Below are 60948 nucleotides of genomic sequence, written 5' to 3' on the forward strand. Positions count from 1 at the left end.
TGGTCTAAAAGACAGGTGCATAATTATGCTGATACAGAGGGGGAGTGAGACATTAGTGTTAAATGTCAGCGATTACACCACTGTTCTTAGCACTGCCAACAATTACACAATGTCTTTCACTGAATAAGACAGGTTTTCCATTGGGACTGTACTGCAAACTCTTCTTTCTCTCTCAAAAACACAGTCACTGATCCCTATCCCACCCCCCATATCTCTATCCAGCACCTTCCAGTTCACAAATTAAATACAATAAAACTTTATTTTCTCCATTCCACCTCTCTGCCATGTTTTGTGCACTGGCCTCCTGCTGACCTCCTCCTGTCTCCCTGTTTCTCCTCACTTCCTGACATTTTCTTGGTTATGGATTCACTCAGCACGGGGTGCAACGTGGACACAGAAAGAGATGTCCTGTGCATCTGAAAACCTTACTGACCATTTTACAGAACAGTCTATGAATACAGACAGCACTGTACACTACCAGTACTAAATAAACAGGCTCCTGCTCCTCAGGGGAGCTGGCGAACACAGATCCAGCCCTTGGACCAGCTCCCCTCACAGGGCAGTGGTTGTGTGAGGCCTGAGCCTGGCCTTCCTGTCTAGACCAGTGGAGATGGGGTTAATGAAATGCTCAGCGCTGTCTGAAGGCTGTCTGAACGTTGGCTGTGGCATCCATCTTCAACTCGCTCCTGCTGAGGCAGACCATCACACCTCTGCACACACCTTTGTTTCTTCTATTCCGCCCCCTTGGTCCCTTTTCCCCTCCACTGCCTGCCTCCTTTTCCTCCACCCACCATCCATGACCACTAACTTACACTCAGTGTCACTGTGGAATCCCCCCCCTCCACCCCATCTCTTTTCCTCTCACGCATGCGCTCTGTCTCTCCATAGAGAAGCACCGTTTATGAGACAGTCCTAGAATAAATGGTGGTCAGCAGTTCAGTATGTTGGCTCGTCCAGCTCTGTAAATATGGATGACTGGGCCCAGCCAGAAGGAAAATGTGTGAGCGTCTACAACAGCGGCCGGACGGCTCTGCCAGCAAGAGCACCTGGATGGTGTTAATCACAGTTCAACATAAACACCGCTTCAAAATGATTGCACACACACACACAAGTGTAAGTGCATGTGCACACGAACTGTCTCCTTTATGTGTGAGGACGCATACATGCTAGCAGAGTGCCACACAGACACATGCTGATGTAATACACTTTGCACCCACGTAAAAGCATCCATCATTGCATTTTCAGTAAGAGAGCCTGCAGGGGAGCACATCCTGCTAGCTTTATATTCATAGAAGCTATTTTCTTGCCACTTCATTATTCAGTCTGACTTTCTGACTTCTCATTAGCCATTTTCTGGAGGGAGAGGATTTTATTTTGATCAAACCATTCAGTGGTGAGTGGTGTCTCCAGCTGTTCTAACATCATTTCATGACAACATCAAGGCTGCTTCACCCAGTAACTAAGTTCACCTGGTGGCAGGTAAATGGCAAGTTGACACTGAGAATAAACATAATTTGTTCTTGCAATAAGATTCTGATATATGACTATAACAAACAAGGCAGAATTGATGATTCTATCAATGCAAAATACCTCCCTCCACCAAGTTAAATGTTTTCCTGTATCAGGACACCTCAGGGTACATCTTCACTGCTGTAGTGAGGGCATTAACTGCAGATTCCTGAGGGAATACATTAATATTAAAACATATTTTGATAAAGTCTAGATGTTGCAAAATTCTAATTGTATACAGTGTCTACAACTATACAACAGATATGAAACTATAAGCTAAACATAGATCACACCAATACTTCAAAACTACAAAATGCACACAAAAAATAGATCAAAATATTAAACATTATACAAATACCATACAGATAATAGTTTTAACATTTAGTTATGGTCACTGGCTTTATATAGTGATTATTTGTCACTGAATCATCACAACCCAAGATGTTGTTTTCTGTGCAGTACTACTGTAAGCTTTATTTTTAATATGCAGGGCACAAATCAAATTCTTCAGCTACCTTTGCTAAATCAACAGACATTCCTCTCTTCAGTACACAGAATTTTTACATTGAAAACACTCTCATTCAGACGTGCAGCCACATACAGAGGGAAGGGGGACACATTTCACTGCAGTATGCTCTTTTATCTACAAACTGAATTGCGCACCAAAGCTTTTTAAATCGGTCTCGTGGCACTTGGCCATCCCCAGTATTTATCTCTCTGGGACCTTGACTCCACCATAATGGATCATCCTCATTGTCACATTAGATACAGTCAGCTCTGTAATAAGTAAACACATGCTGTCACACATCAGCCCATCAGCCAAACCTCTCCAGGCTCTCCAGCGGAGGGGGCCCTTGGTCCAGCATCTCCACCCAGGCTGTGTCTGTGTTTGTCGGGCAAACAGAAATACTCGGCCTGGCCTGGGCGCTGACGACGACTGTGCTTTATTGCCCAGTGTCTGTGCTGAGATAAACACAGTCAGCATGCCATGGGAAGGTTGTCTGTGAGTGTGTACGTGTGTGTGCGCATCAGTCAGAAGAGAAAGATGTATTATCTGTTTAAACTCCCTCAGTGCAGCCAGGCCACACAGCAGGCCTGCTGCCTATTTCATTTCAGCTTACACAATCTGGCTTTCCTCTCATATCTGTAATACTTAACATTTTTTAAAAAGCTAACTTTAAATTTCCATTCCTATATGAAGTGTCCAGACCATAGAAATATTACAGCGTGACTGCTGCAGACAAATACAATTTTCAGTCTTAAATTTGCCGACATGATAAATCCTAATAGCTTTACAGATAAGTCTGCTGTATTTCAAACATACTGATATTAGTAGTATTGTTAAAGGTCAGCTGACAACTGTATAACATTTTTGGAACAAAACTCTTAATATATGCTTCTCTTCCCTGTCTGTCAGGTTAATCTGTACTGCCATGCTGTACATTTCCCATCAGACTGTACATTACCCTCTGGTGTAATAAGCACACAATCTGGCAACCGCAGTGTCCAAGCCTCAACCACAACAGACCAGATCTTGGTTTCTCAGGACAGGGTCTGGTTTTAGTAGAGAAAGACAGAGACAGAGTAAGAGCAGTTTTGAAGATATACATTACTGGCAGTGGTGGAAGAATAATTCAAAATTCCACAGTGTAAAAATACTCCACTAGAAGTCCTGCATTCAAAGTAAATGTACAGAGGTATTATTATTAAAAAGTATCAAAAGGAACAGTACTTGTTACAGATATGGTGGGTTACTGTATGCAGCATTTTAATGTTGCTGCAGGTCAAAATGGAATTCATTTTAACTACTTTATATAATGTTGGATCAGTTAAAAAACAACACATACACCACATACCTCCTTCATTAGATAGTCATACAATTTTTATGTAAAATATTAAGCTTTAAAGTAACTGCTCACTATGGCCGTCTCATAAATGTAGTGAAACTGAAGTTCAATTCAATTTCTGTGTAATTGTATTTAAATAGCACAAAATCAAAACATGCCTTATCTCAAGACACTTTACAGAGTAAGGTCAAGACTTCACAATATGATAGAGAGACATCAAACAGTTGCCACCATGAGCAAGCACTCAGGCACAAAGTACCTGAGTAAATGTAGTAACATTAACTTTTCCCTGCTTGATTACAGGTAAGCCTTTGAGTGACTTTATGTCTCTAAATTTTAAAAAATCTACTTGTTTTGAAAGTAATTCATACACAAATTTTTGTCCAAATCTTTTTCAGATGAAGCGATTGGAATTTCTCTTCATGGTTTCTCTCTTGCTCAGTCCCAGTATTGTCTACTTCTTTTCTTGTTATGTATGCATGTGGCATTTCTTTTACAGAGAAACTCCGAGTGAACCTGTGACCTTTACTTTATGGGAGGTACTGCAGTGGTCTTGCTTCTCCTGCACAGCCAGCTGGAGTCTCTTCACATCCAGCCCATTAGCACTTTGTACATCCAGCTGTGTCTCTGTCAGACAAGCAGGCCTGATCCACAACACATTACCAGCTCCTCCTGCTTCACTTCTCACATGAACATAAACCACACAGGAAGAGAGGTAGTAAACTAGGATCAACAAGTTAGCTTCAGTGTGTCCCCTTACTTCTACCCTAACAAATACACACACACAAACACACACACTTGGCGACCTGTGTGGTTGTGAGGCCCCGGACCAACCCCGTCTACTCACACATTGATTAACCCTGAGAGTGTTTGGCCATTAGAGCCTGATCTGCAGAAATCAAACCAATATGTGAACTCTGTGATTAGTGTCAAAAGTATTACAACGCCTTTCACTCAGAAATCAGAGCGCAGTGCATTCCAGTCCTGCTCCCCATATCTCTGGCATGAAATACAAATACTCCACGATGAGGGAGAGAAGCACAGGGTAGATGCGGGTGGGGGTTATCGAGCAACTACATTTTTTCCATGTCAAATCGAAGAACATGTCACCCTGGTGCTCCTTCGCTCCAACCTTCTCTCGCTCTCTCTCTCTCTCTCTCTCTCACACACACACACACAAAATCAGTTATAAAAATATTTCTCCATCGTCAAACGTCCAGGGGCTACTAAGGCAACACAATTCTCCCCAGTGGGAGGCAGATCAGAGGAATAGTCTGCACTCTACCTGCTTTACTGACAGACCTCCCTGAAATCCACTGGCTGTATTTCACCTGTGAAGGCAGCCTGCACTGCACGAAAACAAGCCAATAAGCCCAGAGGGTGAAGGGCAGCAATACAACAGAGGCTTTCTCCCAGTGCAGACCGAGCCCCCCGACTCTGAACGCCAGCCAAAGACATAAATGCCTTCTGCATCATTTACGGTGTCCAAAAAACCCAAAAGCCAAGGACAGGAAAGAGGCAGAGACAGTAGGGTTACAGTACAATGGCAGGAGTGATGGAAGGATGGGGAGGTAACAGGAAGGACTTTTACCACACATTGCGTGGGTGATGAGGACACAGAGGCGGTACAATGGCGGGGATGTGTATTTACACTAGGGGTGCTTTCTCTGCCCCATCCCCACCTCTGACTCAGTGGCAATGTGCTGACTGGAAACTGCAAGAAGGTCACTTTCCATTTCATCTTGACCAGACATGTCTTTTAACTGTCTAACTCACATCAGTTTAGAGGAGTTTCTGACCCCAGGTTGAATATTCCCCCAGAGACAGGACTTTCTTGTGTAGCATAATAATCTAAATTGCAGAGTCATAATTGAGATATGATATCATGTATCTCTCTTAGGGCTGGCTGGCATGAAGGCAGAGGCCGAGCAGGAAGTTAGCGATAGGAATAAATTGTTAAGAGGAAGGAAATGTTTAAGTCCAGAGGGATGATGGCTACTGATTCTGCCATAACACACCTCTTAGGACAATTTAAGATGCTATCGAAGTTGTGCAAACCGTGCTGCCCCTCTGTATTCTGGGAAAAATATTAGTTGAGTTATGACATGTCCAGTATTGTTTCATCCACAAAAAACCTTTAATATTTGTTGCTGTGCATTGCTTTCCTGTAAAGTCACTACTACAACTACAGGCAACTATCAATGCTCCATTCATCCAAATCCTGTTGCTTTATTGCTCAGTGTATGGGCTGAGATAATTTGCAACATGTCTACATGTCAACATGTAGAGCAGAGGGATGCGCTGGTGTTTGGCTTTATATCCTTAATTTACACTCTTATTAAAGTAAGCTTGGAGCAAATACCCCACATACCTTATGGTGGCTCAATTATTTTACTAAAACAACATGTGACTGAAGTGAGCATCCAGACAAATTCCTTCACAGTGTTTTTACCCTGAACAGCTAAATCCACGACAGTCTGCACCCTCTACTCTGAAACAATCAGACTATACGCACCAAAACTGTCTGTACTGAAATCTACTCTGCTGGAGATAATAGGGCTTACTGGTAATTAGATGGATGAGTAAAAACCCAAGAGGCACATACTTGCTAACAAGATGCAGGTTAAATGGCAGTTGCAGGCATTTTCTTTGTCAGGTTGGGATTTCCCCATGACCCTGAACAGGAAGTGGTTTAGAAAACAGATGGAGTGATGCCATTTGACATCATGGAATAATACAATGAATACCAGAAAGTAACAATAAACTGTTGCAGGATTGGTGACTTATCTGATAGCTATAACAGACACATTTAGACATCTTAGACACCTCTGTCTGAATGATACAAAACAGTTATTTCCACAGATAGATGAAGCCAGCTGAAGTACCTTTAACATGTTCAAAGGGGAGTATTTGAACGATTCTGTTAAGTCTTTCTTCTTCTTCACTAAAATCAGTGGAAAAGATTTTAGAAATTATTTGTTTGCTCTGTCTGAGGCTAAATTTTGTCGTCTTTGTGTCATGATACTACTTTATCCTTAAATGTAAAGGGGCTCACTTTACCAAACAGAGTTTTCCAGCCTGTGGATGCTCACTCCTCCCTGTCGTACTTGATGCAACATACCAGCCTTATTGACAGATTTTTGTTGCAAATGGAGCATGTAAGGTGGTGTGGCCGCCCAGGCTGGAAGGTTCACATATGGGACCCAGCCCTGCAGTGGAGGGCTGAGCCTATGGAGGTCTGGAGCGCTTCTCTCCACAGGTTTAGTCTACACGACCAGAGGACTACAGACCCCACATCTGGACTTGACCACCATCAAGCAGGAATACGGCGCCGAGGCACGTGCATCCCTGCGCCCAACATGGGGCATTAGAGGACAACACAAGCTATTACAGGCCCAAGTGGAAGCATGGAGAGAGGTCGTAATGCTTTTCACTGATTGCAGAACTAGGACACACAGCAAACACACCTAATATTTAGATAATGTGATGTATTTCCAAAGGGTGTGCTGTACTCTGCACGTAGAGCATCACATGCAGGTGTTTTTCCTTAGCTACGAGAACCCCAACAGAAAAGAGGTTTTCTAGCTCTACATAGCCCACTGCATGTGGGCCACAGTTCAGAAATGAGTGAAAATATGTATGTGTGCATATGTGTGTATGTTTTTCTGTGTGTAAATGGTTGCAGCTATAATGTGAGGAGCCTCACTAAGGTGTGAGGGGGTAGTAAACAGATATGGAGCAGAGCAGACTCTTATGGTCTACCTACCAGCAGACCACTCACAGTTCACTACACATAGCACACTGGAGTACTCTTTTTCTTTATGGCTTTCTGTCTGTCTCTCACAGACTCCATCTGCTCAACTGCAGAGAAGGACACAGTTTCACCAGTAAGATGCAAATTTGTCTGAGTTCACCAGAGTGTGCACACAACCTTTTTTATCAGCAGTTGATTACATTTTCTTTAATTTTTGATGTCTGCTGCAATACATAAACAAAGACCTGGTATCTGCCTACCTCAGATGTAGAAAGCTCAAGAGCCACTTGATCACAAAAAACCGACTGTTTAACCACTACCTTTCTTTTCTTTTTCATTCTCTCCGTCCTTTTGTGACACACGTGGGAGAATAGGAGCGTCCAAAGTCGCATGTAATGGCAAAATTCCTAGCAGCCTCCCTCGGATGTCCCCTCTTCCTGCTATTCTATATATGTCACCAGGCCTTTTGGAAGGGGCTCTTATGGGAGCCTTGCTGCCGAGAGATTTGTCTTAGCACACTCACGCACACTTTGGCATGCACATGCTTGAATATACACAAGTCACACATATGCCTGACACACACATACACACCCAAAGAGGGATAAATGTGAGGGATCAGTTGCAGGGGTCTGGGTATGACCGTGAGGAATGCCAGCCGAGGGCTGTGGTCTGACACCTCGCGCTGTCTGTGTCGCTGTCAGCCATGGGAAACGCTGTAGCCCAGGAGAGCTCTGGCCAGAGGGTGACGTGATGGGGCAGGATGTGTTTCCAGTGGTGAGGTTTAACCATGTATGTGGATATGCTCAGAGGCCTGTGGAGGAAATTCTCAGCACCCCTTGGCCTCTCCGTTTCGTGGGTGTCAGGAGCGGTGTGCCCCGGCCGACCACACACACACACACACACACATACACACATTTTACCCAAATATCAGTGCCTTCACCATGAAACAGTATACCTAGTATTTCATCTTTGGTTTCAACCTTTTAACAAGGGATTTTTACCTGGAATATTTCATGCTATTTGGCCTTTACTGTACATTTTCAGGCTAAATTCACTCTCTGACAATCCAGAGGAGCAGTGAAAGGTCCCTCAGTGGCCATATAGTGGCTTAATAATACTAGCTGGAGTCGTTCATCCATCTCTGCGGTGGAAGTTATGACTTCTTCCTGTTGCTCTCTATAAATCCAAGCCTGTGATAAAAGCATCAGCCATTTACATTCAAAAACAATCTGGAATTTTAATTGTTCCCATTGAACCATGCGTTGATTCTCACTGACAAGAATATAAATGGCTTCAGTGCTTAATGGACTGTAACAATTCTTCAGAGTCTCACAACACGGCCACACGTTTTCAATCACAAACTGTACCTTTCCATTCATTCTCTCCTTTCTCTCTGCCTTTCACGCAGTGTTTATTTCTCCCACTCTCTCTCTGTAACCTATCCCCGCTTTCTTCCCTACCGCTGAAACCCTTTTTCTTGCCCTCTGATAGAATTAGGGAGTCCTTGAACCATGGTGATCAAACTTCCTGAAGCAATTACTATTAAGCAGCAGTGGCCAGAAAGCATAGTGTGGAATGAGCTCACAGAGGCAGAGGAGACTGTTTACATGGAGCCCAGCGAGGAGCCTGGTGACACCCACAGCAGAAGCAACCAGAGGTGCTTTCAGTAGGCTGGCAGAAAGAGGGTGGGGTCAGTGGAGCTGTTGGGGCAAAGGGCTTGGGGGGGGAACCGATCTGTTTCTGCAGGGTCCAAGGTGTCGGAATTTACCCACATGGTATGAAATGTTAGGAAACGTTACATTACAGACAGATGTACTTCAGCTTCATGGGGAAAATCAGAGATCTGGTAACACATACTGTACACAGAAAAAGGCCCGATGAGAGACAAGAGAGGCAGGTTGAGAAGTAATGTAACAAAAACCAGGGTTCCTCACATTAACAACAATGTGGAAGTTGCTCATAAAATGGACAGTTTCTCTTTTTCGACCCATGCGTGGTAAGCATGGGACAGGCAAGAAAGAAATGATAGAATATGAGTAACATTAGAGTAGATATCAATGCTTATTTCTGAATTTTGACAGCACCCTTTGATGTGTCAAAGGCACACATGCCCAGAAATACATGATTTAATGTGAGCCATTTACTGCTCAGATGAAATTCATGTTTAGTTGCAGTATTGAATTATTCTGCTCTATTTTGAGAGTTAAATAATACCAGCATATGCTTGTGAAAAACATGTAGCTTTTTAAAATTAAAATTAAAAACCAAGCCTTTACTCCTTTTTTCCTCTCTTCTGTCAACAAAGATGCACGCCATGAGCACATCATTTTATTCAACATCATCGTCTTCAGGACAAATACAAGCATAAACCAGCTGTTTATTTTTGGAATGGTCTATGTTAAATCTAATTTGTGCAGGATGGGTGCTGGGAGACCCAGGAATCCCCTGCAGCCTTGGAGGAGGAAGAAGAGGAATGTGACCCCTAAAGGTCAGCAGTCCCCTCTCCTGGGTTACAGGGGCTCCTGGGTTACAGGGGCTCCTGCAAAAGGGCCGGGCCAGGGTCACAGGTCAGTGGGCTCGCTCATTCGGCTCTACCCTGGCGCCTGCCGGCACAGCCCTCAATTTGTAAAGCGGCAGAGGGTGACCCCAGAGGGCCTCTCCTGGCTTCCCTGGCCAAACACAGGTCTTAAACACTACCAGCCTCCCCCTGATTCCCTTGTCTCCCCTTGACTCCCTTATCCCAAAACCAGGACCTATAGTCTAACACATGCACGTGCACACACTCAACACCAGTCCATCCTTAATAAGAGGAATTACCCCAGGCAGTGGCAGAAGAGAAGGGGAGGGGGAAGCAGGTATACTGCCATCTCCGCCTCATTACTTAGTGGATTTATGTAGGATCGTATGCCCTGTGTGTAGTGGTGCACTTGGGTGCTTAACTCCTTGACCTACACTGTAAATAAGTAAATTAATAAATGCAAAGCCACTGTGTCTGGGGATAGAGGCGGATCAGGGTGTTGAGATCATTGTCATTAGCACCATATCTAAACTTCAAGTACAATTCTACAATTCTTTTGCTATTTCAGTGAGTAGGAAAAGACTAAAAACAAATAAATGAATAATTAAAATACTAGAAAACCGTTTTTTGTCAGAACAGCCACCCTCAGTGATGCCAACTTCTGCAGCTCATGCTTTGGAAAAAGCAAAGGTAGCCTCTAATGTCTGACTGTCTGCTTCTGAGTGAGTTGTTTCTGATACTGACTGTTACAGAGAGACCAATTATCCTGACCAATGAGGACAGGCCTCTGACAGCATAATTACAGGCAGCCTTGCCTTGCAGCAACCATATGCCTGGGTATGGCTACCAGTCACCCAGCAGTTGGGAACAGGAGACGAGAGGAAGGCAGAGCAGGGACATGGGGGTGGGTCTGAGGGTGTCTTAATCCACCAGGACCCAATGTCCTGTCTTGTCCCAGACTCTGGGGCCTCTCCACGGGCTGCTGAGAGTCGGAGCTGGGGCCTGATTTGGCCCAGCTGGAGGAAGCGGGCGATCAGAGTTCAGTTGGTGCAGACAGAAGTAAAGTAAACAGCCGTGGTCACTGGGCAGGCCGTTAGCAGGCCTCGGACAGATGAGCAGGGGGCCGGGAAGACCACACACATGCACGTACAGCCAGACCACACAGGGGCCGGGGCTCAGGGGCCTACGCACGCAAGCACACGCCCCATCAGCAGGGATTCCCTGTGGGCAAAAGCATGCTGCAGGTCAGGGCGGAGCAACATGCAGCACAGAGGAACAACAGACTGGCACAGAGCTGACCTGGGACCCTCTGTGATCCTGCATGAACCTAGTATGAGAGAGAAACTGGCAGGTTTGACCCACTGACTGATAATCCTCCTATAGAGCAAAGCTGTAAGAGAGGGTAAACACAAACAGGAAGAGATTTATAAGTACACTGCTGTTCCACTGCCAAATCTTAAAGTGCAGTTTGGAGAGCGTGTCCGCCTCTATGTTGGAGGCACGCACTCTCTTCTGGGGAAAAACCACACGTACATTAGCTGGGAAATCATATCATATTAATAAACCAAAAGTCACAGTTGTGGCAAATAAGTAATTGTCAACAAGAGTTATTTTATGAGTGAGGTATTTGCTTTTACAAAAAAAAGGGCAAGTTGCTACACTGAAAGATACAGCTTATTGTTTTATAAATTATTGATTTTTACATAGAGAACCTCATGTAGCACAAGATAAGTTATTAATTAATTATTGGTATAATGTAATATAGTTGTTTTCTAGAACAGGCTTGTGATAACATCAGATAAATTTGTGTTATGTTTTGTGTAACCGGAATCTCCCTAAATCTTTAACTTTGTACTTAATTCACTGGAATATTATTTCCAGAGAAAATACAACACTGTGTGGGGGGATAAAAAGCTAAGCAACTGTCCCTGAGTATTGCTTTAAAACAACATGCACAGACAGTAGAGAAATTCTTAACTATTACATAAACTACAGTGCTGTTTTTATTTTATTGTCCATAAACTTCTATTAAAATCAAAACACAGGGGAAAAAAATCTTATCACACACCACAAAACTCTCTCTCTCATACACACACATACAGTAGTTAGGACTTTAGCAAACACATTAACACGCAAGGGCTAAACAAAAATAAATATATACCACACAAACACACTCACACTCACACACTCTCTCTCTCTCTCCACCATTCCACATAACCATCAGTCTCTTTCTTTATCTGGACAGTGTCAGAATGACCCTTGGGAGAGCCTGTGAATGTGTGTGTGTGTGTGTCTCAGCCTGACATGGGGTGGAGTGAGGAGTAATGCTCTCAATCACAATTACTCCCCACTGCCACCAGTCATGCCGCCTGCCTCGCATCACCTTACCACGTGTGCGTACACACATGCACGGACACACTGAAACAAGGTCAGCGTTTCCACTGGAAAGACATGATGTACTCTTGAGCTCGGCAGCGAGTCCAAGCTCACCTCCACCGAGGATCTAGTGCAGCTGTCAGAGGGATCAGGCAGAGCGGGGCTGGACTGCACCATCTGCCTGCTTACAACACACACCCTCCTGTGTATCAGTAATCCTCAGCACCCTGCCTCCCTCTTCTTTCATCGCTTATCTTCACATTTAATACCGCATTTATGATAACGAATGACAGGTAGCTTGGGCTGTGATCCCTCCTCATCTGGCCTTTATCTCATAATGGTACGAGCTGCATTCTTCCCTCCAGCACAGGGCCCTGCAAGTCTTGATAAATCCTGATCGCAGGGTGGGCAAACCACTGGCTAAAAGTTTTTCTGGCTGTAAAAGAGGGTAGTTGAGAAATAAGTGCAAGATTTCGCTGCAAATGAAATATGCAGGCCACGTGTTTGTCAGAAAGATATGTGTGAGTGCAACGAGAGGAGGCACAACCAGCAGTGTATTGTCTCAAGATGCATTGTTGAGCTGACCTACACATTCAAGGTCTTTCTGAGTAAAAGAAAAGACTCCTTAACAAAATCTGACTGAACTCGGAAGTTGATGCTGACGTTCGCTATTTTGTGGTTTTGAGCTAAGCAGGAGTTGACAGTGTGTGTGTCTGGGGGGGGGGTCAGGCTTGTCAAGGACACAGGTTATGAGTTTGGTGTCTGGACAGGAGGCTGGGGTCAGGGGGATAAGGAGTGGCGGTGATTTGAGGTCATGGATGCATGTTGGAGGAAAAAAGATTGGAGAGGCAGCAAATGCAGGTATAGGTCAGGGTTACGGGCAGTCTGGAGATGGTAGGACTGAGGATGGGAGGCAGCGGGCTTCAGGGGGAAGCTGGACACTTGTCTGCAGGGTAGGGAGCTGGTGAAGGTCACAGAGCAGTAATATATGGCTGTCAGGTAGAGGGAAAGAATAACACAGACTCTGTCCTTCCTGACCTGCCACAAGACTGTCTGGGTCCCCACTGGGTAACACAGTGGGGTCATGCCCTGTATGCAGACTGAGACGAGGTTCTCACACATATATGTAGATACATGTAACATGGAAAATCACTGACAAGACCCTTGTCATATACAGAATGATTAGACAGCAAGGTTTTACAAAGTGTCTCTCCAAGAGGAGAGAAGACATTGCTGTCAGAAAAAAAATTCAGTAAGATCATCTTTAATGATATAATAATAATAATAATAATAATAATAATAATAATAATAGACAGATAAAGTGACTGAATATTGAACTGAATATTAATACCCTTTCAATCACAAAATTAACTTAGTATATCTGTGGAAAATATATTTAAAAAATATAAAATATTTATATAATGTAAAAATCTGAATGAGTGTCCTCCTGGTTATCACCACACAAAAATTATTTTTGGTCTCTTCTTTCAGTTATTTCCTATTTTTCATCTGAAACTGAACTGACAAAAGTAAAGGTTAACGTTTTTATCATTTCTATTATTAGCTATTATGTCAACATTTCACAGAGCAGAGCCAAAAAAATGTGAAACTTACAGAGGCCTTGGCCCAAATACTTCAGAGGACAAAAATATTAATATGGCCCATTTTTCAGACATCTAAGGCTGTGGTGAGACTGGGCCTGATTGAAAAGTTGAAAGACTTTGGCTCCGATCCCTCTATTGTCTGATCAGACTGCAGAAGTCCTCAGCTCTCTAAATTGGTCCTTAATGAGACTCGCACGTAGGCCACTTCCCTTTGACCCCAACATCTCCAAGCTTGTCCCGCGGTTCCTCTTCGGAAAAGGAGGACCGATTGGCGAGGAAACCTTGCCGAGGGAGTAGAGAGCTGCAACGCAGGAAGGCTCGAGAGAGAGAGAGAGAGAGAGAGAGAGAGAGAGAGGTGACTCATTTAATTTTTCAAACGTGGACATTAGGTCCTGAAAATGCAACAACACACCCGTCTAGGCTGCTGCCAAGTGCTGCGTCAATTGCGTAGGCTGTGCGTGGCCTGTCAGTGACAAACCTTGTGTGGGTCTGTGTGTGCAGATGGTGACCTCTGAGAAATCTCACAATCCTTAATGATGATATCATTATCTACAAATATTACAGCGAGGACATTTTCTTGGTCCAGGTTTTTTTTTTAAATTAAAAGTTTGGATTATTTGATAAAATGGTATGATCTGATGATGAGTTTTATTATTATTATTATTATTATTATTATTATTATATTTTAATTGATTTTAGTAGGCTGTTATTGGTATGAGAACTGCCATTAATATTAAAATGTGTAGTGGTAGTAACAATTGCTGTTGTAATGTCTTGTGTTTTTGTGTCGCCTATAAATAGAGCAGTTGTTTGCGAAATAGCAGCAGTCCTCTTTAAAACGTGGTATTATTCTCAGTGGTGAAATCCATATTCGGAGTTATGGTTTAGGTTTGTCAGACAAAGTTGGACGGATGGACTCAAAGTGCACTCTGCGTCTGGCTTTGAGATGTGGAACACCATCCAGCTTTCACTGCTTTCCAGATGATGGCTTCTCTTTTTTTTCTGTTATTATTGCTGTCTAACATGTCCAGCACCGACGACGCTTCGCACGGGTTATGACCAACACATTACGCATGAAACATTTAAGTCTGCTCTTAAAATAGCACCTGTGCTGCCTGGAGCTGAAAAACAGACGGCTCTATCGCTCTGTCTAAGAAATGGATAAACTAACAGGCCCGTGCATGTTTCGGCCTCAGTGTATTTATTTATTTATCGTGGCCTAAAAAATAGGAGGGAAAAAAGTAGCCACCAATTTTTACCAAAAAAAAAAAAAGAAAGAAAGAAAGAAAGAAAACAAACAAAAACAAAAAAACACAAAGAATGATTGGCAGGGCTGGCGTTGGTGAAATGAGGCTGCAACAGTGTCCTACATTATATCATTTATGTGACCACAGATTAATACTGTGCCAGTGAATCCTCCAGGTGTGGCTGACTCTAAATTTTGGCGGCTAAATTGTAAAAGAAATTGTCTGTAAAAACACTTCTTGAGAAAGAGAAAAAGACCATTCAAAGTTTTAACATCAAATGAAGTATTAGAATGTTCAGATCACCCTGTAATTAAAAAAAGAAAAATGAAAATTGTCCAATATCAAATATATCAAATTAAACAGTACATTTTTGAGATTTAAACAGTAAACAATAAACACATTGTTTAGCCTGGATTTTATTACTACTTTAGAAATAAATGAAAACATGTTTTCTCTTTTGGGTTTGTAAAGTGAGCATATTATAACTTCTACAGCCATTAATTAGCTATTGTCTTTTTTTAGAGGAACATATATATTTTTTTTATCACCACTAAAAAAAATGTCTGTTTTAAGTGCAAACTATGTGACAGACAATGCTGGACTAATAAGGCTTTCACATTCTATGGAGTTCACTATTCCATGTTCACAATGGCACATGCTCACTCATCACACAGATTATTTGAAGTTGAGTGACTGGACAGTGTGAATGTTAAGTGTGAGGTTTACTAATGTGACCCTCTAGATGGCGTTAAAATGCTTTGAGGGTCTGTGGGTTATTATCTGAAAACAGACACTTGACAGAACCAGAAAAAAACCCATAAAAACTGCTTTGTAATCTGCATTTAAATTACTTCATAGAAATATCATCTTATCTTAATTTCATTCATTTGTGTCAGTGATGGAGACAGAATGTGTTTGTGTTTGACACAGGCAGTGGCAGATAAGTTGCTTGTTGACAACAGTTATTTTGAGCAAACAAGTGCAGCACAGCATGAACACTATATGATTAACAGGGAGAAAATACAGTAGCTCGAATGAAATGTGATTTAGAAAAGACAAAGGAATGACATCTAAAATCTATGACTAAAATAAAAAAACATCAGCAAAAATTTTTTATAGCATCTCTCTCTCACACACACACACGCACTCACACACACACACACACGCGCGCACACACACACACACACACACACACACACACACACACAAATTGACCGGGTCATCATTCAGAGACACTGTGGTGCGCCTGTTGCCCTCTCACATATTTTCACATATCTGCTGCACTAAATGCTCATAATTGATGCATCTGTCTGTCAGCTGGCAGCACATGATTTGGCTAAAACAGTCCTGTGAAGAGAAAATGGGGGGGGGGGGAGGTTCGGTGGGGGAGGCAGGGGTTGCATCAAGCAGAGTCTCACAGACCTCCTTATATCTAATGATTTGGAGTCCCAGGGTCCCAGGCTCCATGGCTGTGTGGTCCTGAGCAGACACAGCAGGCTCAATGAAAGGCAAGCAGCCCCACCTTCCCCCCACCCCCACCCCCCCCCGGGACAGAAACAACATTCATTCTGTGGATCGAATGGCAGCATAACGCTCTAGTCGACATCAGATCTCACTGTGGCACAAAAGAACTGTTGTGTCACTGCGTATCAAAGAGAGACAAGCATTTAGACAACTCACAAGATTAGTCTCACCATAATATGGAAACACCTCTGCCTGATGAAGGGATTTCATTCAGGAGATTTTCTGGTATTTTCAGTGATTTCAATTTATAATTTCCAGTTTTGTGAAGGAAATAATAAAGTGCTGGTCTTTAGACATTTTTTCAATTCTTTTCCTTTTTTCTTTTTAAGAGAGGAATTCACTAATTGCTGTTTTTCTCATGTGTTCAAGTTTTTCCTTTATCTATATATAGAAACAGTAATGGAATACAATCCTGAGGCATCCAGAGATGGAATAAAAGCCAAGAGGATCTGAGTGATTGCTACTATAAAACGTCTCCCAGGCCTTGTAGAGTTGTAAAGGACAAAGAGAGATAGTCGGACAGGCCTGTTCTCAGGCTGCAAGCAGGCGTCTGGCTGCCTTCAAGACTGCTCTCTCTCCCTCTCTTTCTCCCTGAGTCTATTTTGTTTTCTTACTTTCTCGTTTTTCTTTTTGTTTCTCCTCTTTTTCCTTTTCTCTCTCTTTTTCTTTCTCCTAATCTGTCTTTTAGTGTGGCTTCTCTGTGCCCCAGTGTCTTTCCTTATAGAGAGCTTTGGGCATTGGTTTGACAAGGCTATTTAAAGGTATGTGTGTGTGTGTGTGTGTGTGTGTGTGTGTGTGTGTGTGTGTGTGTGTGAACTAGCGGTTGTTAAGGCAGAAGTCTGGGGAAACAGAAACCAGAGAGTGTCCCTCAAGTGTCGGATGGGGTCACAGAGAATCTGGGGTCTTCTGTGACCCATCACGCAGAGCAAAGCGGTCGACAGGGAGTTCTTATCACGCCACACTGTCATTCACAAATCAACTGCTCCACACACAGACACACACACTGACAAAGACACACACACATACATGCATGCAAAGCAATGACACTCTCCTCCTGAGTTACTATATGAGCAGCTGTTGGCCCCAGGTCTCATGTGCTAGAACAAAAAAATGTACTATCCAGCCTTCATTTGTTATTCATCCAGTTTCTCTTTAGAAAAGACACAAACACAGCACGTGCCGACGCAAACATGCATGAGTAGGCACACAAACAAATTCAGCGATTGACGTCACGATCAGAAATTATGGGGTGTCAGCATGCAATTAAAACGATATTGAAAGGAAACCCAAGGCTGCAATGGGTGTCGCACGTCACTTCAACATAAAGGTAAACAGATAAAATTTCAAAGTTTCCAAATCAGACTTTTCCCTCACATGCAAACGCACTTTAGAGTGAGGCAGATTATGAATCATGGCCATTAGATTTATATTTACTCAAATTCCTTTGCACTCATTACGGTCAGAGAGTGGATTAGTGCTTATGTGGGTGAGTGTTCAAGTACTTTAATTCCAGTGTTCTGTTTGTGTTGTGTGTATATCTGCCTGTACGGTGTGTGAGGTTGTGTGTGTGGGTGTGTATGCAGGAGGCTGGGGGGAGCAGCACAGTATGAGGAGAATTCATGTTAGTCAGCTCTCAGAGCAGTCTCAAATGTCTGTTTTCCTGACGCGTGATCCATAAATATTTGAAGTGGAATGGGCTGCGCTGCGTTGTAGGACAAATCTAATTAACCCAGGACTTCCTAAGGGTTCCTCCGTCTGCGGGGCTGCGTGGGTGTCTCTTACATTGCCAATTCACCTCCCTAAAAGGGTCTGACTCCTCATTTAAGCCACTCAAACCTTGATACATCGATTACTCACTTGAATTAAAGACCTGCTTTTGGTAAAGGAGTTAAAGAAGAATTAAAGCCCATGTTCTGCTCTTTAAATTTGTTTTTTAGCAATAAATATTCATCACACATTCTAAAACTGGTTAATTGTGGGTTCACACTCCATTTCAGGAATTTGCTTATGCTAACACACAGTGTTCATACTAGAAATCATGTAATTAAAGTGCAGAGAAAGCAACATGTTGCATTTTGACACAGCGGCCTAAAAGATGATAGACTGTGTTTAGAGAGTTGCCACTGTGGTGAGACAGAAAAGAGAGACAGACAACCATATGACCAGAGACAACCCTTTTTACTGTCACTCTGTCCTGTTTCTCATCAGACGATCCATATAAAGTTCAAATTACGACTCTTGGCATTGTCTTTTTACTCCAGCCCAGTCTGTGTGTTGTGTACACAACGACAGTAGCCTATGATTCAGTGCACTATACATCTCTTCCCTCTCTGTTCTCAATCTGACCCATAGCAGGAAGCACAGTGCCTCCAAAATACTAAAGTGCTGCTGATTCCAAGATAGTCTTCCATCCTTTTAGCCAGATGAGACGTGAGGCCTCTTCTCCTTAAAAAACCAGTGCTGGAACGCCCAATTGAAAAGACGGCTTGGGTGAGGATGTAGGGAATGAAAAGCCGTGCATGGATCTCATTCCTGAGGCCTGGGGTTGCTGATTTCATTAGAGTGCACCACACTATTAGAGCCGCCTCAGTTTGCTTTGCACTCGCTCCGAGCCTCACATTTCCATAATGCAGCAGAGGATTCAGTTTCACACGAGAGGACTACACTCAAACCATTTCCACCGTAAACCGCTCGCTTAAGTTATTATACATTCTCACAATAAATACAAAGGGAAATGCGGCCAGTGTCTCGTTAGAGGAGGTTAGCTCTAAAGCCACGTCAACCCACATGGTGTTCCTGTTGGTACAGTGTCATGTGTTGACTTACTCTGTGATAGAAAAGAGCTCATACTGTCCATCTTTAGCACATGTTCCAGTATTTATTTATTTTTTTTTAGCTCTTTATCCGCAGCACTGGCAGCCAGCTCAAGAGTGTCTGGTCTTTTGCAGCTGCATGAGTTGAAATAAGGTGAACGAAGGTGCTGTGTGCTCTTTGTCGTAACAGGTATGTCTTCAGTTCCATAAAAGATCACCAATCCTGTTAGGAGGAGCATGGCCTCATAGGCAACCAATGAGTTTGGGTCTGCACTCTCAGAGCTGCCAGCAGTTATTAGACACACAGACGGAGGGCTAACGCCTGCTCCAGATGTTCCAGCACAAGAGGCAACAGGGAATTGGATGAGACCTTGAATTAAAAAGCATCACACACTGAGCATGTAGTGCACTTCCCCTGTGCCCCTTAGAAGTGCTATTCCATTTCACTGCATACCACCAACAGTGTACCACTGAGGCAGGATAATGAGAAGGGCCAATTAGGAGCTGTTGGACAGGATAAGAAGTTTCAGAACAATACTGCCTTTATTATGATTTCTGAGTAGCACTAGCACAGCCAATGTGTGTGTTCATAGTTGAAACTGCCTTTGGAATACAGTCACCACTGAAATTAACAAGAAAAAAAGAGGAAAATCTGATTTTGGATCAGAGGCAGTTAATTTTTTTATCTGACTGTTTTGTATGTATAGCTTTGTTAATGTATATGTTCCACGTGCTAACCAAGAAGCACGTGTCTTCTGCAGTGCTGGATAACTCATTTACTACATTTACTTAAGTACTCTTGAGTACAGTTTTGATATACTTGTACCGTCACTGAGTATTTCCACTTTATATTTCTACTCCACTACTTCTCAGAAGAAAATACTCCACTACATATGTTTGATTTTACATACAAAATGTACAGTTAACGTATAAAATATGATTGATTGTCATAGCTATATATATATGAAATTAACCATCACTATATAAAGTAGTTAAAATTAGCTCCCATCAGATAGAACATTAAAATTCAGCTGATTAAAAAAATGAATACTTTGTAAGTAGGCATTCTACCTAAAGAAAAGTTTTATTTTTGGTGATACTTCTGCACATTTAATTAAATAATATTTTAAGAAGTGGGATTTAAAGGAGTATTTTTACCTTGCTCCTAATACAGCACATACTCACATGGACCATTTCTCACTAGGTTTCTGCACTTTAATTTATCCAAAACTGCTGCTATGAGTTATTCATTGTGTGCAATTCCATTTTCAAATGTGCAACATCTGTATTTAGTTCATTTTCTGTCTCTATGTATAAAGTCCTGTGTATATTGCTCTTCTGTTAATATTTTTTATTACATTGTCATGTTTATACTGTTGTGTATATTTTTTGTAGCCTTATCTTGTTTTTATCTTGCCTTTACTCATATTTATGGCTTTTTCTATCTTTTCAATCACTTATGCTGCTGCAACAATGTAAATTTCCCCATTGTGGGACTAATAAAGGATTATCTTATCTCTTATCCTATCTTATTGATTTTACTAACATAAGGTGTCTAAATATGTCTTCCAATATTGGCCCGACATGTGTCCAGCTGTCTCTGTCTCTCAAACACAAACATTCACACATATTCAGTATTGAGAATACATTTATGTGCTTGAACTATGAATGATTTAAGTGTTCAGCATCAGTGTTCATGTGTTGTTAAGTTCACAGTAAACACCTGAATCTGTGCATTTTGTTCTACATAAAACAGACCTTTTATGTACAAAATTGAACAAGGCGTAAGTGCAAGACCATCTATACTTTTTGAGCCATGATGCTAATGAAAGGCTACTTCACATAACAAATGAGACATTACAAAGAGTTGTTTAGTCTCAGTGGTTGTTTAGTGCAGACCACCTGAGGCCCTGAATGACAGACAGAGAGAGAGATTTGGTTTGGGTGATTGTTTTCTTATGCCAGTACAGTCCCCCGTGGCAGCAATCAACCGTGTCATATAAAGCAGTCTGATGGTTTGTCTCAGTATTTATTATCAATCTCACTTGTGTCTTATAGTAAGAAAAATTAGTAACATTTACTCAAGGGATGGCAGTATGGTCACTTAAACAACACATTAATATTGGTGCCTATCACAAAGCATGCTATAAGTAAAGTCACAATGCTCTACAGGTTAATACGGTTAAGGCTTTACAACACAGATGTTTATGAGTTGTTGTGTTTTCCAAAAAATTGTGATGCTATTAACATTGGTGAGAAGGTGAAACAATTGGTGAGGGGAACAAACTGAGCTTCCCAACTCAGACAGAAAGCCACAGTAACTGATTCATCAGCTACCCCAATTAATACACCCCCAAATGGGGAAAATAGTCCATCTTAAGTGGTGCTGTACTTAAGTTAATTTGTCAGATAAAATAAGATGAAAAACATCATGTATGAACCGGATGAGCTGACAAGCATCAAAGAATGTCTTTGTAGATAGTATAATTATTTAACTAGTTGTTGAGAACTATACCCTAATGGATAAAAAACTGATTTGTGGAGTTTTAAGCTCTGTAATAATAGCTCCCTCTTCCCCCCTCTCCCTCATTTGGTCTTATCTAGGCTGTAGTGGTTGGTAGTGAGACAGTGTTAGATCATGGAGGGAAATGGAGAACATGCATGCCATGTCGTCAAGTCAGATAAGAGACGACTCTGAGTGTGTGTCTATTTTTAAGTGCAAGTTTACGTGTGTGTTTGAAAGTGTGTATGCGTGTGTGTGTGTGTGTGTGTGTGTGTGTGTGTGTGTGTGTGTGTGTGTGTGCGTGTGTGTGTGTGTGTGTGTGTGTGTGTGTGTGTGTGTGTGTGTGTGTGTGCGTGTATGGCGTAGAAGAGTCTGGGTCTCTGATTGCCTTTGCCAGGCTTCCCACATTAAAGTGGCCTCTGCCCCAGGGAAGAGATTCCTGACTACATGGCAAAATGGAGAGGGGTGGGGAATACGGCAAAGCAAAGATATGAGCAAAGGGAGTAAAGTGGGAGAGTAGGGGCATTTAGGTGAAAAGGAGTTGCCAAAACAACTCCCAGCCTTCATCTGGCCTGCATCCAACTGTCCGACACACACTTGTTCACTCTCTCTCCCTCTCTCTTACTCTTACAAACACACAAATATGCACAGCTTCGCCCTTACCACATGTTCCTAAGTGCGGACCGCACAGGGGGGTAGCCCCCTAACCTCCCTGCCCCCATATCCCGTTCCTCTCTTCCCCCTCTCAGCTTTAATTGAGAAGACAAATGGATCTTTCAGAGCCCACTACCGCGCCACCATACATCAGTCATGACAATGTTAGCTTTATAACGGTGGGCTCGCCATGAGCCGAACCATATGTTCGGCCCGCGCCACACGCACGAGCAAACACCTCAATACCATGCTAATGGCGCCCCAGTAATTGCCTGTTGTTTTATTATTAAAGGTAATTTAGTCCCTAATGGAATTCATTCAGCATTGTGCATCAGCCCCACCCAGACAGCTCTGTGCAGAGACCTCTCTTCCTGTCCCAGACATCAAGAAAGCCTTTTATCTCTCATGAAATAAAATATTATTCTACATTATGAAACATGCTGCAGAGAGCTAGATACTATCCCTTTTTCATGTTAGCCTCTGCTCCACTAGTCACAGTAAGACAATGTATTTTCCCATCACTCTTTTGCTCCCTGGGGTTTTCTGTTCATACGCAAAGCTAAATTGGTACCCTCTTCTAAAAAAAATCTGTAGCAGCAGTTTGTCTCAAAAGAACAAGAACAATTACTTTTATTGCATCCAACAACTACAGCTGAGTTAAGATTTTGATAGCACACACATGCTATTAGACTCATGGAAGCTTTTGTTAGGCAATGCTAATGAAACAGTGATTGTTTCAGTAGAAAATGACTAATCCCCCCCCCCCCAACACAATATGTATTTAGGTTCTTTGGGTTCTAATATAGACATAAATACCATTGCCTCAGCTTTTCAGTGATAACAGTGAAAGAGTGGTGACAGAAACCATAAATGGGAAAGCATACTGACAACTAAAAACTTGCCAGAGGCGCACAAACTAAGCCACAAGTGTTTGTCCACAGACATGGATATGAACAATTTCTTCCTCTTTTTTCCTTGTATCCAAACTTTATACAGTAAATACTTTTGTCTCCAGCAAGGACAACCTGAGTCAGTTTAAGGTGGTGCCACACTATACTTGAAAGGTAAGTTCTTTACATTAAACATTTCCTCAGTGTATATCACTCCTGTAAAAACCAGCAAACACCTAGCATGACGAGGTACCTTTAGAGCACCACTGGATGTTAGGTTAAGATGTAGCAACAAGCTACAATGGCTGATGTTAACTACATCATGAGTTGCTTACCTGTCAAACAAGTAATCTTAACTTTGCATTTGTAAAAATGATGTGTGTAGCTCTCTACACTTTTCAATTGCTTTACTCAGTTGTATTGTTGTTGTTGTATTGTTTGTATTCAGTCAAGTTTGGAGGACCCAAACAAATTCAGGGCACAAGGTGGGAAATTTGGGGAGCCTCAGAATGTGAACATTCCCAGGATATATGCATTTAGAAAGCTAGAAACACACATCATTCGGGGTAAATAAAAGCCAGTGACACATTATTGATTGCACCTTAAAGCCTGAGGCTATCCAGGGGGTTTTAACAAATAGGATTTTGACCAGAGAAGTGAAAGAATTACATTAACATAAAAAGTACAAAACAGAACAACGCAACAAGCCAGCATGGAATTAGCTCATAATGGCAAAAATGACAGTTTGCTTCCACATGAAAAATTCTGCTAGCAGATGCACTTGTAGTTTTAATGACATAGTCTAATGGCAGCGTCCGGAGTCTGCAACAGATTAATGTGAGTGGGCAGAAACAGGCCACTGAGGCCTGATTTATTGAGGACTAGATACAGAGTTATGTGAATGTGATAGCTTAAAGTACAGCATAGTTAAAAAGGGATATGATGGACTGTGCGGCAGCAGTTCATCTTAAAGAAAAACAGATACTGCTCAGACATGTGAGAAAATGTCACATAGACATCTTACTAACTGAGAATCTGCCATAAGATTTACTAATGTGCCTTGACATACTAGAGACCTTCTCAACTTCTGTCAGTTTAAGGTCACTCATAACACATACACACACATACAAAGCTTGTTATGTCCTGCCGAGTGTTTATCAGTTCATCTTCTGTGTCTTTCCCCTTCCTCCTCTCTTTACTGTAATCTCCAGTGAGTTTTGTGTGGCTTTCAGCTTGATTACCACTTCTCATCATCCTTTGCTGTACCTTTTCTTTCACTTCTTAGCCATTTCTAAATCTCTATGTCATTCTCTCTGTTTCCCAACACAGGAAGCCAGCGTGGTACCCTGGGATCATCATTGCTCCTCTTCCTGGTCCTTGCTCCCATGGTTTTTCATGCCTGGCGTCCAGCATGCCTATCCTCTGACTGGACTTACTCTCATCTGGGGCCAAAAACACCAAAATAACAATCTTCCCTCCCCTCATCTGCTCATTCTTACACTCTGGTCTCTTTTCCACTGTCTTTGAGCTACCCACATGTGACACATGTCTCTGAGAGAGTGTTCTCGTGGGCTGTGTCGCAACAATCTCACACCGCATTTTATCACATCATTTTGACTATGTGAAGAGACGTAGCCCGTGGCGGCATGTTAGATTATTTCTGTTCTTATGATACTTAAGACTCTGTCCTCTCCCCCTCACTGCTTCTACTCTCTCTCTCTCTCTCTCTCTCTCGTTCCCAGCAGCATGTGAACATTAGCCAGGGTTTTTATCAGAGGGCTTCCAGCAGAGCTCCAGCAGGCCTTCCCAGGAGAGGAGGCTACAGGAAGTCGTAGGATGATAAAACTGGGCCATTACTGGGCCAGCGCAGGACCCCAGGGTTCATTACCCCCCCCCCACATCTCACTCTGTGTCTGCAGTAATACAACGTAATCCTAAACACGCCTCAAACTCATTATATTATCAACCTATGCTGGCCAGAGTTTTGGGCTTGAATCATCCTGACATTGTGCTTCAGATACTGGAGAAAAATGAGCCCAAACAGCCTGACACAAGCAGTCTTTTTTGCTCAATTTCATTCACTATTTGAATCACTAAAAATCTGAGATGAAGAAGATTCAGATGTCTGGTACCAGCTTAGATAAAAATAGCCAGAAGAAGGTACTTTTGCACAAATACATGTAAAAGATTAAAAGCCTCCAACGTGAGATTCATCAGACTCAAAGAACTTGGAGTAACAAGAACATGAAAACTTCCCAAACTATTACTCAGCACTCTGCCAGGCCCTGAGAGTGGGTGCAAGGAGGACATAAGAATAAAAACAGCTGCCTCTACAGTGACGTCACAGCCTTGAACGCCGCTGATGTAGCTCCCAAGAATAGTACACAAAAACATGGTGCTGCAGCTCTTGAATAGTAGCGTGGGGATGCGGCGAATTAATTGGCAGACATGGTCTTGTAGAGGTGATGACAGCTGATAGAGAGAACAGCTGGAAATGACAGCAACACCAGAGATCAGCAAAGAGAAGCACTCAGCACGGCAATGCTGACAGAGAGCAGCACAGAAACCACCGATGGAGGGAACACAGGGAGAGACAGATACAGAGAGGGAGAGGGAAGTATGTTACTGATTATCTCATGGTATGACCAGAAACTTGATTTTTTAATTTGGACAATTTGTCTGTCATATTAGTGGTTTTTACTTTACAGAAATGCTTGAATTTGTTTGCTTTAAGTGTTTTTGTTGAAGGAATAGTTCAACATTTTAGAAAATACATGTATTCACTTTCTTGCTGAGTGTTAGATGTGAAGGTCAACACCACTCTGGTATCTGTATGGTAAGTATGAGGCTACTGCAAGCTGCTGGTTAGCTTAGCAGAGCTGAAAATAATAGAGAGGCAACCACACTCTTCTACAAGCAGTGTTTTATGCTAAGCTGATTTAAGCTGGTGGTAGCTTCACATTTAGCATACAAGCATGAGAGTAGTTATCAATCTTTTCATCTGAATCTCAACAAGAATGTGAGTAAATGCACTTCCTGAAATGTTGAACTATTCCTTTGAATACGATACCATCTGAAGACAGTACTTTATGTGTTTTCAATACAATTAGTGGACCTGTTACTTCCAAACTGAAACAGGAACAAAAAGATTAAAAAAAAAATTTTTTGTATCACTCCAGCTTACCAGAAGCCCTGTCATTGCTTTATAGTAAGTAGGTCTATAAAATGTGTCTGCTTGTGTCTTACATTCCTTTGCCAATCCAGAGAGAGCAGCCAAATGACCCTGATGCTCTTGGGACCCCCTGTTCCCCTCCCCTCCTCATACCAGCAGATCAACCCAGCTAGTTTCCTTATCTGTTCACCACTCAATTTCCCTGTGCTGCTGAGGGCATTTGAAGCCTCAGACAAGTGGCCTGGAGGTTACAGTGGGCTGAACTGGGAGGAAGCACAGGCTGCTGATGGCCTTTTAACCCTCCACACACAGAGATAACGAATGAAGGAATGGGATGCAGTGGCTCAAAGGTTGAGTGAGTCAAATCTATGGTTAATTATGTAAAAGTGTTTCTATGTTTCTATAATATACAGAATCTCTATGATAATGAAGTTGCTGATTGCTTCATCTGCTGGTTCATTTTTCATGAAAAACCATCCATCAAAATCGAACCACACTGACATTTACTCTAAGTTGTTTTGCTGATTTTCATAGCCCCAAGTGCAGCTTTGTCACATGATATTTGATATCCCTGGGTTTGTGGTTTGGTTGAAGTTTTGAGAGATGTCTCACATATTTCACTGACTCCTCCTTCAGCCAGTTACATGATGGTGGGCTGCTTTCGAGTAGAGCCTGACTGACAAATAGTGTTTGACAAGTTTCTCAGGATGTGTATATTGAATTAAAGTTTCAAATGTCTTACTCAAATTTGTATCCTAGTTGGTAGTCAACATTTAATGATAAAGTAATGCTCTGCATCTTTCTGACAAGAAGAATTCAAGAAATGAAAAATAAACAGGTAAAGACAATTATGGAACTGTTACATTATCTAGACTATTAAACAGCAACATACAATAATACCTTCTTTAAGCTCTAACCTTAAATGTTTTTAATTTATATATAATTTTTATATACCGTCTTTATAGTGGTGAAGTGTGATGAAACACAATTGGCACAATTCCATTCCTGTGACCATTGTCTGCATCTACAAAATTTAGCTCATTGTTGCCAAGTTGTATCTGTCTCTTTGATAAAAATCAGTGTATTTATTTTCATTATTTTTATCTGATCTGTCAGTGGCATTGTTCTACTGGAGCGTTGGATACAAAAATTTACAAGGGGTATGTTCTAACATCATCATTCTGCCATCAATTTTTGATTTATAATCTATAATGACAACATGATGTAAGAGCATCAAAATTTTCACAGAGCAGGTCTGAACATATCACAGGTCACCCTCCTTAGGTATGTAGGATTTGAGACTTTGGTTACTTCTCTGTACATGTTTTCTCTCACACTGAACAGAGGACATTGCTCTACTTATGATAACATGTTCTGAGCCCTTGGTCTGCGTGTATCTGCCTTCCAAAGAGAGATGGAGAGAGTCAGAGATGGAAACAGAGGCAGGACTGAGCACCAAGAGAATGTGACTGTGGTGAATGGAGAGGGGAGTACAGCACGGAGAGCTACCATCTCTTGTCACGTCTTTCTGTCTCTGTGTCTGCAGGATGTTTCCCTCCTTTTAAGGCAGCAGTGATGCTCTGCTTTGTTCAGCAGTGAAGCTAAAGAGGACAGGCATTGTAGGGGCCACATCTTTCTTGGTGTTAACTGCGATTTCACAGGCACTTAATGAATAACTCAAATACAGAGAGAATTCAAAGTTAAGCTTGTTTATAATTCAAGTGTCATTCCCTCACTGCCATTTATTCAAAATTACCATGCTTGTGCACAAATACTCCTGTTCATCTTTTCATCTCACTGTTTGTCTGTACCTCTAACATAGGAGATCAGGTCTTACTTTACCACTCTGTCATGTTATCCACCATCCACAGATAGAGACTTATCTCTCTGTCAGCACCCGGCTGCTTCATATAAGCCATCACACTCTCTGTGACGGGGTCTCCTCACCTGTCCATCCATCACAGCCAAGATGCTCAGTGGCATCATGCATGTTATCAGTAATTAGAGGGGAGGTGTTGAGACTGAAACCAGCTGTGTGTGATTTGAACTCAGCAGTCAGTCAGCTGACACAGGTTTGACAGGGACTTGACGACAGTGAGTGAGTTAAAGCTCTTCAGCATGTCCGCAGGTCACACTATCCACTATTCACATGAGCACCCCTAAGATGATATTCTGCCTCTTCAAGTAATAATCACTGGAGCTGAAGTGATATGCACATGGGAAGTTCTTTATTTGAAGCATATGGTCAGCAGGAGCTGGAGGGATTTGATACTGTGCTCAAGGACACTACAGCAGGGCAGATTGTTTCTGACATGAGGGTTTGCACCAGAAGCCCTTTGGTTGAAGGGTGGTCTTTCCGCTCACTACACCACTCTGCCAGCCTGAATGCCATCAATAGAGAAAGATTTAAGAAATACTTTGTAGATTTGTGTATAAGTGCTTGCTTGCATGTGGGTCTCATGTGCATGTGTGCAAAACTCTCGACTGCAGCAATGTTCTCCCCTCTCTTTTTTCCTTCATGTGTGTTCCACGTGTTCCAGCCACATTTCTGCAAATATTTATACCGGGTGTAAAATGCTCTTGATCTCTCTCCCCTGTTTACTCGCCTGTTCTTTCTCTCAGCCGACTCTCACACTGACCTTTTTTCATCCTGACTGAGAGTGACAGGAGGGAGGGGACAGAGAGTCAGGGGGGCAGAAAAAGAGCAAGTGAGCATAGAGTAAGGTCAGGGGAAGAGAGGGAGCGAGGAGAAAGCCTTTGGTGGAGAGAGAGAGACGTAGTGAGGGAGAAGTAAGTGGGGAGAGAGCGCTCAGCGTGATGGATGACTTGTCATCTTATAGAAATCAAAAGCCCAATCCACCAAGCCTTCTTTTAGCAAAAGCACACAATGCAGTCGTGCAAGGAGGCTAATTGTGGAGTAATTTGACATCTGTTGACGTCTGCAAACGTGTTAGCTACTACTCAGAGAGAGAGAGAGAGAGAGAGAGAGAGAGAGAGAGAGAGAGAGAGAAGGGGAAAGGGAGAGGGTGTTGTTCTAATGATCCCTGCTTGATTTCTAAATGAGGCACATGTCGCTGACCAAGCAGGGTGTACACGCCTCTGAAATGAGAACAAAAACACAGATCCAGTTACAGGACAAAGTATCACATTTGTGGTCTTTTGTCATCAGCTCTGCTGCATTCTCAGCAGCTTGATCAATGGGGTTTGTGTAATGATATTTAGCCTGAAACATGAAGTAATGCGTTGCTGAAACTAATGAGCTTTGCAGCTGGGTGGCCTTGTGGACACCACACACACACTTAAAAACCTACAGCTTGCTCATCTTCCCAGCATCCATTTGTGTTTTGTCCAATGAAATGGTCAGCGGAGTAAAGCAGACTTTTAAGCATGATCTAAAATCCTAATCTATGGATAAAAATGACTTGTTCAGGATTACAAATGGACAACTATCAGCAGCTGAATGTCATGAAAGGCAGCACATCAATCATGTAATTCATGTATTTTGGAGATACCTGTCATCAGATATATGGGGCATTTTATTCAATAGCTGTTAAATCATTAAAATCTCAGTAACAGAGAAAACATTTCTGCTGTCAAGACAGCATTAGAAAAACTAATTTGTGGATTATTTTTCAACAATTGACATTTCATAGCTGCTAACAGGGTGCTAACATATCTCCAGCTGTGACGAGTCCCTCAACTCTACCTCCACATTCCTTCCAGTGTAAAAGGCTGCTGTTCTCTGCCTGTGGAAGGGAAACAGAGCTGGTAGCTGGATTCCTCTGCAGTGTGTTGGCAAAAGCTGTGGAAGAGGCCTTAGGATCATTAGTGAGGCTGGCATGAGAGGTTGAAGGAGATCTGCTAACACTCATTATTCAGCAAGAATGAAGACAGGTTTGCCTGACTCTAATCACAGCGGCAGTTTTATTCTCTTTTAAATGGCAGCTGTCAAAATAGGTCTTTTAACACAAAATAGCCAGGCAGCCCAGACACGTTCCAAGTCTCTGCCCATTAGTGAATTGCTGACCATGGCGTGCCGAAGACCTCTTTCGCTCTGTGCGTGACCTTGCAACAGATCTGCCAGACTGGCCTTGCTCTCCTCTGTGCAAAGTCGCAGAGAACACCTGAATTAAGCGAAGCAGAATAAAGGAGTTCAAGACAAACAGGAAAGAAAACATGAATGAGAATGATGTTGTAAGTAGACAAGGGCAAAATGGAAAATTGTCCGGTATAAATGAAGAATCTGAGGCACAGCTGAAGGATGAGGGAAAAAAAAAAAACAGAGGAAAGCTGTCTTCTCTACGCACCGGTACATGACATCACAGCACTCCAGCTTCCATTAGGGCCTAATAAATGAAGGGCTAACGAGGCAGAGTGGGTGGGAAATATGGGAGGAGGGGATAGAGGGGGGGTTGTCCTGCCACCCCAAGCCTCTGTCAGCCCCATCAGGAACACTTGAAGGAGGGGTGGGAGTGGAGAGAGGGTTGTAGCAAAGCAAGGGTGGAAGGAGGCTAAAAAAACCTCTCGGCCCATTAGAGAAATCAGGCTGGGACTCTAAAAACACCCTGAGAGCAGAGAGGCCGAGTGGCCCTGGTGTAAACATACAGTGGGTGGCAGCCCCCGAGCGCTCTGACAGCCAACGGCGGCCATGATGGATCTGTGGAGTTATCTCATTTTCCACTGTTTTAATTAGAGGCCAGGCTGTGAGCCTCGGCAGCTGGCTCTGCTGTACTGACTCCTGCGGCCTGACAGAGAAAAATGTCCACCAATACTGCTGCCAAGTTCAGCCTGACCAGAGAAAAAGACAAAAAAAAAAAAAAGCTTCTGGGATTCATACTGAGCAGGTTGCACTTCAATCAGAATTATTCTCTAATAATCTGAGTAAATTGCTTTCATGTTTATTTCTCTTTGACAATGTGTTTTTAATTTAAAAGAGAGATCTCAATTTAAATGAGAGAGTGCCATGTGCATAATTTGGTAGGAGAAAAAAATCACCTATATTTACGGCTAATTAGAGCCATGCATCTTAGATGACAATGATAGGATGAGTTTAGGTATCAGGTATCCGTCCACAAAATGGTCTGGAGTAGAACCCATGCTGCACCCTGTTATTAGGTGGCGCTCTCAACCCTGTAATCCAGCAGAGCACCACAGTGATGGGGTAAAGCAGGATGAGAGATAAAAGAAAAAAAAAAAAACCCTACCTCACACAGTTTCTGAGAGGCACATACCATGAAGTTTATATCTACATGTATGCAGTTACAAGTAGTCCATTGTAATGGGCACAATGCATGTTTGGTAAAACTGAACAGCTCTTTAAAATGAGGTTCTCATAAAAAAAGAGAAATATCAAAACATACTCCGGTATTGTCAAAATAATCCAGTGTAGCTAAACCCGACTTGTTTGTTCTGTAATTTCAGTGGATTCAGTTGGTGCAGTAATCTAGTAAGAAGTTCTGTCATTTTATGGATTTAATGTAAGGTTTGTTGAGATATAGAGAATTAAAGGCTTTTTTGGAGAGACAGTAGTAGTGGTCATTTTGGGCAAAACTCATTTTCTGTAATTTAAAATCAGTTAAAGCTGGTTCAAAAGAAAGAAAGAACCAAGATAATTAAAAATTATTTTAGTGTAAAAACAATACAAAATTCTTGACAAAAATATGTTATGATGTATTAGATGTTTTGAACTTAAGCCTTCTTCTGCACCTATGCACATTGATTCAGCAAAGATGTTTGAAAAAAGTTGTTGAGTTAAAGCAGGACGACAAGGACTTTTCACAGTAAAATACAGATGACAAGCCATTTTACATCCTCCTCTTCCTATTACATGTTGAAGAGCAGAGAAATGGAAAGAAAGCACAAACGTGAAAGCAGTTTTACTGAGTGCTGGAAAATAGGAAAATAAAATCATGACATTGTTGTTTACACTGGACCCCCTCAACTGAAGGTCTGTGTGTGTTCCACTGTTTTCACTGTTTAGGCTGCGTGTTATTGTGAGCAGGCCTCAAAGGAAATTTTGAAATTCACCACCATCAGAGGCCAATTTAGAGTTACTTTGCTTTCAAGTATTCCTACGCTCACAGACAAATTCACACAAAAATTTGCTTTTGTCTTATTAAAAAGAAGGTTTTTAAATCTATAAATTTATTATTATTATGTTATTATTATAGGAGAATTTATGAAATTCATGAATATGCAAAAAAATAAACAGTAAAAATCCAGTAATTTTGGCCTATTCCAAATTTAATATCAGTGTAATATCTGTTTCTGTTTCAATGTTATTTAAATCTACAGTACAATATATGTGTTGATGATCATTTGATAATGTGCCAGACATGCACACACACACACACACACAACACAAGTACCATAATATTAACACGGACACAGCTGCACAGACACATGTTTGCAAGTAAACATTCATGCAGGTACGTAAAATACATGCATCCAGGTGCACACACATATGCTTTATGACCTCAGCGAGTGTATAGACGATTTTCTCAGGCTCTACCATGTGCTGAACTTCCTCTTAACACTGTTCAGGAACCTGCCTCCAGCTCACAATAGAATAATCAGCCTAGTTTTCACACATGGTCAGTATCTCACTCCTACCTTATCTCTAACTTTTCCCGTTCACTCTCTCATTGTGTCTCTCACCATGCTGCTGCTGCTGCTGCTGCTCCCTCAGCCTCTCCTTCCTTATTTCCCCGGCATTTCTCTGCCTCTCTTCTCCTCTCTGCCTGTTTAGAATGAACAGCGGCCTCCATTGTAGAATGGCAGGGTGTTATGACAGCAGGCTACTGTTAACTGTGTTTGGTTTGGGAGGACAGGGGAACACACACATACAGACGCCCTGCAATGCACACACATACACTGGGACATTGACATCTTCATCTTCAGAACTGCCATTGTACATGAGCATGCTCAAACATACACACACACACACATACGCAATCACACACTTGTGCATATCTGGCATCAGTTTCTCCAGATGGAGCTCATCCTCTCCCTGCCTGAAGCCATATTTTGACTGTTTACTCAGAATTTCTCTATATCTGGCCATTGTTAAGCCTGCTTGGCTCTGCAAATACATTCAGAAACATGTTTGAAGTGGGAGTATAGTATGTGCTACATGTGCCAGTTTAGAAGCACTACAGTATGTGTGTGTGTGGGCGTGCTTTGGGGTTTTCAATAAGAGCTGGGTCATGAGCGCGCAAGTGTTTGGTGTGCAAACAGATCAGTGAGGCCACTAACTCCTGAACTGTTTGACCTGCACAGGTGGGTGTCGTTTTGTGAAGCGAGTCCCGCGTCCTCGAGACATTTGTTTGTACACATGATGAGTTAGTGTTAGCTGCAGCAGGATGTTTGGGACCTGAACATGTGTGAGAGTGCACATCAGCGTGTGGGCGGGTGGGTGGATGGTTTATGTGTGTGTGTGTGTGTTTGCACCTAGACGTTACCATGAGAGCTCGCAATGCCCTTAAAAGTCGTGTTATCCCTCTGAATTAAAGGCTTTCATTGAGAAGCTTGAAATCTGTCATTGTGTTAAATTATATACCTCCTATAGTCATGTAATATACAGTATACCATAGCTGCAGCAGAGAGCGGAAAATAAACACATTTGAATCTTAGAAAATAGTGGAAAAATGAAATGGTCGACAGAGCGGAGCCTCATTGCGCTATTGTCTTCCTCTTCTCCACATTCACTTTTTCCACATTTAGCATTGGCTGCTTTGATGCATGCTGGAGGAATGCAGGGTGAGTAATCACAGGGGGGAGAAGGAGGAGGGAGGAGAGAGGTGGATTACACTGATGAACTGAAGAGGTGATGGAGACAATTAGAGAGGCCACAGGGTGAGAAAAGATGGACGTTTAAGAAGAAAGAAAGGGAGGACAGAGAGGGAGAGCAGGAAAGAGAAGTAGAAAGAGAGTGAGAGGGGGCCTCCCTGGTCGTCGTTACGCCGTGTGCGATCATTTGGGTTGATTTGGATTAATGCTTTAATTGGGAAACACATACAGACCGTTAACATCTGTATCCCATAGCAGTGGAGCAGCCGCCAAGACAAACCAGTGCTGCGTCACACTGACAGATTCCCCCCAGTAACAAGAGCGCTCAAGCAAAGGCTCTGTGTGAGAGGCACAGGGGTTTAATGGCAAAATAGCCCGGGCTTAAGACAGGGGAGCTCTAGGTCATTAAACTGGCACTGCCAACTCAGAGCGTAGCTCACACACACACACTCAGACACACACAAAAGCATCTCTGTAGACGAGCAGAGGGCTGGAGAATTAAAGAATGACATCTGGTTTCACAGTATTACCACACTGCCCATCTTGCCCAGTGCATACAAAAGAAAATAACTCCCCACCATTTACAGTTCCCCTAAATATTGTTAGCTTGTTGAAGAGATTACACTTCAGTGTTTTTGTTTTACAGTCCCTAAAAGTAGCAGCGTCAGCAGGGAGGTTTGAGGAATCAAAAGTCAAACTAACACAGTCAGGGTTCACATATCTCATGAAAAACCAGCTGCGAGTCTTAATGATAGTTTGATGCTGAGGAAAAATGCTTCAACGCCAAGTCTAGATTGAAGGTGAATATTTCTGTCCACAGTATTTAATCTAAGCACTGTCAGGAAAAGTGGAAGTAGACACTAGAAAAAAAAGCAACTCGTTGCGTTCTTGCTCATAGTGAGAGAGAATCACCAAAAAAAAAACAAAGAAAAAAAATCATCAGATAAGTGATGATAATTGTCAGTATGCATGTGGTTTGTTGGTTAGTGTGGTGCTTCATTTTACACACTTTGCTTGTATCCCTGGTCCCTGCAGCCTCACAAGGCCTGTTCCAAAACACATCCATCTGAACTGTAACTCTAAATAGTCATGTGCATTTTAGACATAAATCACAAATCACAAATTTGCATTAAAGGCTGCACAGCATATGACACCCTCTATCCTTAGACCACTGGTTTGGTAAAGGACCATTACCTGACAGCTCTGTCCTTGTCTTCCTAAATTAAACATCTACACATTTATCTTCTGTCAGTCCAAGGCTATGTGTTATGACAGAGGAGTAACACTGTAAAGTACATGAGGGTGAAATTCAGGAGCACACACATTCTTACAGACAATTGTGAGAAAGTGTTTTCATCGCGACACACCGTCATTCATATAGCCGGGCTGCCTCAGAACAATGTAAGGCAACACACCCTGTCTGTGTGATTCAGTGACCTGTGGGTCCCCTGTGCCCCAGAGTGCCTTTCTAACCCAGACTGAATCCTTATTACACCACTCCAGTGCTGACCCCCATTCATTTGGACCCGACCCTTCTTATCAGGCCTGCCAGTTTTGGCTGTTGCACACAGATGTGTGTACCCAGCCCCTCCTCCCCACCTCCACTCCACTCTCCCTCAACCGTACACATCAAAATCTCTCTAGTTTCCTTCTCATGCATTTACACACATCTGAAACCACATGCTGTGGGAAACCATGCTGAGTCTATGCTCATGGATGGTGGGGAGAGCAAAGTGGAGTGTCAAGGCCTCAGATTCTGCGTGTGAGGCCAAGAAATCAGACCTTGCGGAGGGTGATTAATACAGCAGAAAGCCCAGGCTTAGTGAAAGGCCACAGCATCCAGAGAGCATTCCCGCCAGGCTTGGAGTGGCGGTGCTCAAACACACACTCATACAACAACTGCCAAGACGGCTTTCGTGACTGCTTCCTCTGGTCCCTGTACGGTTTCATATTCACCACACTGCGTTTGATCATGCAAGCCTGCAACATACTCACATCACCATACCTAATTAGCAACGAATGGTGAGGCGAGACACTTACACGCACGCAAACACACAATGGCGAGTACAGTACATACACCCCTGGCACGAATAAACACACACTCTCCTGAGCAATATGACCCCTTACTCATGTATGGATTAACAGTGCTGCCTGTCAGATACACACAGTTGCTCTTTGGCCGGGAACCACACACAGTGACCGGCTCAGCAGTAGCTTGCAGACCCCCCCCCAGCACAGTCAAAATTATTACCGAAAGTAAAATATGAATGGAAATGAAAATGAAAACAAACACACTGCTTAAACAACTCCTTTATTCACTGTATAGGAGCACTGACAGAGTGGGGGAGGAAGATGTTTACAACACAGATAACAATCAGTGAATCTCCAAGCTCTTATTCCATTTCAGGAAACCTGTTGCACCTAATGATCAGTTTCTATAAAAACAGCGATCTGACTGGAGAAGAGAAAAAATCCCCAGGGTGAGAAGGAGAGAGGGAGTGCTCTGATATCTTCCTGACACTTTAATGACCACTTGTCCACACTGCAGCATGTTGACAAGTTTCACCTCAACAGCCCATGCCTCGCTCTGTCTCTGGGCCTAAGGGCTTTGGGGGTTTTGGCAAACCTCATCTAGCAAGTGTGAAAATATTACGTGCCATCGCGAGCCAGCACAGAAAATAGACAGATTTGGCATCATTAAGTATGGTAAGTAGAAAATGCCTCCATCCCCAACCCTGACACAGTCAGAAACTCATATCATTCACTTATGCTATGTATATAGCTGTTTAGCTCAGAGCCAAGGGCATGCCTACTGCTCCACATGCAGCAGGTGATGTTGTCTGATTAGCTCTATCATTAAGGGTTCTGTAGTTCTGTAGCATCTATAGAGTTCTTGCTGACCTGGTCAGTCTGTTTACCAGGCCTCACCATGTTCTTGCTGGGGGGACAGGAGTCGCATTCTGACCATGGTGATGACATTACCGTGCAAACAATAGACAGGTAGCTGTAACTTAGCTACACTGCAGGGATCTGGCATTTAAGTAATTATCAGACAAAAAGTGTGTCGATTTATCACCAGATCAGCCCCAGGAGTTTGCATGAATTAGCATACGTTATCCACTCAACACAGTGGTTTGGTACAGATCTGTCAGCATTAGTGGACAAACTAGAAAGTATTAGCCAGCCAAAACCACAGCATTACAATAAATCTAGAACTTTGTAGTGATTTTAGTTCATCTGAAGAGAACTAGCTCTGGGTCAGTTCTGATCCCAAAAGTCGAACGACAGCCCGTCCATAAATCAAATCGTCGTTTCCAACGACGTCGTTCTAAGTCACATTTGGCCAAACAAACGTCATGAGATAAAGTTTTCTGTTTTTTGTTATTGCATGGAGTTTGTGTTGGAGTGTTTCTTGTACTAGGGGCTGGTTCATTCTGAAGCTAACGATAGTACATTGCCAGTACAGAGGAGAGACATTTATTGTCTCATTTGGAGTGAGCATCCTGAAAACTTGACCCGAGTCCTTGACATAGAAATCAGTCTACAGGGTGTTACAGGCAATGGAGAAAGTTGAGGAATTAATCATGTTTTATGTCACCCTAATATTTTCACACATTGGCAATAAAGAAGCAGTTATTACATATAAATTGCTTAAAATTATCCCATGCAGTGCCTTTAACTCACTGATCCCTGTCCCACTGATGGATTAACATGTTTAAAATGTAGGAGGATATCTCTGTTTTTAAGCCTCTGTGAGTCTGTCCAGCTATGGTGACCCCCTCATCATTCATCGACAGAAAAACAAAAAGATCAGGCAGGCCTCAGAGAGGATAAACAAGGGGTGGGCCAAATTATGGGTGCTAAAATGTGGCAGGGAAAGGTGGTTTCTCTGTGCCTATTTACTGCCTAAAAATACGGCAATACCAACCCAAAGGACTGCGTGCCCACAGAGGTATCCGTGCCAGCACCTTTTATATAAAGCACCTTCTCTTAACTTGTGAAGAGTAATGAGCATCCTGAAACATTCAATTACAGATTTTCTACTAACGAGGTAAACAAAGCATCAAACGCAGCTCAAAACAAAGCTCTTGATGAGGAGTTTGTAGTCAGGTAATACTGGATGTGTCTGACATTACGGGGGTGGAAGGTGTTGACAGTGTTAGTGTTTTCCTTGAGAGAGTAGCCCTGGTGTTTTCCCATATTTACGTCAGTATTTATGCATGTGTGTACAGGTCCTTTGAGAAGTTTACATATTGAGGGTAATAGGATAACTCTGGCCTCCACCAGCAGAGAAACAGGTGCTTATCTTGTCAGAACTGTTGTGCTAAGCCAACCTTTGACCCCTGGTTAAGAGCCAATTGAGAAATTAAAACAAGAAATTTGCACGCCTCTGTCCCCTCCCCTCCCCTCCGTCTCTTACACATGCACCCGCAGGCACAAAAAATGCATGCATGTTATAAAGGTCAGCCAGCTGATGAATCATTTTACAGCTATTTCCCAGTATCCTTCGCTGGTGTTCTGCAGCCCAGCTTGCTGAGGAGAGTGGTAAATGAGAAGAGAAAGACATAAACTGAGAAACAGAAAAAAAAAACTGTAGAGAAAAAAGAGAGGGATACGGAGGGTGTTCTACTCAACACTGGACGGACACAGCTGAGTTTGGGGTTTCTGGCATAATGTGGAGAAAAGGAAGATTGAGGGGCGTAAGGGGGAGTGGACGGGGAAAAGCTCACCGCTGTGTGGGGTCTGTCTTGCGTGCATTCACCACTGGGGTCTGGGTTATTGATTTTCAGGCACGAAACAGGAATATTGTCCAGGGTTTTACTTTGCTCTGTGGTGCCTGCCAAGCTCTTTCTAGTAAGCCTCCTCCAATTACACTTGTCTCTCTGACAGATAGACTGACGCTGTCTCTTCATAAATATAACTGCAAACTGTAACATAACCGCATCCTAGGACTGAGCAACTGTCTTATTAACAACAGTGAGTCTATTCATTCTGCTTTTCTCATAGTTAAAAAATCATAGCTCTGAAATTTCTGCTTTCACTGTAGTCCCCAGAGTAATACAACTTAAATTTAGCCATATTATTTTACAGCGTGGCACTCAATGCAATATATATCTACATGAAAATGTAAAGCTACAACAGTTTGCTTCACTCCCTTAATGATCCACAAACCAAGTGTTTTCACTAACCTTTATTTGTTCTGTTTCTATGTTAAACAAAACATAACAACATGTATACATTAAGAAATACATGTGGCAGCACTCTTTCGACCACAAGACTTTTGACTCTATCTCAAAACTACATCTAAACTGCTGGTGAAATAGCTTCAATTTGTCTCTACAAAGGGAAAAAAATCACAAATTCTTGCTTAGTATAACCAGAATCCACATTTACCATTGGGATTTTTAAAAAATAAACAAATATGATACAATAACATATTTCAAAACATGTAAAATACCAACATTTAATGGCTATTTTGGTGAGATTTAATATTATCAGATTATAGTCTCCTTGTCATGAGATCCATAAATGTTCATGTGGTTATCAGTGTGCAAGCGATTGTTATGAGAACTGAACTTCATTAGTTTTTGCCATATCCATCATCATCCCCTCACACCAAATATAAAACGCACACACAGACATAAGCATGTACACACAGGCATGCTGACATGAGCTCTCCTTCACACATCCATAAACATGGATGCATAAACAAGCAATTGAGTAGCTGAAGGAAATGCTCAGGCGGTCCAAAAAAGTCGCACAGTACCCAGAGGGAACAAAATCATATGCTGGGATATGGGCTATCATTTTCTATGAAAAATAAAGTAAAACACAAGCACAGAACACTGCATATTTTATGATGCAACCTGTGTACAATTCAAAGATTGTGTATAAAGAATACACACAAATACTAATGTATCGCAATCAGAGGAAATTTCAACAAGTAATTTCATTTAAAGGAGCGCTGCATGATTATTCTTTGGGTAATGTGAAAGACATCAATCATATTCTTCTGGTGGGGACAGTGGTTCATTTCAGAAAAACGCTCTTACAGAGACATGAAAGTTAAACAAATGAAAACAGTCCAGTGTTTTTCCGCTCAAAGAATGTGATGAAAAATACGTGGCCGTGCAGAAGATACCAGGGGCCAGGAATAACAGCATGAGGTTAAAAAAAACCCTCTTCTATTCATATATTAACACATCTCCTTGGCCTTAGCTACTGACTGCTATAAGTTTCCCTCAAAAAAGCCAAATTTGGGGTGAGCAACAGCCTGGCCGAAAACCTGACAGCCTGAACAGCACTGCTGGTCAGGCCTCAGTCCAGACCTGTGGCTCTGAAAAAGATTCAGCTTTTGTCACTTGAGAAATAAATGACTGTTGAACCGATTTGAGGATTTGTTCACAGATGTGAAGTATAAAGAAAGTACAGCGAATAAACTTTATTCTAAAATCCTCAGAACTCTGTGATACTCCATGTTACAGAAGTTTCAATGCAAAATAAAATTCCTAGGAGAATAAAATGGATATAAATATGTCAGATCTTAATAAAGTCCCCCCTTGCCAAACAGGAGTCTATAACCTGAAGAAAGAATGTTTAACCCTGTGTCCCACAGAAATAAGCTGTCAAGTGTTTGGGGTTAGTTAAACTCAGCCTGTGTGTCTCCCTGATAATCTTCTGGCTGCAGAGAGCTGTGGAAGGTGGAGAGCTCCCTGTCCTCCTGCTGCGGCCCGAGGGCTCAGGGCAGATCTGGGATTGAGGTTGATAATGAGCAGGGGGATAAAGTAGAGTTATGGAGGTCTTATCACCCTGAGCCCCTGGGTCACACGGCACTGCTGGTGGTCACAGACTCCTTAATCATTACAAAAAACTCACAGCTCTACTCAGCAAACAGGTATTTATTGTGAGTGAAGACGTGAGTCTCTCTAAAAAGGGTAATAAAAAAGGCTTATACTTTATTTTACTTATTTATTTTACATAATTCCTGTCCAGGGTGTACCCCGCCTCTCACCCAGTGTCAGCTGGGCTAGGTTTCAGCCCCCTGCAACCCTTAACAGATAACAGAAATAGATAATGAATGAATGAATGAATTTTACATAACTCATCCAAAATGTGACTGTCAAAATTGACTTTACCACCTAATGCGGTTGCTTGCAATCTAGAGGGCAACATGGCTTGACATCTGTTCAGTTGAGCTTTAAAAACAGCCCCTGGGTGATCTGTGTTGGGTGCTACACCCAGTCACATTGAGCTGTGTGTGGGTGTCAGAGAGGGAGACAGAGATGAGTGTGTGGTGTGCAGACCTCAGGCTGTGATCTGTTAAAGCCCATCAGACGGGAGTTGACCTGAATCTGAATAAATCACCTCAGTGGCACCAGTGACAAAACTTTGATAATGCCCCTATTTTAAGTGCATTTGTACTCCTCCAAACCAGCATTTATTATTGTGGGTCTATCAGTGGGCTGATTGTTTCAATGCTTTTGCCTTTTAAGAGAGAAGTGTATTTAAAAGACCCGCTCCCCCGGGCACTTTCAGATGTATAAAAGCTATTGTGTTTCAAATAATAATATGTGTCTGATGTGGTTTTTCCACAAAAATGTTTTATTAAGCTGTTGAAAAATCTAAAAATTACATCTACCCCCTCATTTAATCATGAATATGCAAATAATATTATTCCAAAGTATAACTGCTGGACAAGATGTCTCCTGCTTCACTGAAAAGTCCCTTCATGTGCAGTGGAGGTCTCAAGCTTCCACGTCACATGTGTATATTAGACAATATGATTGGTGTCTGATAGTTGTGATGTAACAATGTAAAAATCATATTTGTACATACATGTATCAAAGTGAAATTTAAGGTGAGCACAAAGAAACACTCCCCCTCTTCATTCTGCATAGTAGTGGTCAAACATCCAAGTGACGTAACAATAAGCAAAACACATTTTGAGTGGAGTGGCACTCTAAGCCAGCCTCCTCATCAGTAAGATACAGAGAAAACAATAGACACTGGCACTGCTGGGAATACGAGGTCAGTGCAACTTGTAGGAGTATCATGCATGATCCCAGCCAGGATGACACAAGCCAGTATTGTCTTACCATTACTATTCTTACTCCAGGCGGACTGCAAACGCTGCAGCTGATGAAAAGATTGATTGGAGCAGGTTAAAAAGTCATTTGATACTGCTGAGTTTGATTTACGGATTAAAACAGTATCAGCAGCCAGTGGCCTGGAGGCAGAGTGGGTGACAAAGAACAGAGCTGCTTTCTGCTAATCGCTATTATTCCATTTGTTAGGTAACTTTCTATTACCCTTTGAAAAAAAAACAAAAAAAACAAAATCAGAATATTTTTCACAACAAATGTCAAGACAGATAATCGGGCCTAGCAGCAGTAGTCCATCAGCATTTCTATGGCAACAGTGGTGAAAACAGGAGCAGGCCTCCACTTCTCCCCTCATGTCAGTATGTATCCCATTATGGTTGTACTGTGCGGACAGAAGAGCTCTGCCTGCTCGCCACAGCTTTATTTATTTTACTGTCTTTCATCTGCAAACCACGACCAATCTGCATCAGAGGGAAATCCACTCTGTGTATCCCATAGGTGTCATTTAGGATTGATTCCCTGGAATTAGCAGACGTCAAAGTGGAACCATGTGGCTGTCTGTCCGTCCATCTGTCTGTCCTTACCAACACCTGTGATAAGGCTGGACAGAGAGAAATGGAATATCACTGCCTTTGGTTATCCACACATTAATTATGGCCACCGGGGATCACTGAAGGTTTACTTCTTGAGTGTCTGTCACTATCCGTTAAATACTAAAGGCAGAAGTGATAATAGGCTAGAAGGGAAAATCACTACTATCCAAATCTGAGATAAATGCTTCAGAGGCTCCTGTGTTAATGCCAAATTAACTATTTTTCCCTTTGCTAAAACATTGCTAATGAAGCTTATCCACTTACCAAAAAGACACAACTTTTGCATTTGCTGCCTTGATTGGCTTTAAAAAATTTCCATCCCTGTGGTACAAAACCAATAAAATGTCCAAAAGCTGCCATAAGAGACAGCAGCATAAACACACACTGATCATTTCTACTTTTTTTCTACATGAGGAAATTCACATGGAGAATTTTTTCTAAAGCATGTTTGAGCTCCACTGGTTCACATGACCTTTTTTTCAGAATAACTGATAAACCAATGTGAATCCACTTTTAGCTAAGCAGAGGTCTGAGGTCAAATAGAGATAACTCGGGCATAAGATATTTATCACACATAGTGGTCATCATTGATTAAGTAAAGCATCACTCAGTCATAGGATCTTCTTATTTAGATAACTGGACAGCATGAACAGTGATCCATAAGCTGGAGAAAACTAATAACATTGACATAAATAGCAGGACCACCAACAGCTTCAATATTGCTGAATTTGTTTCAGGCAGTGTTTATCTTATGAGCCTCCACACCACCACAGCAAAACAGGGAACTCATCATAAAGTCCTTAAGTGGTTCTTCACTTGAATTTGGGAAAGAACAAGACTCTGAAGCTAAATTTGACCATAATAAATGTAAAAGAATGCAAATGACATCAAAAAAAGAAACTTTTTATTCACTGTGCCACACACACTCTTAGCCTATATTGTTCTGTTAGTCAAATTAAAACAGGTCAGGATGAAGAAATGTGGCTAAATGCACCAACAACAGTTCCACCTAAAGTGGAACTTCACTGATGAAAATGTGTTACAACAAATATTAAATCCTAAACTATCATTTGTCCAAAATAGCAGCAGAACTTAGTAACACAGAGACAATGGGCAATACATTATGAACAAGGTGAAAATGAATTAGTACAATATGCAACATATAATAATGGAAGGCTTGTATATAATCATTACACAAAACACCCTTTTAATTACATGAACACATCTCAACCTCTTTAGCAATATATAAATATTTTTCGAAGAACAGTGTACTTTCCACATTATGTGTTTCACTTTGTGGGTAGAAATTCATAAATCTGCAAATCTAGCTTGTGTGCAAAAATAATAATTAGCACTGCAGGTTATCCACTAATAGCTTGAGGACCATCCTGGCAGTGAGGCGGCTTGAACACAAAGCAGTCTGGGATAGGAGAGAACCTATGCTGTTCAAAGTGAAGAAAAAAATATGATTACATTTTTCACCTTGTTTAAGAATCAATCAATTTATTTACACAGTTCCTAAAATTGGCCGAATATTTTTAAAGACTTTTAAACAAAAAGGCATCACTGATATTTTTGACTGCATGAAGTTATATTTTCATTTGATTGCTATGCGCAGTTTTGCAATCATTTTTTCCTTCATTTAGTTGAAAGAGAGAGCAAGACAAAGTTGACTGATCTAACATGAAACATCTGCCACCTGACTGATTCCTGAATCAAATTGCCCGTAGCAACAGCTCGAGCTCGGGCTTTTAAAAAAGCTATTTCACCCTAATACATGGCCCATTACCAAATGGCCATTCATCACATTAACCCTACCTCTAGAGAGCTGCCAGTGTCTCAGTCAGTACAGTGCCACAGTGCTCTCTGTCTCCAGTCAGGACACACTCAGCAGCATGTCCACTTTGCCATGACTGTGTTTACCTCAGTAATACACAAACGCAGCAAAGCCGCGGGCTCTATTAACGAAGCGAGAAGAAATCTCTGCTGATACACACAACATAGACTGATTGACCTGCTTGTGTTATATACTGTATTGTATGTAAGTTATCTGTCATTTTACAGACTTTACAGTAATGTACATTACTGAAAGGAGAGATTTTTACATTCTACATTCAGTCTGGGCAGCATGATTTTCCCTCCACTGTCCATGATCTTTCTGATGAAGGTACAGCTCTAAAGGTTGCTACTAAATGTTCCTGAGAGAATACAAATGCAACAATCAGCGCATTCTCATAAAAACACAGACAACTATATTTTAAAAATTCACAAAAATAAACTCCTTCACCAAACCTTTAATTAGCATGAAGCTGTGTGCTTTAGCTGGAATTAAGGAGCTTCAGGCCCAGCTGTGGTGAGACTGATTACTTAATAATATGGTGATAAACACAACTATCAATCAAAGCCCCTGACAGGAGTTACAATTCAGGAGAGATCAGCCAAAATAAGAGCTGCTGACTCTCTCATTGTGGTGGTGTGTATGTTGGTGTGTAACAGGATACTCGCTACAGTCGGCAATGAAGTTACTTGCACCCATGTAATGACGGAAAGAAATAAAGTGTCACTTTTATTTACAGAGCATAACTGCAGTTAACTACAGCTGTCTCTCCAAAACAACAGTTGTGCAATCTGAAATCTAAAGTTGCTCGGTGCGGAGGGCAGCAGTGACACTGTGTTTGAAACACTGGTCAAAGCCACAGTAAACACACCTTACAGTACATAGAACATAAAGTCCTGCAGAGCACAACATAATACGTGTCCAGTGTGGTTCATGCAGCAATGACGCTGTCACTCACATATATCGTAAACACATTTTATAACACAGTGAGCAAAATTCTCTTTATAATATTGTATTTTTGAGGCTATAAAGTGGACAGTAACTTGTATGGCATATCACTTATCATCAGCACAAACGGATGCACAGTCTGTTGCATGATGGGTAAGATGAAGATGCTGAAAATATAATGTCAAAACAGTTTAAGGGAAATGTGCACCTCTGTAATATGATCTCAGCTCAACTTCTAACTTGTAGCCCAAGCCTTTAAAATTATTTTACAGTGATTTTGGGATCTCTATAAACTTTAATGGGTTTCTTATGAAATCGTTTTCATAAATACACATATCAGTGGAGTCACTGGTACTGACTCCTGACTAACTTGCTTTCATAAAAATCCACTTGTCACTTATAATATAAGTTATAAATACATACAAACTACCATAATTACACATAAACTATTATGATTGTTATATAAACATTTCCCTAACCATAGTCCAGCTTGGGATATGCTGTGATAGACACAATGTCAGACAACGAGATCACAACTGGGAATTTTAACTGTGGATGAAGTTTCAAGTATCTAAGTATTTTTTAAATGTGATATCAATATAGTACATTACTGACAATAAAAAAATCTAAAACTAAATATTTTTGCAGAACACTATATTCCATTAGTGCAGAATATGGCTTTACTGTTAGCATTTTTTTTCCCCCTAGATTAACTGAAAAAAAGCAAGTTATACAGTGTTACTATTGCTGTTGGGTGATAACCTTGTAACTTATTATCTTAGTAATTTTCATTTTTAATTTAAATTAAGCAATTAGACACTCTCTTTGTGGTAGAAGAAACATTCTGAAAATATTGCCAGATGAATTCCACAGTAAAAGGTATAGTTAAGAGGCTGAAAGCGATTTTTGTTTTAATAACATTGAACATGTGGAGATACAAGTTCTCAGTCTAACAGTGATGTGCTTTTTTTTTTACCTGCCTTGATTAGAAAGCCATCAATATATCAAGAGTTTTCTAAAATTCAGTCAACATATTTATTATGATATGTTACATTATGAATTATTCTGCCTATTCTATCTGGGTAGATTTTACTAGCTACATGCACATACTGTATAAGCACATATATCCTCAGTAACTGCCACTTATTTTGCTGCAATCAGAGTTGCCTTTTCCTCGACAACAGTCCACAGCCGTGCTAATGCCGCTGCTGTTTTCTGTTGGTCAAAAGTCACCGCAGCAGAGATGATGTGAAATAAATTCTGGTCCTGAGAGGTAAATCACTGCAGCGCTCCGGGGACTGCAGCTATTCTCTCTCACCTCGCCACTTTTAGCAGACCGTGGCTGATTTCCTTCCTTGCGTGACTCCGGAGTGTAAACACACAGCCAGAATGACTCATCACTATTTCTCACTTCCATGGTCTGATATAAACACATGAAGGGGTCAGGGGTCATTTTGAGGTGGTGAGTGGGTGGGTGGGGGGCCAGTATGTCTCCCCATAAGACATCTTCCATTCTCCGAAGAATTCACGGCTTCCTGTGGCCAAAGCCGCACGCCTGCCCACTCCAGCCTAGAGGAAGGAGAAAGAGAAACACGGTTAGAAATAGAGAGAGAGAGAGAGAGAGAGAAGGACAGACAATTTAGGTGATAGATTACCTTCTCTGCCACGCTGCTCTTCAGCAAAATGGAAAGAATGCAGTTGTGATGAGGCTGTATCTCTTTTCACCCCAGACAGGACAAGTAAAAGAGTGATGTTTGGAGACAAGATGGAGAGAATAAAGTTGGATTCAATTGCGTGCTATAAATTAACTTCATTCTGTGTCACCTAGTTGTGAAAAGTTGTGAGACTTTGTTTATATGCACCTGCCAACTTGTCTTTTGGGTAGATTGGCATTTCGAAAAAATTGGATGTCTAAGTCCTGATCAGCACCCTGCCCTCTTGAGCCCTGCGTTATTGCAGGGTAGTCAGGGTGGAAGGGAGGGATAGCCACTTCCTTTCAGGCCCCAATCTGAAGAAGGGCCAAATACAGTCCAACATCAATCACTTTGCACTCCACAGCTTTCCCAGTACCATTGTTATAGAGCAGACCAACGGAAAGAGGCCGGTAGCAGGTGGAAATAAAAAGCCCTTTGACAACTATAGGGTAAGATTCCTCCCAAGATCGTCACAACATTTACACAAGCCAAAGAGAGCACCGTCTGGCTGCCAGCACCAGCCTGGACACGCACACACACATACATGCACACACACACACACACACACAAATATTTAGTCAGCAACATTCTCATATGCACATGCAGCCATAGACGAACATTACAGACACATGAAACCAAAGGCATGTATGCACAATGCAGTCATGGACACACACATGCATGGAAAAACACATGTACTCTCTTAATGTTGTCATTACGAACACACAAAATTACAAATATGATGTTAAGCCAAGCCTGCTTTACAATAATATATTCTGAGCTTGAAATGGCTTTAAAATGTGGTTTATTGCGAGTAAGTATGCAGCTCCCTTCCACAGATGGAAACCTGATTGTTTTCTCAGATATAAATGAATATGAACAGAGAATGTGCTCAGAACAGACACAGCAGCTGTATTTTTGCAACAATATTTGATTTTGGTTGTTGTTGTTTTCTTTGTCACCCAGTTGACACAGTTTGCCACAAATGTTACACCCCTTGCTTCCAAAGTCCTAACTCAGTCAAATCAAAACACACACACACACTTCTACAATCAGTAGAACTCACTCTTTATAGTTGTGCCCATTAAGATTAAATCCATTTAGGAATCAGAAAAAAAGGCACTTCTAATCATGGCTCTTTTTTTTTCAGTATTAAGAAATCAAGATGATGATTGTCTGTACATCGCAAACATTAACTGCTAATAGTCAAAGCAGCATGACTTTCCATGTTGTAGATCTGACAAAAATTAAGGCTACAGGCTAAAAACACAGAGTTTTCAGTTCAACATTCAAACACTTAAAAAGGGTCATCCTGAATAACTTTTCATCAGCTTTAACCAGATTTGTTTGGCAGTGCAGTATAATGTTCAACTGATGCTGCACAGGCGTTATTCTTAACTCTGCTGACTTGACAGTAGATGGGAAATTGATGAGCTGACGTTAGAAACTGACTCATTTTTTAATCCTAGACACTTAACCTTCTGTTGTGATTTGGCACTATACAAATAAAAGCTGACTTCGCTTGACTTTATTTTTATCTGGGATTCCTCCGATTATACAGCCAACCTCCAGTTTATAAAGAAAACTATACAGTATGGCCCAGTGCATTTCTGACATAGTTGCCATTTGTTAATATATTCTGCTCTATGTCCATTATTCATTTCCACTGGGCCATTAAAGTTACAGATTTTACTTAGACTCACTTTTTTATTGTTTCACATAAGCTTCTAAAACAAATCCTGCTTTATCATTTGATTATTATGGTACATGGTTAAGATGTGTATGATATTTTGCAAGCAGCTAAACCTAAACATTTGTACATGAGCAGTTAAATGGCAGAAGAAAAATTTTTACATAGACAAGGAAGCAGCATAGACAAACTCTATCAACTTTCAGTGCGTGCCTGGTTACATCATAAATTCAAATGTTGTGAAATACACAGATACAGACAATAACTTCTCTCAGCACCACCTCTTCCTTCTTCCTCTTCTTCAGCCTTTGACTGCTCCTTCCTTCAGGGGCTGCATTATAACAGCTTCAGTATTTGTGACTCTCTTCTCCATTCTAACCTCATTCTGTCCTCTCGTCTCTTTCCCTGGCACTGCCCACTTTGACCACCGCCTCCCCCCACAGCTGCACTCTTTCTCCGCTCCTCTCTTCACTTGGGATCATAGGCTAAAACCTGGCAGGATCACTGTCACATGATGCCCATGCGTGTGATGCTTCGCTGGGACCCCCCTCCACTCAGGAAATGCTCTCGGCCTTTTTCCCACCCTAGTGTTCCGCTGCGGAGAGCTGGGCATTACAACCGAATCCAGTTACCATCCCAAAGCATTCCTGACTGATTCCAACCACTGGCCTGGCTATGGGTTCCCACAGACAATGAGGATATGCCCTCATTTCAAACCGGCTGGAGCACTGAGTATCAAGTTGTGAACTACCAAAGCTGTTTATGGCAGAACAGAGGAGTTTGAGCTCCACAATAGGCAATTACCATGCCCACTCATCCCCCTCCCCTTCATTCAATTTGTGGTTTGTCTGTAGGTGGGTTCAGTTGTGCGCAGATTAAAAGTGCTACAGTAGAGCAGAGAGGAGCGCTGAAGCAGAGCGCCAAGGAAGTGTGTAAAGGAAAATCTCTTTGTGTCTTTTTTGCCTTATATGGAGGGGATAGCAACGCGCAGTGTTTTTTTTAATTCATACCCATCTATTGTTATTAATGCATGAAAAACAAGTCTGCTCTTACCTGAGTAATACATATTTAAAATAAAAATGCAGTATTGTAAGTAAGTTTAATGTCATAAATTAAATCAATGTTGATTTACAATTGTCCTTTATTCATGATTTATATATATTATATTCTACATTATGACAGAATTATAGAAAGAAAAACCTTTGGAGAAATAAGTGCCCATTATGATCCCTAATTACTCTTAAAACATGAGTAAAACAACCACTCATCAATCAAAGAGTGTCCTAATTTAAATATTCAGTTGATTCAATAAATGAAAACATCCAGTCTTATATACGCTCTTCACTTAAATGGATCTGAAGACCACACACAAACACTACAGTGAAACACAGGGAAACCTAAACTACTTAAATAATGTTAAATGAAATTATCCCATGTAGGAAACTGTCAAATGTTGTCATTCAGTATTTAGCCAGTGTGACTTGGTGTCAGAAATATTAATTAACACTGGTAATAAGTTGGACTAACAAAGTCTGACATGTTATATTTTTATAAATACATTAGAATGTAGTTGATACATCAGAACCAAATATCCTTAAAATCTCATGCATTCATTTCACTGCAAACATGAAAATATTGAGTAATATTGTTAAATAATTTCTGTTATATTTTTTCATAAATGTGGCTGAAAGAAGAACCATCTGTCAACCAGCCATAAAAACCTGCACTGAACCCACAAACACTTTTTTCATGCATTAACCAAGAGCTTTAAGTAATTAAATCTGCTCACATTTATATTGTTTTAATATTTTTTTCTCAGTGCTTTGTGTGTCTTTTGTCCAGTTTTATACAAAAATCAGCTTGCCAACTTGCTGAAATACCAATTTTTGCTGCAAACAGGTATTTAAAATTATGGAACATTTTCCCTGCAAGTGCTAACCACATTTGGACAGTTTGGAATTTGTAAAACCTCTGGACCTGCCAAATCCTCCCCACTGCTGTCCTTCATGTCAAATTATGTGGTACTGCCTGTGATCACAAAATAAACCAGAAAGAATTTTACATATGCCTTTATTCTTTTTTCATTGTCCGAAAGGCACGTTTGCTTTTCAACATGAGGCTGTCAAAAGGAGACAATTTGGAAAGCAGAACCCAATCTGCATGTGACAAACAAGTGAAGACAGAAATGAAAAAAAAATGGCAATCTGACGATTTTGAGTGGGCTATCTTTAATTTGACAATATAGCACACCAGGGACCGTTGCGGGAAGGCATGTGAAGTTTTGCTGAGGAGGCCGAAGTTCTCACAATAACGTCTGAATCAGTGACTCATGTTTTGGCATGATGAGCTCTCTTTCTGCGCGTTGGCTGTTTTTAACAAAAAAAATAAATACTTTGTGTTGAATGCTGCATGATCTACGTCACAAATGTCAAAAGGCTACAAGATGACCTACAGCTTAAAGCGCTCTGCGGATCATTTTATTGCCCCCGCTGTGGTACATCCTAATGAGGTCTAAGACAGCTTTAAATGACGAGTTCCACACTGTATCTAACGCAAAAAAAAAAAAAAAACAACAACAACAACAACAAAAAAACCCATTATAATCACTGATAAGTACATTAAACGTGCTAACATGAATTCAATTATATTAAAGCTGTGTAATATCCAAACACTGTTGACGACCTAAATTATCAATTATGGTTTAACTCTGTAGCTGATGGCATAGCTGTTCGTGCAGATGTTGTGCAGCGGAGGTGCAGACACACAGGTGAGCGTTTTATGTGTGTGAGATGTGACACGTGAACCGATGGGGGAAAGTATCAGGAACCCCAGCCAACTATTTAATAACTACATTAACAATATTAACGTTTACATTTATTTTTAAAATGTTTATAAATATAATGTTTACTATTAAATGCACTGCAATACATAAAATGATGATGATGATAAAAAAAAAAGAGTGACCATATAACCAGTGATAGGTGGTAAATTCATATTTAAAGACGTGTAAAAGACGGTTCAAACATTTTAAGGGGAAAAAAGAAAATCCCTGTTGTGTCATTATAGGAGGTTGTTATCAGCTGCCCTATGCGATAAAGTCCGTAATCAAGCTAAAATCAATTTAATCAAGCTGTCTGTATCTTAAATTACAAAGATAATGTCTTGATATATCGTCTGCTTGAACCGCAAGAGCCCTTTTAAACAAATGAAGTTAAACGAAAGATAACAGCACTGAACTAAAGATGTCTGGTTAATAAACACCTCCATTCCCTGCACACTGCAACACCTGCCACACGAGGCACGGCCTGCTAACATTTTTACCGCATTGAAACTAAACTGAGTCAAACAGCAGGATCCGCAGTGCCGATAGCTGGTCTGGGGCCAGTGTTATGCTCAAGGGCACTTCATTAGCGACTCATCAGATGTTTGCAGATCAATTAAGCTCGAGTGAGTTTATATATCTCCATACCAAACATGGACATCACTATGAAGCTGCTGTGAAGAGTGACATTAACACATTTAACTAATCAGCATAAAGGCTGAGGGACTGCACAGAGGGGACTACTTTTCCTCGCGCCTTCATACACAACAAGGCACGGGGCAGATATCTCGCCAGGGAAAATTAAAAAGTCATAGAGCGCACTTGTGCTGCAGCTGATTACTGGAGAGGGTGGTGCCCATCAAATACACTTCAGATCCATGTAGCGCGCAATCAGCGGTCTGCTAGCAATCCCGTCCTTTCTCGTTCACATAAACACCACTTAAACGAAAATATACACGGCCACCTACAGCGCAGGGAAAGTGATGAGGGGGTGCCCACCTCGACATTACACTGTTTTCAATTAAAGCGACAATGCTGAGCGAACTGCAGGCGACACTGCAGAGACACAGAGCCAGGAAACCGATAAAGATGCATCTCAAAAGAATTTGTTGGACAACAAATAAAGAAATAAATAAATAAAAGTCGGATACTTTAGAAAGTCACACTTTAAATATGTCATTAAAATCATGCCATAATCTACATAGGCATATTTAAAAAAAAAATACAACTTTTAACTTTGTCATCATCATCTTTGTTACCATCATCAAAACAAGGGTGGAATTATCCATAAATATCAAGTGTGTTTATTTCAGAATTCCTATAATATAAATATAAAAAGTTAAAACAGCAGCACAGGTTTGTTTTCAAAGACTCTTCTGTGCAAAACTGACAGCTTGTAACGTGAATGTGTGCGAGATACAGAGATTTGTTTACATTGTTTACATATTTGCCCTTCACACTTTCAGTCCTACAAAACATAAAGAAATAAAGACAAATAAAATCCAGCAAATCTTTGTGTTATTATAGAAAAAAATCTATTCTCTCAAACTCCTCATCTGTCAAATACACAATTCTTAAGAATCCGCTATGTTCATAAATTTCAACTTTGTAATCGTTATGTCGTGATTTTAAAATAATACTTTATATATTAATCTGTTTGAAAAAATATTATTTGAAAATCATTTAACTTTTTTTCTCTCCAGATGACAGACGTTTTAACAAATAACATCAAACAAACAACATCAAGTGTGTGCGAAATAAATTTGTTCTATAAACGACCATTATGTGATTCTCATGTTTAAAAATTGATAACATAATAAAACTTTTTAAGTAGCTTTGCTTTAAAACTTGACTCAAGTTCAAGTCGGATGAACTTAACGGCCAGGTGATCGATCACTCTGTCGCTCTGACCTCCAAACAAGTCCAAGCGGCCTCTCGGTGACCCTCTGCGGCCCTCTTTCACCACCGAGGAGGGGAAACTGGATGATGTCCCAAAGATGATCGTTTGAAAAGAAAATGTAATCTGAGTTTAACGCTTAGAAAAATTCAGAATCACTTTGGTGTCATCTCTACCACGGTTTAATGTGTTGCTGTGAGGCCAAATCAAATTATACTGCTGAGCAGTTGGATCTACAATCCGCCGGGTGTTTTTGCCTAATTGTTATAAATAAGCAGTCATTTTGGACATAACCGTGTCATGACTTGCTCAGATGAAGTAGCACAATGTAGCCTTGAGGTGTTTGTGAACACAACACTGTGATATCATCAAGAATTTAATGTAGGATTATGAAATGAATCCTCAAAAGGCATCACAAGACCACTCTGAACGTACCGCAATGACTGAAACACAATGATGTTCAGGCTGTGCGAGAAAAGGCCTAAATTATATGTTTCTTGGCCTGTTGATGTAATGTGCCGTTGTACGGGGCTGAAATAAGAATGTAACCAATAAGAAAACATTTCTGTGTACAGTCCCTGCAGAATATTGCAACAACGTGACTTTAAGGGGACCAGAGTTGGTTTCGGTGCACTAAATAACGGTAAGACGGTCCGGAAAGCCTGTCAGGACTGTGCACTCTGCGGTGTACCTCCACCTAAGTGGCCGAGCATTCCTGAGGATGCAGCGCTGTCAAATATTTCATGATGGGACGTCATGGAAAAGTGCATGACTTCGTCTGCGATGGAGCGAAGGGGGGAAGGCTCTGACCCCGGGACTCAAGCCTCAGTAACGACGAACATAATCATGCCACCGATGCTCTAATGGGAACCTTTTCATGCCTTTACACACCGGTTTGTATGAAGTAATATCTGCTATATGGACTGTAATGTTTTAAAAATATGATTCCATCCATTAGAAAACAAAAATCTTTTTTTGTTGATGCAAGTACATTATGATTTTATAATGATAGCTATTATTTTCAGTTGATTACTGCATAACCCCTATTTAACATGACAACTTAAATAGTGTGCGAAGTAATAAAAAATAACTGATTTTGCTGCTTTTTTCTGCTGGGGAAAGAAGAATGCATCAGGGAGTAGCGCATCACCGTCCAACACTGATGGTTTGCGTAAACACCGCAGACACTGGCTTTGGATGGACACACCGGTTTGTAAAAATATACAGGTCTATATACGTATAGTAAAAGGAAGAATAACATGGCGTGGGGCGAATGAGTGTGTGCGTGTGTATGTGTTGGGGTGGGGTGGGGGTAGGGGGGGGGCGCCTTAATGGAATGAAGTCATCAGCGGTAATTAAATGCAGTGGGCAGAGGGAGGACGGGAGCGCGCCTGCCTCTGGTGCGCGCTGGGTGGTCCGTTACGCTGATAAATGTGTGGCCCTCACTCCAGGCGAGTGGCCGAGCAGGCACCGGTTAAAACAATACTTACATTCATTTATCCGTGGCTTTAAATCTCCTCCACAACAGCAAAAAAAACTAACAGTGGCACGTCTGTCACCTTTGGTCTGACAAGGAAAATCTGACAATGAATTGTTTTCTCGCTTCCCCCTGCGGAAAAACCGTCTGCGGCAGTCATAAGTTTGTGCTTTGGGACTGGATCTTACCGGATAAGATCAATAAACCAGCTGATATTTTTGTTAGACATTGACATTTGATTTAAATGTGCTCCATTAAAATTGAACACATAAATGTTGTCGTGTTATTTGAGGCAAAAACATCACAGGAGCTTTACGCACAGGCAGTGAAGTCGCCAAACTCTCTGGTTTTACGCACGGGCCAAATTTAGCAAAGCTGCTCATCCACCGCTTCCTCCGGTATTATATTCCATAGTGTCAAAACCAACAGTCATCACGAGCATCCACTAGAAACAATAACGCCGGCAGAGATCAAAAGCACAGCAAGCTCATCTAACTGAAGCCACGGAGAGGCAAAAGGTTGCGGGCTGCAGCTATCGAAATCTCCAGGGAACAATAAGCAACCTACTGTCAACAGTTTTAGGTTATGGACTGATCGTCTTTCAGTAGCTCCTCGCGCTCAGCTGTAGAACAGCCAGTAAATCGAACTAAAATTAAGCTTTTCGACTTGGAAACACAAACAGATAAACAAACTGCTGCGCATGCTCTCCTGAGCGAATTACAACTTAGTTAAAGGCAAAAAAAAAAAAAACATTCTGCAGAGCTTGAGGCATAATCTAGCCTCCGTTTTTCTAATTATCCTATAAGGTATCATGTCACATCAAACAAAACTAAACATCTCAGATTTCCCAATGTGGCAGTGAATTAAAGCGGCCACAGCTCTGCTGCTGACACAGTGACTGGAAAAGTGTTAAATCCACCTTACTGTATAATTCCTGGATCATTCGGATGGTAAACCGCCTGCAGGAGTCGATCTCAAGTCCCAGTCCGAGTCTCTGCGCTCACAGTCCGGGCAGTTCGGTGCTCCACTCCTCCTGCGTCCCCTGCGTAAATATTATGACTACATTACACAAACAATATTCATGTGTAAAAACGTCCTGTATCTACACAAGACGCTGCGAACACACGGGCATATCGCATCAGATTGAGTATTAGCTGATCTAACGGGGCTTTTGCTTGATTTTTTATTTAAAGAAGGCCAGGGAAAATGTTTACATTTTGCTGTATAAACATCCTGCCCATGTTCCTGTCTATCTTTTACAGAAATCGGGAGGGTGGTTTTTGAATACGAGGGGCATGCTCTCTGGTAAACGCGTTTAATGCCCTAAAATGTTTTATAAAATAATGAAAGTTTAATAACAATGGAGACATGACCTATTTGCCGTGCTGGTGCATCAACCATGCGGCCTGAAATGGACAGATACTATTTGTATTGCAGGCTTATGAATCTACACAGTTTATGTCACAACATTCAGTGTCCAAAATAAAAACTAGGAAAATGATAATGATAAAATAAAGTCTTATTAGAAAACAATGCAATCAGAATGTGTCTACAGGCCCTGTTCAGTGTAATAACAGTAATAGTGTATGGTCATGTAATACATTATGCGCCATTTTCATTTCTTAATTCTCTATTGCAAATAATGTACATACATATGTTACAATAGGCTATATGGGACATACTGTATATTCCCTATTTAAATGTAAGGAAGGGGAAAAAACATTTCCCTGAAAAGTGAACGCACACAGATGTGCATGCTCACAGCCCACCAGAGTAGGAGGGAACTGGGCGGGTCCCAACATTAGGATGGCCAAGACATCCAGCTTCCAATGCGCTGATGGCAACAGATAAGTAAAAAGTGAGCTCCTCGGACGCACGACAACACACCAACTGAAGTGGAAAGCGGCTCCTGTTCTGCTCCTTATCCCATTTCGGACGCTGCGTACAAGGCGGTCCGGCTTCAGACTGCTGCAGTGGGACTGAAATCAAGGGGAAGAAGACTGAGTTAAGAAGACAGTCTCGCCTTTGGCTTGTGCGTTACGTTTGCCTACGTTTACTTTTTTGGCTCTATATGCCAGCGACTTAGTGCCCAACTTTGTAGTGTTTATAGGTGGAAAGGTGGAAAGCGATCGTTTTTTTGTTTACCATCTCGAAGACTAATTTTAACTAATGACGGCAGAGGTCCAGCAGCCCCCAGCGCAGACTCCTGCCCAGAGCAGCCCGATGTCTGCTCCGGAGAAGCCGCACGGACAGACGGCGGTGATGGAAAATGCCTCCTCCACTACGAAAACCAAAAAGACAAACGCAGGAATCCGTCGACCAGAGAAACCCCCGTATTCATACATCGCTTTGATAGTCATGGCTATCCAGAGTTCGCCAACTAAGCGCCTGACGCTCAGTGAAATATACCAGTTCCTGCAGAGCCGCTTCCCGTTTTTCAGAGGCTCGTACCAGGGATGGAAGAACTCCGTGCGTCATAACTTGTCCCTGAACGAGTGCTTCATCAAGCTGCCCAAGGGCCTCGGGCGGCCAGGGAAGGGCCACTACTGGACTATCGACCCGGCAAGTGAGTTTATGTTCGAGGAAGGCTCCTTCAGAAGGAGACCCAGGGGTTTTAGGCGCAAGTGCCAGGCGCTGAAGCCAATGTACAGCATGATGAACGGCCTGGGATTCAACCACATCCCCGAGTCCTACAACTTCCAGGGGAGCGGCGGGGGCCTATCCTGTCCGCCCAACAGCTTGTCTCTGGACAGTGGGATTGGGATGATGAATGGACACTTGGCAGGTAACATGGAGGGGATGGGGCTGTCCGGTCACTCCATGTCACACTTGTCGACCAACGGCGGACATTCCTACATGGGAAGTTGTACGGGATCCACAGGGAGTGAATATCCCCACCACGACAATTCCGCCTCCCCTCTGCTCACTAGCGGGGGAGTCATGGAGCCTCACCCCGTCTACTCGAGCTCGGCCTCGGCGTGGGCTCCAGCCCCCACGGCCTCGTTGAATAACGGAGCTTCCTACATTAAGCAGCAGCCTCTGTCTCCTTGTAATCCGGGGGCGAACCCACTGCAGCCGAGCTTGCCCACACATTCCCTAGACCAGCCATACCTGCACCAGAACGGGCACAGTACCACAGATTTACAAGGTAGGCTCAATGTTACCATCTCAGCTCTCATTTCACTGTAAACCGTCACATGTTGAGTGAACCGCAGCTGATTTTTATAAAGGACACTTGTGTGGAAAATTGAAATCAAAGGGACAAATATGAAGCAGGAACATTTCATTCCCATTTATTCCAAACCGTTTAATTATTAGATGTTTAAAACATTATTTTCTACATATAGTGAAGCCTGGTGGTTTACACATCTGTGTGGTCTAATGCCAAACGTAGGCCTAATGGAAATAGTGAGTTCACTGTATTTGCAATCACTAAAACACTGGCTTATCTCCATTGTACAAAACGGAAATTCAAGGAAAATGTTGCAAGTGATGCATCTAAAAGAAACCACATATTTTCTCCCACGAAAATTAAGCTTCGTCACTGTCCTGCTCCCAATTAAACAGAACACAGTGCTTCTCCAAATAAAACCCAGATATCAGGGGTTTCAAAATCTCTAAGATTCAGTTTCTGGAAGTGGTAAAAAAGAAAGAAAGAGAAAAAGAAAGAGAGAGAGGCACCAAAGGGCAGGGAAAGTCTGCCGGGACAGTTTAGAGCCGTGCCAATCTCCGGACAAGAAAAACAAGCGCGGTTAGGTCCAGCCTGCCTTGCCCCGAGGCCCCCGGTCCTCCGGGACTGGCGTGCAAGAGGGCCACTGTCAATTAGCCCTACAAGCCCACCTCCCCCCCTTTGACAATCTTAATCGTGCTTGCTAAATGGACCTCGGGTCTACGTGGAATATACACATGCACTGAAGTCAGTGAAAAGATACTAATTAAATATAAACTTTAGCCTATGTTAAAATCTAAATGTTAAAATATGTTGGACAGATATGCTGTTTGGGTAAATGTTGAGCTACTACTATTAATACATGATTATTATTATTATTGTTATTATTATTATTATTCAGATCAAGGTCAAGCCTGTGGCTTGAGGTGTTAAATGTCATGGTAATTGACGATAATAAACAGTTAAAGCCTACAGAAAGTATTTGTAGAAAAAATTAAGAAATAAAGAAATAATTCGAGGGTTTTTTTAGATGTTTTTTTTTTCCAGAACGTAAAAAAAACCCAAAACAATCTTAAAGAAAAGCAGAAGATATATTTAAATTCATAGACAAAGTCTCAGTGAACCTGCTTGTGACATTACAGATCTTCACTGTTTTTAATCCACGTTTTAAAAAACCTTTTTGCAGGTATTCCTCGGTACCATTCCCAGTCTCCCAGCATGTGTGACCGAAAGGAGTTCGTCTTCTCGTTCAACGCCATGACGTCTTCGGCGATGCACTCACCGAGCAGCGGCTCCTACTACCACCACCAGCAGGTCTCCTACCAGGACATCAAGCCGTGCGTCATGTGATGCCTCCTGTGCGGACAATCAGCAGCAGACCAGAGGGACGGTGTCACAGACTTGAGCCACGCAGCGAGAGCGAACTGAAACGAGAACAAACGAGTAAAATAACCACTGAGAGACATAGTGAGGGCATGCCTCCGGCCCCTGGAGAGTGCTCACTGCTTGAAGTAGACCGGACTACTTTTCTGTACTGTTCAACACAACAGCGATAAAGACACGGAGACAGGCCAATCACAAACAACCACATAATAATAATATATAATAATAAAAACTTTTTTCATGCCATCAACATCGACCAGCGGGGTAAAGACTGGGCGTATGAAACCCTGCTGCTGTTTGGTACTTAGTCCTGCAGAGCGGATGACTACCACTCCACACTTTTGTTCATGTTTATTCTTCTTGTTAAAGTAGGCCAATGTAAAAAAAAAAAAAATGCACACTCTCATTTTCTCCGTTTGAAGTTTTTACTTTACTTTTCTTTGACAAATTAGACTGAGGCTCTTTTTTTTTTTTTTTTTTTTTTGGACGTACATACCAGCGTTGAATTGAAATGAACAATTATGGACATTACACATATACTGTAAGTCCATATATACTGTGTAAAAAAAAAAAAAAACGATGAAGGCACTTTTTGAATAGCCTATAAGCGCAACTTTTTATTTATTCTGTAGGCCTACATATTTTAAATTCAGGCGAATTGGCCAAGGAGGTATATGCTTTATTGGCAATATTTGTCAGAACGCTTGTTATTTGTTTTAAAATGAAAATTGAGGATATATTGTAAGCACTGTTATGTCGTTTGTGTTAGATATATGTAGACCATTATTTTCAGCACTGTATACTTATATATTGTTAGGAAAGTTAGCGAGGGTCCTTCAGTGGGGGCTGATCTTTAGGCTATATTACAACAAATCATTTGTAAGAAATAAAATATATCTGTTGGGCTGTTTGAGCCTAAATCCACAAAAAGAAGACATATTTCGATTTTATCACATAACCTATAATCTTTTGGTTTTTGGGTGGGTGGGTGGGAAGGTGACACTGCGAATAAATATGGCACAAAACTGAATCTGAAAATCTCTAAAGTTCTCACGAAACTGATTATTACACAAGCAACCCAAAATTATCAGTATTTAAGGAGAGAGAGAATTTGTGCCTTTTCCTTTATGTATAATAATTC

The 60948-nt window shown here is 41.7% G+C and overlaps 1 protein-coding gene and 1 long non-coding RNA gene across 2 annotated transcripts; one reads left to right on the forward strand and one right to left on the reverse strand.

Annotated features, from left to right (window-relative positions):
* Nucleotides 1-43776: 43776 nt before the first annotated feature.
* LOC127143566 (uncharacterized) lies at nucleotides 43777-56615 on the reverse strand. The gene is made up of 2 exons (XR_007815118.1): nucleotides 56180-56615; nucleotides 43777-47248 (listed from the first exon to the last, which is right to left on the reverse strand). It is a non-coding gene; the product is annotated as an uncharacterized LOC127143566 (long non-coding RNA).
* A 432-nt stretch (nucleotides 56616-57047) lies between these two features.
* On the forward strand, nucleotides 57048-60740 carry foxf1 (forkhead box F1). Its single transcript, XM_018667937.2, has 2 exons — nucleotides 57048-58403; nucleotides 59611-60740. The coding sequence occupies exons 1-2, from the start codon at nucleotides 57425-57427 to the stop codon at nucleotides 59772-59774; spliced, it is 1143 nt and encodes a 380-aa protein (XP_018523453.1). The 5' UTR covers nucleotides 57048-57424; the 3' UTR covers nucleotides 59775-60740.
* The last annotated feature ends 208 nt before the right edge of the window (nucleotides 60741-60948 follow it).

Source organism: Lates calcarifer, linkage group LG2, assembly GCF_001640805.2.
Source record: "Lates calcarifer isolate ASB-BC8 linkage group LG2, TLL_Latcal_v3, whole genome shotgun sequence".
NCBI classification, from domain to species: Eukaryota; Metazoa; Chordata; class Actinopteri; family Centropomidae; genus Lates; species Lates calcarifer.

Bases quoted from the DNA above. Each gene is read 5' to 3' on its own strand.
- foxf1 (XM_018667937.2), top strand. From the start codon at position 57,425: ATGACGGCAGAGGTCCAGCAGCCCCCAGCGCAGACTCCTGCCCAGAGC. The intron at 58,404-59,610 runs GTAGGCTCAATG...ACCTTTTTGCAG, and splicing joins CAGTACCACAGATTTACAAG to GTATTCCTCGGTACCATTCC.